The sequence below is a fragment of the Pinus tabuliformis genome, chromosome 7 (assembly GCF_031772625.1).
Source record: "Pinus tabuliformis cultivar Carrire ecotype Pingquan chromosome 7, CPIR1, whole genome shotgun sequence".
Classification (NCBI taxonomy): domain Eukaryota; kingdom Viridiplantae; phylum Streptophyta; class Pinopsida; order Pinales; family Pinaceae; genus Pinus; species Pinus tabuliformis.
Window position 1 is genome coordinate 488,270,759 of NC_142293.1, and position 72,089 is coordinate 488,342,847.

Genomic DNA, 72,089 nt, shown 5'->3' on the forward strand with positions numbered 1-72,089 from the left:
TATATATATATATATATATTAAAGTGTATATTTGTTAATATAAACAATATTAGTTAATCATATTTCATATTTTTTATTGACAACATTCAACAATACAATATTTTATTAGTTGTTTTATTTTTTTGTTTAATTAAGTTATATTTAAACTAAGTGGGAGATACTAGATACTATTTAACCTTTGTTTACATTTTGAAATATATAAAAATGAATTTATTACTTTGAAATTTTTTTAAAACTTTTAAATTATACAAACTACTACCATTTCTAACTCAATTTTAAACAAAATCATAAAAAAATAATAATAAAAAAACCAAAATATCACCTTGTTAGAATATGTGCAATTAAATTGACGTAAGAAGATACATTTTATAACCGGAATGAAAATGTTCAAAAAATTAATAGACACCGTCCCTTAACCTACATTGTGTAATATAGTCGCTCACCATTTAATTCGTTAATTTCAACAATTACTATAATATGTCAAATATTAAAAATTAGTTATTCATGTCTTCTTAAATAAATATGATATCAACACCAAATTCAAATGAAGCAACAGAATCACCTTGAATCTCAAATTTGGACATAGCTAACACTGACAATTTGATATCCATGACCTCCTATAATTCGTGGTCTTTAGAAATGCATTAAAAACATAATGATTATCCTTCATATTTCCTAGTGTTGGCATTTAGGGATTAAAATTGAATTTTTTTTCGCCCTTCGAAAAGGGGTCCAGTCCTTCCCTCCCCCAGTAATTTTTTAAAATTTCTTAAAAAAAAATTGTCAATATGGTAAATTTACCAATCATTTTTAGAAGGAAAATAAATATTTATCAATTTCAATATAATAGTAAGCTTCTAAATAACTTTTTTATAACTAAAAAATATATAAAAACTAATTATTTAAAATCATTTATGAAAAATATTTAAAAATTAATTATTTAGAAATACCCAATTCTAAAAATCTGATTATTTGAAAATTTCTATGTGCAAGTTTCTGTGATTTCTACTGTTTATAAAAAAATATGATAAATCACTTTGATAATTTTATAATTAATGTTTTTCCAATCTCACAATTTGGTTCATCATTAACACTCAGATAAAAAGCCTAATCTACAAATGAAATTAATAATATAGAAATGCAACAATTAAATTCCATCAAATATAAAATAAATAGTTTAATAATATTTCAATTTGAATTTAAAAAAAATCTCACAAACCTATTTATTAAAAATGTTAGAAAGATAATTAATAAATAATAATAGAAATAGAAATAAAAATAATAAATGAATTTAAAATAAAAATAAGTAAAATAACAAAAATTAAATAAAATATTACAAAATAAATAGTTTAATAATATTTCCATTTGAATTTCAAAGAAACGTTTCACAACCTATTTATTAAAAATGTTAAAAAAATAATTAATGAATAATAATAAAAATAAAAATAATGAATGACTTTGAAATAAGAATAAGTAAAATAATAAAAATTAAATAAAATACTAATAAATAAATAATTATCTATAAATAAATATAGAATATAAAAATTTTCTATATTTATATGTCTTAAAAGAATTTTTTCATTATTATAAATATTGAGAAAAAATGGAACAAAATCTAAAAATATTTTTAATAAATATAGGTTTATGTATCAATAATAAACATACAGATAATGAGAGTTAAAAAATTAATGTTGAAAATTGAATTATTTATAAGTTGGTATGTTAAAAAGGGGTAGATTTGGATGTCGTTGATTTACCTGTAATTTATTTATTTTCATTTCTAATAATGTTTAATAAATTTATTATTTAGATATTGATATATTAAGAATTTATTATATTTGTGGAAGTTTTTTTATTTTAATTTAAGATGGATGAGGATTTGTTGGTTTTTTAATTTTTTTTAATTGAGGTCTTAAATTGATTCCCAAGGGAATGTTTATCAATAAAATGTAGTGTATTACAGAGTTTGTTAGGTTGTATTGACTTTTAATAAATTAAAAAAATTAGATTCCCACCAATTTCCTAGGGATTTGAGATTATTCCAATTTTAATATGTTCGTGCTTGGTAAGCTCCTCATTATTATTTATGACATTCATTTATTTAGCAAAATGGTCCATTACTTTAATAAATTTAAAAATTAGATTCGTGCCACATGGCTCTCCACCCACCAATTCCCTAAGAATTTGAGATTATTCCAATTCTAATAAGTTCCTCCATGATAAACTCCTCATTATTATTTATAACATTCATTTATATATAAGCAAATTTTATTTAGAAAAATAGTCCATTTTACAATAAGATCTGTAATTCAATTTTATTTTTAAGTTGAAATTAGCCCATAATTTATATATAATTAATCAAATAAATGTGTTTATTAATAAAGAAATATTTTTTATTATATTTATGAAACCTTCAACTATATCAACCACATTAATATTTTTAATGTAATTGTACTAATTATTTTAATTTTTCAATAATATTAATAGATATTTATTTAAACATATATATAATATAACTATTAAGTGAAAATATACGCAAAGCAAATTCTACCATAAACGAATTTTATTGTCCGTTACCATATAAAAACAGCTATCCATATTAATAATGATAAACTCATATAGGAAAGAGGTTCACTAGAGCTAATGCCATTCATCGTTGTGTTCTATAACGAAGAAGGATAAATAAATAAGTGAAAAATAAAAAGTAACCCATTTTTCTTGAATTCCACTGTATCACTAATTTTTTTGGAAGGATAACTCAGTGAAAATAGAAAGTAACCCATTTTTTTGGAAGGATAACTCAGTGAAAATAGAAAGTAACCCATTTTCCTTGAATTCCACCACATCACTAATTTCTTTTGGCTATGTATATTAGCATAGAAAGAGAGATTACTTAATGATATGCGGTATATGAATATTGACTTAAAAAATACAGGTGCAAATTTTGCATGTGAATCACAAAATTGATATGAGTACTTTTGATGTAGAAACAAAATTAACCCTTTTAATAATGATTAGCTAATAGGGAGAGGTTGAATAGGGCTAATGTTGTTAATGTTGTTCATTTTGTTCTACCATAGAGTGTTAATTACAGTGACAAAAATATAGGGTTATCGATTTCTCTCGAATTCCATTATATAAATAATTTCTTTTTAATTTGTTTTGCATATTATATATAAGTCAGTAATTTTTCTTTTTTTACTTTTTCATTTTACAGATTTTACTTGATTTTATTTTTGCATGTTACAGATTTTACTTGATTTTATTTTTGCATGTGAACCACAAATTATGTTGAAGGATATGAGTACTTTTTAATGTAGAAACAAAATTAACTATCTCAATAATCATTAGTGCATAGGAGAGAGGTTGAATAGAGTTCTACGATGAAAAGTGTTAATTATAGTGACAAATATAGAGTCACCCATTTCTCTCTAATTCCACTATATAAATAATTTCCTCTTAATTATATATATATATATATATATATAAAAGCCAGGAAATTTTATCTTCTGCTTAATTTTTCATTTGGGAGATTTTACTTGTTTTTGGGTGCAGAAACAATGAGTTTATTCTCAAAGATGTTATTTTGAAGTAATTAGTAATCCCATGTGCTGTCATACATTTGCAGTATCTTGCTTTTGAAAAATATTCAAAAAAGAAAATTGCAAAATTTTGAAAAACAATCCATATGCTTAAGTTATATGACAAAAACATATACCTAAATATTATGGTTGCGTAGAAAAACAGGAAAACGAAACAGGAAAACGAGAGAGTCAAAAGCTATTTTAAAGTAATTTGCTGCCGCGCATATGCAGCAAATAAATGCAAATTATAAAACCCCAGTTGGACCGATAAATATGGTAAATATAACTTTATAAAATGCTTTCTAGAGGTGAAGTTACATCATATGAGCGTAAACAAATTGATCTGAATTAATACAAGAGGATAGTTTAACCCCGTGTCGACAAATGTTACTCGAGGCTTGCATGCAAACCACCTGCCAGTTCTTCAGCCAGCTCAGCTTCAGCAGCTCTGAGACCATCAAATCTAGAAATCGAACGACTGCAAGTTCCTCGACTGGGTTCGAATCCAGCTATGGATAAAGAAGCAGCCATGCCTGCAAGTGCGGACCCGCCATTGCCATGTCCTGAGAAGCCTGAGAATTATTTGATTTACTGCAGGGTGAGAGTGGAGTGGACCAGCTTGTGGAGATTATAAAGGTGATATATATTTCCATCTCTGGTTCATACTAAACTTGCACTGTAGTGTTGCAATTTTTGTAGTTTTTTGAGGGTTGCTTGCAGTAATTAAAATATTACTCTCAGGTCCTTAGGACTCCCACTCGCGAGGAGATTAAATGCATGAATCCTAACCTTCAGAGGCGATAGATCTTCTCTGAAGAATTCTCCAGTACTTACCGGGTCTTCGCTGCACTGCTGTAAGTTAGATACATTTGTATACAAGCAAACTAACAAAACCATAGTCTAATAATTCTTTAACTAAGAAATACTAATCAGTAGATACAAGAAAAGCACACAATAAACTAAGATCTGGTAACAAAAATAACTTGAAGAAATAGTCATATTTAATAGATATTGCATTCCAACCTTCAATAAAGAAAACATAGAATCGACGAGAAATTCCTAACAAAACCATAGTATATCGATAAACTCTTCTGGTGGAAAAAGCAACATTTGTTAACCGGCAAATGAAAGAGAAAACAACAGTTAAAGACCCACCCATCAAATTGTTATATAAAATCCATTCCTGGAAGCTCTTAGTTTAGCAACAATATACATTATAGTTGAAACGATAAACCGGCGCTACCCAGTTTGGGTCTTGCAGCCAGAAGCTACCGTGAGGCAGCACGAAAATTACAAGCAAAAAACCCAAATAGTTTGGCCTGCGGCCTCATACTCGTCTAATAATTCTTTAACTAAGAAATACTAATCAGTAGATACAAGAAAAGCACACAATAAACTAAGATCTGGTAACAAAAATAACTTGAAGAAATAGTCATAGCCTCACGAAAATTACAAGCAAATAGTCATATTTAATAGATATTGCATTCCACCCTTCAATAAAGAAAACATAGAATCGACGAGAAATTCCTCATAGTCCCGATACATATCATATTCAAGGATAGCGAGTTATGGACTGGTAAAACATGGCTGCGCTATATGAGTGTAAACAATTACATTAGAATTCAAATGGGAATGGGTCGTAGACCTGTTCCTGGCAGAAAGCCAAAATGTGTACAACAGAGAATGGCAAACTAAAAACCGTGAACCCTAGCTATTTTTTCTCCGTTTCTCGAAGAGACACAACAATGGCTGAGATAGTATTGTCTGGAACATATTTCATGTTGTGAAGGACAAAGCTACTAACCTGGAAAAGAAAAAACAATAAGTCGTTGGTCCGAGATTCCTGTAACCTTAAAACATGATTTCAGTGGCGGAAGTTTCACCTGACAACATACATAGAAAATAAAATGTGAGTAAGGTCGAATAGTAGGTACCAAAAAGGAAAACCCAGTTCCGACATTCAACGGACCCAATCTTTCCATCTTAAAGTTGGTTAGGGAAGGCGATATTTATCGCTGCTCCAGAACTCTCCTCTCCCGGGCGTTCATGACACCTGCCAGCATCCACGGACAGCCGGACACCTGCAAAACAACATTAGCATAATGCCGGACACCTGCAAAACAACATTAGCATAACAACATTAGCATATGTATGCGGCTATGCCCATTCGCACTTAACATTAAACGCTGACGATGGCCACAGACGCCGACACCTGCGAAAGAACAAACACCGGACCAACCCATGGCGTTAAAGAACTAAGGCTGAGTGTGAAGAACCGGTGGTAGACTTAACATTAAAGGTTAACAAATTAATGCTAGCATTAATAGTAAACCGCACACAGTCAAGCACAGATGATAGTGGTTAAATATCATTTTACCATATGCTCCGGCCTCTTCCGCCTCGGGAAGAGGCCAAATAAGATGACAAAGGCGAACGGCGGAATCGACTTTGGTTAACTGCAGAGAACAGGTCACTAGACTTTAGGATAAGGGCGGTATAAGAGCACCGAACTAATGTTAAGTCGACCGGAACGATTACAATAGTCCCTGGCCATTGCCAGATGGCAGGGACTAATAAGACCACGATGATAAAGAATATTATATGGAATGTGATAATCTTGCTTTAGAATGTGATAATGTGGTGTATTGAGAAAATGTTGCTATGAAATAATTTATATAGATACATTTTATTAAATTAGTTGATTAATTAAGATATATTCTTGTGAAGTATTTAAATTGTATATGTAACATTTATTTAAATATTAAATCTTGATTTAGAAGGAAAATACTACTAATGAAAATACCTCTATCTTAAAGATATAACCTTCAAATGCTTATAAATACTAAAAATAAAATTAACCAAATATTAGAGGCATAACTCCAATCACTTAAGATTTTCATCTATTGTATCATATTCCTATAATCTCATATGATGGTCCTTCATTAATCAATGAGCTGAATTTTGTTGTGATCAATTAATTAAGTAATATGTTTAATGATAATCTATGTATTAACATACTTGGAAATCCCATTTATTAATCATGTTCATAACATATAATTCATGGAAACTTTAATAATAGGAAATGGATGATATTAGAATTGAATTACTTCATTGATGAAGAAATAATCTAATAGAAATAGTACAAGACATGCCAATCCAAAAGGGATCCTTCCTGCATCAAGCGATGTTATAGAGAAGTTATAAAACTAAAATAAAATTAATTATGTATAGATATCAACATACAAACTAGAACATCGATAGTGTTATATGAACACTATTACACTATTATTTAGAATCCACACTAGATATGTTGGTACCGGTACACATAGTCCATGGTATTCTAATTCAAAAATCAAAATATGGGATCTAATTGCATTGATCATCACCTAGTTAAATCATTAACTTCTAACAAATTCATGATAAGAAGCACACAATACTGATGTTGAGTTGATTTGGTGCTAATATGGCTATGAATGTTCTATTATGGTACATTGACCTATAGTATTTCCACACTTTATTGCTTTCCCCGTTTAATCTAAAGTTTGGTTGAGTGACACATTACCACAATAAAAAGGTTAGGAATCATCTCCATGTGGTGGTTTCCGATTAAATCTCGCACAAGCATATAAAACATTAAAACTGCTACACATATTTGATAGTTGCTTCATGATATAAGATTCCTATAGCAATGAGTTAGTAAATTATATCAAGCTTATTTGCACATCAAAAAATGTAAAATGTGTGATTTAGACAAAGTGTACATCGGAATCCTTTTTTATATGCATATCATACAAGAAATGAGAATACTTATGTGGAAAGGATTAATAATGAGGAACATAGTAAAGGATTAATGGTTGAAAAATGTTACTAGAAATGACAAAAACTATCAAAACAAGAACCCAACACTCCCATACATGGAAGATGTTGCTAATCCCTATGAAAAAAAGTTGTTTAAATTTCCAAAAAAATGAAAGTATTCATGTATGAAGGTATTCTCATTCATGTCTAAAAAGAAAATATCTTCCTTCCCGTAAATTAGGAACCAAATGCTTAAGAAAGGACTGAAGGAATTAGGATTGGGGGTGACAATTATGGGTTACCCATTCCACACCTTAACTAGAATGAGAGATGCAACCATATCTCTTAGTTCTCGAGGAGCTAAGGTGTAGCACATAAGTCATGGTTATCAATAAAGAAAAGAAGGAAAGCTCAGACCCAAGAACAATAAAAGGTTGGAAGGCTAGTTGCTTTAAAAAATCAGGCTTGATTCTAGCCTTCAATTGTATGTTGCAACATTGATCAAATGTCTAGCTCAGATGTAGAGGTTGGGGTTTCCTTCTCCCTTTACTATGTCATAACTTTAATTCTCATCCTTTTATTTGGTCTATTGACTTGTTAATTCCTCTTATAGAATTTCTTTGCTTTATTTATCAACAATCTCTTCCCATCCTCAAGATTCTCATTTTCTCTTTGAAGTGTGAAAACTTGACATTTTAATACTTCATTTTCATTCTTAATATATTTATTCAATAACTTAATGTATTAAAAATATACGTTAGAGTTTTATATCTTTTTGTTTGTTTTTTGTATCATTAAGGCAGTTTATATAAGGTATGGAACTAGATCTTTCTCAATGGACATAATCATCAAATTGATCAAATTCATTGAATTCAAGTATCTTATTTTCAACTTCAAGGCTTAGAGCGAGACTTAGAGTGAATTTAATCCTTTTCTTCTTTGGTAGGTTTTCAAAGACCTTCGCATCGTGACGACTGTTGCTTTACATTTCATATGAATCTTCCACCTCAGTGACTCATTTCTCTGTTGCATTACTAATGTGTCTAGTCATTCTCCCTGTATGTCCATGCTTCAGAAGAGGACTCACATCAAGAGCCACCTTTCTCTTGTTAAATTTTGATGTTTTCACATTGGCATAACAAACCAGCGTTTCAAACACAAGACTTCTATTTTTGATGTGTTAGGTTCAAATTTCAAACCCTTACCTTGCAAACCCTCAATATGCTTGGATTAGGTTTTGGACCATTGGCTCTAGGAGAGCCAATGGTTCTCAACATGAATTTCATACTCCTTGAGAGCTTCTGAAAACTTTTTTTGAGACGAGTTTTCCCCAAGTAACATTCGTTTTCATTAATTATTCCTCAACAATTATTTTTATTAAGCTCTAATGATGCATGCATTATTCCATCTTCCTAGGGTTTCCTTTAGTACCTTGCCATTTTCTTCAAACTATTCAATAAGTAGAAGTGTGAATTACTTTTCTTATTGATTTTAAAGTGTAACAATAAGTTGATATGCTTAAAAAAACATTTATATACCTTCCTTCACATGTGATATGTTTTTGAATAATGAATAAAACATCTCATCACTTTAACTTCAATTCTAGTAGAGGCCATTCCTTCACCTAATTAAGATATCATTAATAATCTTGTACGAACTTTTTCCAAATACCATTTTCTATTGTTTAATTTTGGAGCAACCATTAACCAAATTTTGTCAATACAATAGCATTAACAATTGATATATTTGATAATTGCAACGAAAAATCCCATACTTGTGATTTGGTTGACTTTGTAGCTATGGCCTTGAAATTTTTCCAAGATCCTACACTTTGAAACATATAGATCCACAATCTAGATTCATTTCTAAAACTTCAATGTTTGAAGGTTTATTGGTGAATTAGTAGATGACCCATGCACAAAACCACATCGGCCTTGGTTTTCAACTATTATTCATTAATATTCCAGAGATATGGTGGGATGGTGATATCATTTAATCACACTCAACTTGACATATAGGATTCTAAACTTTTACTAATGAGATTTCATGTTTCATTATAAAATGAAAAAAAAATAGAACGATCATTATGAAGGAAATGTCGATTTCGAGGAATGTAATAATTCAAGATTACTACGTTCCAGGGCTCCTGATGGATGAAGTTATTATTCAAGATTATTACATTCCAGTCTATTTATTCAAGATTATTACGTTCCAGCGTTCCTCATGGATGAAGTTATTATTCAAGATTATTACGTTCCAGTCTGCTTGATGGATGATGTAGATGGGTTCGCAAGGAAATCCGCCTTTAGTTGTAATAAATTATTAAGCGTACAGAGACTAACTGACTGGCATAATAGCTATCAACTGGTCACATTGAATACCTTCTGCCATAAAAGTCTATTTGAAATGATCGGATCCATGTATCTGACCATTTTATCGTTTCCACAATTAGTGGTGTCTTTTAAAACTCTTTATTTTATTTCTAATCGAAAAATTTAAAAACATCAATAATAATGAAAAAATATTTTTTCCCATTAATAAATTATAATAAATGTTTGGAAATAATTAATTGTCACATTGAATACCTTCTGCCATAAAAGTCTATTTGAAATGATCGGATCCATGTATCTGACCATTTTATCGTTTCTACAATTAGTGGTGTCTTTTAAAACTCTTTATTTTATTTCAAATAGAAAGTTTGAAAACATCAATAATAATGAAAAAATATTTTTTCCCATTAATAAATAATAAAAGTTCGGAAATAATCAATTCTTTACTTTGAATGTTTTTTTTGTTTTTGTTTTTGTTTTTTTTTTTTAAATTAGAAATTTGAAAAAATTAATAATGCTAATTTTTTTATAATGAATAAATGACTTTTTGTATGAATAGATTATTATAATTAGTGATTTTTTCCGGAAGGTGTAAAATGTAGTTTTAAAGTGTAAAAAGTGAAAAGTTTTATTTTTAAAATTAATTGAGTAAATTAAGAATATATCAATAGTATGAAAGAAAATTTAAGAAATTTTTTTTTTTTTTTTTTTTTTTATGACTAGGTGGAGCTTAGGTTGGGGCTAGCCTGATTATTGGATTGAAGAAGACCAATCCACTCACAATGGGATGTTTATCACTAGGATTGTGTGAGGCTCGGTCGAACTCGGATGCCTCTCAGGAAGTTTAATTTCCGCAAGTTCCCTTTTATTGGGATGTAGTAATGTTTGGTAAATCGCAATGTGTCACATGAACAAGACCTACTGAGATATGTCATACACAATTTTTTTTAGTGTGAAACACTATATCATAATAAAAGTAATTTTGAGTGTGATATGTTATGTGGAACATTTAAAAAATTATTAGGTGTTGAGTAATTGCCTCATGTGGATACTTCAAAGAACTTGTCTTTCATGTTGTATTTTTTTTAACTTTTGGTCAATTCACATCACATTAAAAGAACATTTGATTTTGTTTGTATAACATCTCTTTTAAACTTGGGTTGACATGTTGATTGAATAAAAAATGTTGTATGTTCACCATGAAACTTTATGTTATATGCCTTTATGTATCAAAATCTTTGATGTGAAATCTAGTAAGGACTTTGTCAGAAGTTAGAGTTCCGCCTTATTGTTAGGAAAGTTTCCCACACTATGTTTCCTCAATGGTTTTTTCCTATTTTAAGAAAAATTATATTGACATATTAATGAAAAAATGAGTTGTAGGGACATTGAGGATGCATATAAAAGATACCTTTTTGCACCACATAAAATTTCCTCCTTTTTGGTATGTCACACGACATAAAATTTCCTCCTTTTTGGTGTGTCACACGACATAAAATTTCCTCTGAATTTTGGTTTAATTTTGTTTACATAACCCTTGATAAATGTTAATTAATTGATTGGATGATCAAGGGACTTTGGTGAGTTGATTACCCTTACCCAAGATATGCCAAACTCTTGTCTGTGAAGGGACACTAAAGCATCGATATGTATTTCTATGTGCAGAAGAAAGGATTATGTAAATGAGTACGTTCAAATTATATAAATAAAATATGGACATGAATATTTGAATTTCTAATATTATGAAATTAGAACTTTAATGCATTTGATAGACAAGAATACACCATAGATCATACATAGCTTTTCTCATTTGATGTCATACCTTTGCAAAATAGGGAAACATAATCATATAGTTGGTACCCTTGGATTGCATAATTAAATTATTAGTATCACCAAAATTAACGCTACGTAGTCTCTAACATGACAATGTACTCTTTCCCCCCTCAAGCCTATCTAAATTACAACATTTGCGGTGTTGCAAATGATCTTTGAAGATGCTCATCGCCAACTTTAAGATAGTTGTATTAAGATCCAACTATTGATACTCTTGCAATAATTGATTAGTGATGATATATGAGACCATGATCATATATTGACATATAATTAATCATTTTTTCTTATATCAGGTTAAGAGTCAGAGTTCGACATAAATCCCTTAAACTACATTTGTAGATTATGGATGCTCATATTCTCTTGGCTGAATGATGTTAAAGGATTTTTTGATCTGCTTCAAGGTAGAATAAACCCCACATTTTGAAATTCAATCCATATAGCTCCTCGGTCCACTATGAGGGAAGTATTTTCTATATCTTTGAAGCCAAAGATCAAATTCTAGAAAATTTTTGCCTAAAGGGAAAGATTAATAATGTCTAGATCTCTAATTAGAAGATCAACATGATTTAGTTTATTCAACATATTCTTAATTAATGTTCCATACTTGCTTTCACCATGCTTTTTCTGAAACCATCTTCAATAATGTACCTTCAAGGTCGTCCTATCGACTTCCTCGGAAAAGGAAAAAAATTAAAATGTTGTTGACTTAAATATTTATTTAATTTGTTTTCACTAAGGAGGGAAACCTCCTAAAATGTGGTAATGAAAATTCTTTGTAATTTTCTATCCTGCATTCAGGCACAATCCTCTAAATTTAAGCCTCGATAATTCTTCTTACTATTTTTGTGTGCCTGCATCTTTAGGTGCATTCTTATGTTCCAATATGTATTTGGTGAAGCCTATTGTGGAGATGGCCTGGGATTTCTTCATCAGATGCTCAAAACCATCTTGTTTGATTTAAGTAGGATTATATCCAAAATTAATCAGGATTTAGTTTCTATCATAGCTTGTGGTTGTGACCTGAAACTAGGAATAGTTCTTAAGGGGAGTCTTAGGGTGATTATTGGTGATAAGAAACATAAATCTCTCTAATTTTTCAATAATGAAGTTGACTATGTAATATTTTTTTTGTCCCATTGTACTTTCCTTTGTTATGCCTTATATCTATAAACTTCCATTTACAACTCAGGTCATTTACATTCTCATAACAAGGTTACCTCATATAGAAAACTCATTTTTTTCTTTAGCATTCCATGTCGGGTTGAAATATCCTGCTACAATTTTAATATCTAAGGGCATATGATCAACAAATCCTTTGAGTTTTACTTTTTCCTAGCATGATGTTTTCACAAACCGACTATGGATCATGAATGCTAATCAATTTTAGCCTTTGGCTTGTACTTTCAACACAATCTCCATTGTTGTCCATTGATTTTCCAACAAAACATTTCCTAAAGGGAAGCATGGTCCCAAATAGTAACCAAACCTCTTGAGAATACGTTATGATTTAAACGGGTACCTAAAATATATTTTTAAAGAACATTTTGTTTACATTAATAGTTTCCTCAAGTTTGGTTTCTTGATGAACAATGGCTGAATTTTTTATGTTGATTAACTATATTAAAGATGCTCTATTTTTTCTTACTTACCAACACCCTACAATTCATATTGGGGCCTCTTCTATATGCTTATGCCAACAAGGTCTGTTTATCCAAGACTTTCTTGTTTGTGATTTCTTTTTTCCTACACCTCTCTTTTCAACTTCCTTCCTTTGGTGTGGGAGATAGAACTCTTTGGTTCCAACTTGGATGGGTTGGTTTCTAATTTTTGTGTTCTTGCCTAGAATTCTCCTTGATGTTTTTGTATTTGGTATTAGCACTGAATCTTTCCTTGGAAGTTGAGGGCGTCTCTTATTAGTATTCATAGTTGATGTTTCACATAATTATTATAGTCCCAAGGGGGCTAAATCAATTATCATCCCTTTACCTGAACTTTTGAAAGGTTTCTTGTGGGAATATCTGTTGTCATTTCTTTAGCTTTTGAGTGTTAAAGTTTAGTTTTGATTATGTGAAAACCACATACAATAGATTGAAGCCTTTACCACCTGCACCTAGTTTTGAATCCTAAATATTCTTATTCTAACATACATTTTCCACTTACTTTCTCATTTTACTATATAATTTTTTTTCATTTTGTCTAAAATTTGTCATGTAGGAACAACTAACATATTTTGTTTTCACTAATATGAACATGGTACATTTTTTCTTGTAGATTTTTATCTTTTTTTTTTATCGAGATAACACATTTCTTTAAAGTGTGTTAGCTTAATGGAATAGCACCTACCTTGCATGCAGGAGGTTGGTGGTTTGATTCCATCATCCCATAACATGAATTAATCACTCAAGAAACAAAAATATCCACATTCTATAATTTGTTTGTAAAGAGAATTTTTTATTGTCTCTAGAGAGACAATAACTGCGATTAAAGATATAATATCTCTATAGAGACAATAACTGGGATTAAATATATACGGTCTCCATAAAGAAAATATGTCCTTAATTGTAGCTATAGTCTCTTGAGAGACAAAAATGGATTGTCTCTTAAGAGACAATAAAATTTGTACTCTTTATTATCTTTATAAAGACAACATCTTAAGGCACTCGCTTAAAGACAATACTCAAGACAATTTACAATTTTTTTTTTTTGTCTAAAGTTAAGACAATTTACTCAAAATATAACAAAAAAAGCTATCGTAACACAAAAAATGCTCTACTAATGCACAAATTTACTTGATTAATCATGTATAAAAAGGCTATGGGTAAACTTTAACTTGAAAAAACAAAAAAATTACACATCCTATTGTAAAATGGACCATTTTTCTAAATACAATTTGCTTATATGTAAATGAATCTTATAAATAATAATGAAGAACTTATCATGGAGGAACATATTAGTATTGGAATAATCTCAAATCCCTAGGAAATTGGTGGGTGGGGAGCCATGCACGAATATAATTTTTTTAATTTATTAAAAGTAATAAACCATTTTGTTGAATAAAATTTGCTTATATATAAATAAATGTTATAAATAATAATGAGGAACTTATTATGGAGGAACTTATTAGAATTGGAATATTCTCAAATCCCTACGAAATTGGTGGGCGAGAAGCCATGTGGCACCAATCTAATCTAATTTGAGAAAAAAAGATGAATTACACATAGATCGTTTTGCTAAATAAAATTTACTTATATATTAATTTCCCCGTCTAATTAGAATATGAACTTATTAGAATTGGAATAATCTCAAATCCCTAAGAAATATATTAAAAGTCAATGCAATGTAACAAACTTTGTAACACACTACAACCATTGTTAAGTATTAAGACTAAACATATGTTGAGTATATTCCCTTGAGAATCAATCTAAATCGTCAATTAATTTTTTTTTTTTAATCAACAAATCCCCATCCTTAAGTTGAAATAAAAAACCTTCCACAAATATTGTCTTAAAACCCCCTTTATATAACAATTGAGTATCATTATAACAGCACCCTCATTTAAGTATCATTATAGCACCCTCAATCTATGGTCCTTATAGCTACCATTCGCTGATCATCTGTGAACTAGCCATGTTTAATGCATAAAATTTGGGTATTATGGGAGAGTCGAAGGCGTCGGCCTAATTACGCGGTTGTTAGCCTTTATCCATTTGAATCCTTCTTTCAATTATCATTTGCTCGCTTTTCTTTGTATCGGAGATGAAATGGGTGCTCATGGGTACTCTGTGATATGCTATGCTATGCTATGCTTTTTCTTTTCTCAGTGGCCGAGAGTAAACGTAGGGCACTTTTTACATATTTATACACAAATAACCGTTCGTCCAAGCCTCGTTTATATCCTTTTATGAACTTGTGAATATGTATATAGTGTTCGGTGGATGTGCATTTTTGTGTAAAAAAATATTTGATCGAATTTACTAACGGATTCGATCCATAGTTTTTTCTACTTTCAACTACATTATGCTTCTGCCCATAATAAAATCAAGTGTAACACCAAAATTATATGTTGCGAGGAGGAGCACTAGTGCACTTATTAAACCATCGTCGTTATGAAGCAATGATTTCTGGCCGTGTTCCAACCAAAAGACAGAATGAAGAAAATCAGAGCTGCAAAATCCAGAAAATTTGCAGAAGCTTTTCCAGGCGCTTTGGCCACAACAAAGCCACGGAAATCGCTTTCAACTGCAATATGTCTTCACATATTTAAGAAGATACACAATGAAAGACCTGGTACATACAACCATATAAAATAGAGAGGCGTGGAAACTGCAAGATGTTTGGTATGTTGTTTTCCTTTGAAGGACCCTACAAAAGTCATCAGTTGTAGGATGATTATTAGCTGAGGAATTATGTGTTTATTTAGTTACATAGTATGTATATTCTCTACCCTCATCACTCTGTTAAAATCTATTGCAAGGACTGAAATAGCCTATGCACACACCATCAAAGAAACAAAACATGAATGCGATTCATCCTTCACGGCATGGAATTAAAAGAAAAAGGTTCTATCACAAAGAAAAAGAATATGAATGAGCGAAGAATTTGAATGTGGAGAGGTACGAGAGTTTGAAGGTGCAGGAATGTAGGAGTGTGACAAGTGCTCGTTCTCCAACACATCCTTTGTTCCACCCAGTTACTTTTGCTTTAAAAAATGTTCTATCACAAAGAGGAATAATATGAATGAGCGAAGAATTTGAATATGCAGAGGTACGAGAGTGTGAAGGTGCAGGAACGCAGGGTTTTGTCTTTGGAAAACACAAATCACGAAGAGGGATATTGATAGCTGAGAGCGGAGGAGCGGCGAACTAGGGTTGGGGGTTTTTGCACAGGCTTTACTCTATGGACGGGTGCAGAGGAGGGAACTCCACTCCCTCCTACCACGAGGCAGTGGCTAACAAGAGCAAGGCTTCTCCTGTTTCAGGCAGAGGTAACTCAATGGAAGGGGCAAAAGTGGGGAAAACGAAACAGAAAGCAATAAGGAGAAGGAGAAGGACGGCACAAAGGATAGAGAGGAAAATGATAAAAAATAGGGAACAAAAGACAGGAAACAGCAGGGCCCGTGCAAGCCCAAAGCTGAAGTCACTGACAGAGTAATCTTAAATAACCCTAAGCTGCAGGCCCACAGAGAGCACATGCAGACTTATGCAATAATATGCAAATTCATGGGACTATGGCCCACCAAAAAGGCTTTACAAACGTGGATCAGATATCACTGGAAGCCCAAAGGAGGCATTGATCTTCATCTAGGATCCAAGGTTTTTTTTACCGTGGTGTTTACGAACATTAAGGACAAAGACAAAGTGTTTGAAGGAGGGCCCTACTTCTATGCAGCAGTAGGGCTCTACATGCGGCCGTGGATGATGAACTTTGTGCCGGAGTGGGAAACCTTTACCTCAATCCCGGTATGGTTAAGACTGTATTTGTTACCTCTGGATTATTGGCAAATAGAATCACTAACAGCCATAGGAAATAAATTAGGAAGGTATGTTAAAACTTCTGAAGCCACAAGAAGGGGAAAATATACCTCCTTTGTCAGGGTTTGTGTAGAGATGGACCTATCTGGAGCACTTCCGGATGAGGTCATATTAGAGGTATATGATGAGGAATGGGTGCAAAAGGTTGACTACGAGCACATTCCTTTTAGATGTAGAAAATGTCATGAACACGGGCATCTTCTTCGAGACTGTCCTATCAGTAAGGCTAAGAACAAAAGTAAACCCAACAAAATGAAAGAGACAGATGGCTTCCACAAAGTAGCTCACAAGGGTAAAAATGGAAAAAAAGGGCCGAAACATCACCAAAGTGGAGACCAAAAAGGGAGGCCAAATCAATTCCATGTTCTTGAAGAGGAGGAAGAGGCAGTAGTCGAAAATCAAGTTATGAAGGATGGAGATGATAAGCAGGAAAAGGAAGAAGAACAAGATCAGGAAAAGGAAAAGGAAAAAAAAAGGGATCTTGATGAGTGAGGAAGAGATGGATATGGATCAGGAAATGACCCAAAGTGAGATGGAAATGGAAGACAATGAGTTACAAGAGATTCTCGACAAAGAAAACTTAGATCTAGAAGGGTTCTTGAGTAAGGGAACAACAGGTGGGGTAGAATCTCTACCACAATAAGAATGCAATCGAATAAAGCAATTATTCTTATGGAAAACTCAGACAAAAGGCTTGGCAGAAGATAATACCATGGAAAAACAACGCAAGCAGGGATTGAAATTGGTAAAACCAACTCCAGTATTGGCTCCAAGAAACCCTGGAAAAAAAGGGGAAGAAAAAAGCAAAATGAGCTATTAACGGAATGTGGAAAAATCATGATAGACTCAGGAAGATGAAAGACCTGACCAGTTACTCTTTTTCCAATCAGTAATTATGAAGTTTACAACTTGGAACATCAGAGGTCTACGAAGCAAAAGAAAACAGAGAATGCTGAATAATAGAATGAAATAGATAGCTCCGGATATAATTTTTGTCCAAGAAACGAAGTGCTCTGTTCAAAAGATAAGAGAAATTCATAGCAAGTGGCGCAGCAGATATGAGTATATAGAAGTCAAAGCAGAAAATACTACAGGGGGTATCCTCATTCTTTGGAATCCCCAGAAAATAGGCATCATTGATGCAGAGGCATCTAGGAATTATTTATTAGTGGTTATACAACTATTAGGAGACAGGGACACCTATCTTGTAACAAATGTTTATGGCCCTCAAAGGTTAGATGACAAAATCAAGTTTATTGAATCCTTAGTGGAACTTCGAAACAGATTTGCAGGGCTACCATGGGTTATAGGAGGAGATTTCAACATGATTAGATCTCTCTCAGAGAAAAGAGGGGGCACGAGAGCACTAAATAAAGATTCCTCAGCTTTCTAATGTTTTTCAGAAAACATGAAACTGGTAGACATTAAAACCAATAATGGTCTTTGCACTTGGAACAATAAAAGAGGAGGGGATTCCTAGGTAGCTTCCAAGCTGGACAGATTCATGATCTCTGAAGAGCTCATGCTTCTAGACAAGGAAATAATAGTTGATATTCTTCCTTATGGAGGCTCAGATCACTGGCCGATTCAATTGGAGATCAAGGGCATTGGCACCCCAAGAAACAAACCATTTATGTTTGAAAATATTTGGCTTTCACAGATAGATTTTATCAGCAACACTGAAAAATGGTGGGCTGAAAACCTGCAGATTCAGGGCTCATCCATGTTCATTCTACATAAGAGATTAAAGCACATCAAGCAGAAGCTAAAGGAATGGAACCAAAAGGAATTTGGCAATATTTTCACAAGTAAAAAAATAGTGGAAAACAAAATCCTAGAGCTCAACCAAGCTCTGATCAAGAATGGCTTTGATAAAGACAAAAATGATCAAGCAGAGCAATATCACCAAGAATGGGAAATGCTGTGTAAACAAGAAGAATTTTTTTTGAAACAAAAATCCAGGGTTCAATGGCTAAAAGAAGGAGATCGAAATACTAAATTTTTCCACAGATCTACCATTGCAAACAGAGCTCACAACAGAATCTCTTCGATCAAGGACGAGAATGGCCGAATTCTTCAAACCCATGAGGAGATAGATGCGGTGTTAGTAAAACATTTTCGGGACATTGCCAAGGAAAAATTCTCAGAAAGAGAACCATTCATTAAGAGCTTAATTAAACATATTCCTAATCTGGTATCCAGAGAGGATAATTGTAATCTCAACAGACCTGTGACGGAACAGGAGATTTGTGAGGTCCTCAAGGAAATGCAAAATGGCAAGGCACCAGGTCCGGATGGATTCAATGTGGATTTCTTCAAAGCCTACTGGAATATTGTTAAAAAGGATATCATCGAGATTGTCGAAGACTCCAAGCATAACAAGACCATTTTGAAAGCGCTAAATACTTCCTTTATTTCCCTCATTCCAAAACAGGTTAATGCTCAAACTCCAGAGAGATACAGGCCCATAGCCTTATGCAATGTTGTCTACAAGATAATTTCCAAGGTTGTGGCCAACAGACTTAAACCCCTGTTGCCCACCCTCATATCAAGAGAACAAACAGGGTACGTAGAAGGTAGACAAATTCTGGACAACAAAATTCAAGTTCACGAGGTGATTCACTCGTTAACCGGCAACAAGAGAGCGGGAATGATCATTGCAACTGGACATGGCCAAAGCATATGACAAAGTAAACTGAATGTACATCAAAAAAGTGCTCATAGTGTTTGGTTTCAATCATAATTGGGTCAGAAGGGTCATGGCCCTTGTGACTACCTCCAACTTTTTAATTTTAGTGAATGGCTCTCCTTCTGAACTTTTTCTCCCTTCTAGAGGTCTTAGGCAGGGAGATCCGCTTTCTCCTTTTCTCTTCATCCTCATGATGGAAGGGCTGGGGCGGTCCATCAAGCATGCAAGAGAAATGGGAAAAATTCAAGGACTCCACCTTTCGGAGAATGGGCAAGTCCTGAATCATCAACAGTTTGTAGATGATACCATGTTACAAGGCATTCCCACTGTTAAAGAAGTAATTGCTTACAAACAGATTTTGAATGACTTCGCGAAGGCCACAGGTATGGAAGTAAACCTTTCCAAATCAAAAGTCTTTTTCTTTAACACTCAAATTTCCATCCAGAGAAATGTTTCTAGAGTTTTAGGCTTTCAAAGAGATTCCCTTCCCTCTAAGTATTTGGGAGTTCCTCTTACTGCTAAACCCCGACACAAAAGTATATGGGATCCTCTAGTAACAAAAATGCAAGACAAAGTTAGGAAATGGACAAATAGAGCTTTAAATTTAGCTAGTAGATTGGTTCTGTTAGAGCCTAGATTTGTCTCAGGCTGAAAAGACAAGGTTCTAGGTCCACATCAAACCACGCTCAGCCTTGTAGCTAGCCCTACGAGGACAGGAGAGGGCTCTCTCCGGGTCAATCTCGGCAAAAGGTAAACGGTGAGGCTCGAGATGACTAAATTTGCAGTTGATCTGGACAAGTATCCTCTAAGATTTCTGTGTGCTGCTGAAACGTATTTTCATACAGGGTTTCCATGATCTCTTCATCCATGAAATTATCATCTTCATAAAACTTCTCAAGGCTTTCAATAAAACTATAAGCATGCTTGCAACAATCTTGAACTAAATTTAATGATGGATAAGAGTCCTTATATCTTTCAATGAACATAGCATGAAAATCCTTTAAACAGTAAATACAAGCAGGCGGCAAACTTTCATACCAAGATTGGGCTTTACCTTCCAGAGTGGCCAAGAATATCTTCATCAAGCACTCTTCAGGAAAATCAACCTTCAACTTGTGAATATGCATGTGAAATATAACCAGATGTAGAGCAGCGTCCTTCCTACCATCATCTTTAAATGTAGGCAAATTCCTTGAGCAATCTACCTTCGGAATTTTATTTGGAAAACCAGGGATGTGATCTCTGCTCATGGGAGGGTATCTTCTTGCAACCCGATCCATCTTGAAAAGCTCAAAGCTACTAATCTTCCTGCAGTGAAGTCACCATGAAGAATTGATCTCTAGATTTTTCAGTGAATGAAGTCGCCAGGTGAATGATTTCAACCTTCTTATGCCTGATCGTTGTCCACCATCAACAATCAGATCTGAACTTGATACAGGTACTGGGGCAATTAACAAGTTAGATGTCACGTTTACAAGCTAGACCGGAGATTGACTGAAGCAGCGTTTATCTACTTCTGCTAATGCAAAAGCAAAAGCGTTTCGAAGGCTACCTGGCATAACTTCAGGCTCTGTCTGTAGCTTATAAAACAAATGACATCAACAAGAAAACCATTTGTTTTTCCCCAGTATGGTCGCCACTATCTGAATCTATATCTGAAAAAGCTGTCTTGATTTTATCACCTTCTGAAATCGAAACTTGACTTTCTTGCATATCATCTTCTTCTATGGACAGATCTCAAACAAAACCTTCACTTTCATTATTTTCCATTGTACCAAGATCTTGATCCTGCTGCAAAGTTTCCTGAGCATCTTGATGGGAATCCTCTAGGTTCTCTTCATGTTGCTGAAATGGATTCTCATACAGAGTCGCAAAATTTGGTCACTAGGCATTAGGTCTAGGGTTTGCTTTCATTCATTTCAAAGTTGCCCAAATGTCAGTCTATGTCACTATTCAGCTGAGTCTATCATCATTAAGAGGGTTGTGATCATCATGTCAGGTTCCATTGGGTCATTTTACATCTTGTTCATGCTTCAGTTGTGCATAGGCAAGGTTCATTTCCCTCTCCTAGGGTTTTGAAGGCAATTTCTCTTGAATGGTCAAATCATTAGCAAAACTTGTATCCAAATGTTCATACACCTTCCCCTATCCTTCATGTACCTTATTAAACACTTCCCATCACTGAGATCCCCCTAATTCCTCATTTTCGCACAAACCCTAGTTTCGTGCTACAACCTGGCAATTTTCTAGGTTGGGCCTGTGTTTTTCCCTTTTGGACCCCTTCCCCTCACTCAATCTCTGAGATTCCACTTTCCCCTGCTTCCTCACATCCCTCCCTACTTCTAAAAATTTTCTCAAGAATTTAGAAGCCCTTTATCCCCTTCATTTCGCTTCATTTCGACAATTCCCTTCTTCCACACATCGGGATAGGTTTTATTCAAATGATGTTTCTGAGCAATCAAAGATGAATTTGGGAAAACTAAGAGATGTTTTTATCAAAAATAGGCCAAGAAAGAAAAACTCCTTCACTTTTTACACAGGTGTTATGGTTTTAGAGAAATGCCAAAAATACCATCGCCTCGGGAGAACTGAATGCACCTCTAAAGTGACCTTGGGAAAATCAAGTTTTCTTCTAGCTTGGTTGGCCAAATGACTTGCTTGATGAGTCAAATGATAACTAAACCCAAAGAGATTTCCAATGAGCTATCATGAGCTCAATTTGGAGTTGAGAAAGGCATTCAAAAGTTGACTGCAACAACACTCTGCCTTGAGGCAGTCTCATTTGGCATATTTTAACCAGTCTTGGGAGATTTGATTTTTGAACAAGGCAAATAAAATCCAAATTGAAAAATTCTAGTTGCGTTGGAAATCAGACTCAAAGGCCTTTCCAACGAGCTATCCTGCACCCAATTTGGACACCGGGAAGGCCTCCAAATGTTGCCTGGAAAAAGGCACGGCGCATATAAAGAGCGCGGCGCATATAGAGAAAATTTCCAGTGTAAATTTACACTGGCGCGACACATATAAAGTGCGCGGCGCATATAGCCTCAAGCCCTGAAACTTGCTTGGAATTTCACTAGTTCACCCATACCTTGCATGAATTCACCAGGTAGGCCCTCATTCTTGCTGTTTCTTTGAATTTGGTGATAAGTGTGAGTGGTTTATGGGTGATAGCCATTGAAACAAGAATCTAAACCCTCCCTTTAAAATACATTCAAAGGAAATTTGCTGTGGGGCCTTGAATTATTGCTTGGTCGCCAAGGACTCTCCCCTTCCCCATTTCCCTTTTGTTTCCTCATTTCCTACCACCCCCCCATCAAGCTCATTAATCCTACATTGCATTCAAATCCTAAAACCCCAAAATCCTAGCCCTTATAACAATCTCTCAACCCTATACAACAATCCCAAACCCTAAACCCTATTCCTATCTCCTCATTTCCCTTGGCATATTTGGCACTTGGAGACAAAGACATCAAGCCTTCATTTCTCATTTTCAACAAATCAAACATACACTTTGCATAGACTTTCAACATCATGGAGGCGGGCACCGATACGTCATATGACCGAGACAATGACTCTACAACTGAAACTGCATACACCAGGAGGGTACTGAGGAGGCACAAAACACATGATCGGCTCCAAGTCTTGACCGAAGCTTCTTTGGTTGAGCATGGCACTTGATGGGGGACCTACAGTCCAAATTTCAAGAAATTTGGAGAAATTTTTTGACATTTTGGAATTTTTGCATTAAAAAACAGGCTTTTTCCCTATATGCGCCGCGCACCTTGCGCGACCCATAGGATTGGGAGCTCAAATCACAAATGGCTTGCAGTTTTGGATTTTTCATGAAAAGTCATGAATTTTCGTACTTGAACAAGAAATTTGGGCAAGTTCTGGGTCCCCAAAAGGTCAAAAAACATGCAAAAAATGACCTCACTGCCCCTATTTTGACACATAGGAAGCAGTCTTGGGAGAATGCACTTTTGGAGGGGAAAATGGACACCAAATTGGAAAATTCCACATGGGTTGGAAAGTAGACAGGTAGGGCTTTCAACAAGCCAACCTGAGCTCCATTTTGACTTCGGGAAGTGCCTCAAAATCAGCAGCAAAGTAGCGTGGCGCATATAGATTGTTTTGCCCAATTTTTCATCTTCCAGCTCAGAAATTCGGCCAGCTTGACTAGTTTTTCTTTGTGATGTAATTTTTGACTTATCTTGATGTAATTGAGTGAACATGATGTAATTTTGACACTTAATTACTTGTTCTAGAAGATTCATTCACCAAAGAGTGAAAATTTAATGAATGAATCAGTTTCCTACCTTATAGAGGCAAGTTGTTTTGACTGCCTAGATTTTAGTGCTTTGTTTAGAATTGGTTGAAACAGCTCCTAGAATGATGAGCTCGACCCCTAGAGGCAAGGGAAGGGATTGGCTTGCCTATATTATGTAATTTCTAAGTCATTTTCATTGTTGGACTCTTGGGAAAAGCTTGCCACTCTATTGTACATTCACTTCTGCATTTTTGGCAAAGGAAAGACGAGGGTTTTGCAGCACTGTTTGGGATCCTTGTGGCTTTATGTGTTGATGGTGTGCTTCTTTCAGTATTTGTAAGTTTTTATGTGTATCATCTTACTTCTTTCATCTTCTGCAATTGAACAAATGAAGTGTTAAGGTAGAATCCATAGATTGTTATGCTCTGCCTTTAAATTTGTTTGATTTTCCATGTTTTCGTTTGTTTAAGGAGAATCCTTGAAAGCTTCTTGCTCTCCTTAGCTTCTCATTAGTCAGATCTAGCCATTCATTATCTTTACAGCATTAAGACAATCGCCTACCTTGCCCCAAGTAGACCTCTGCAAAAACTGTGTCTCATCCTCGCACCCAAAATTTCCTTTTCCTTTGATTCAACAAAACCCTTAAAAAATCAACCTCAAACTCTTTGTACTTCATACCTAGCCTAAGATCAATTACCAATTTATTCATCTCGAGCCTCATCGATTACCTTTTACCGAGATTGACCCAGAGAGAGCCCTCTCCTGTCCTCGTAGGGCTAGCTACGAGGCTGAGCGTGGTTTGATGTGGACCTAGAACCTTGTCTTTTCAGCTTGAGACAAATCTAGGCTCTAACAGGTTCTTACTAAAGCAGTTCTCCAAGCTATCCCAATCTTTATGCTATCATCCCTCCCTACTCCAATAGGATCCTTACAGCAATTCCGGAATATTCAACGAGATTTTATTTGGGGCAAAGAGGAAACAAGGAAAAAATGGGCTTTAGTCTCATGGGAAAAGATCTGCAAACCCAAGTACCAAGGTGGCCTGGGTTTGGACAATCCTGAGATTCTCACCAAAGCTCTTGGAGCCAAGCTTTGGTGGAGGTGGGTTAAGGATCCTAAAGCTCAATGGGCAAGTATCTGGAAGGAAAAATATGCTAATGCCTGGCCGGATTCTGAAATCATACGGATGACTTGAAGAGTGAAAGGTTATCCCATATGGAACAAGGCCTGGGAGAATAGAGAAGTAATTCAAAAATATAGTTTCTGGGAAATCAGAGAGGCCGATCTGGCACTTTTCTGGGAAGAAAAATGGCAACAAGAACCTAATCTACTGAAGGAGGAGTTTTTAGGCCTCAAGCATGAGACTGACAATCAAGGTTTAGTAAAGGTGAAAGACTTTTGGGAGAATCCACAGAATGCAGGAAAATGGAGAATCTAGAAAAAAATAGAGGACAGAGGGGATAGGACCCTCAACAGGAAAGCAGAGTCCCTCAAGAAACTGTTGGATCAGAGAATAATTTTAGTCACGGAAGGGCAGGACCAGCTGAGATGGGTTAACAACAAAGAGGGAAACTTTAATATCAAGGAAGCTAAAGGTTTGCTCCTTGACTTGGAACCCCAAACTCCAAATAAAAATTGGCAGAAGCTTTGGAAGCACAAAGGCTGGATGAAAATCAAACTTTTTATGTGGTTAGTTCACCACATGAAAATATTAACCTGGGACAACCTTAAAAAAGGGGGCATGCTGGGACCCTCCAGGTGTCAACTCTGTGAAACCCAAGAGGAGACTATTGAGCACCTTCTCAACAGTTGTAGTTTCACTGACAAGATATGGGAATTTTTTACTAACATCTTCAAGCAGTCTGACAGAGACAAAGAAAGTATTGAAAATACTCTAAACAACTGGAGAAATAATTTCTCAGATAATGAAATTCTCAACTTTTCTTGGAATCTTCTGCCCTCTTTCATTATTTGGAATGTGTGGAAGGAAAGGAACAAAAGAATATTCAAAGAGGTAAAGTCCGCCTCTCTTGGACTGGTGGAGTTGATTGTAAAACGACTAAAGGAGACAGTGAGCACCACAGTTAGGAATCTCCCCAAAAATCCTCCCTCTGTGGCAGAGATGAGAATCCTCCAGCTATTAGACATGCAGGGGCATATTCCTCAAGGTCTAGACAGGAAAGTAAGCATGAGAGAAAAGTTGGAGGACTTCTGGCATCCCCCCCCTGAAGGTTTTTTAAAGTACAACATTGATGGAGCTTCTAAAGGCAACCCGGGGGATGCTGGTTTTGGAGGAGTTCTAAGGGATGACACAGGCATCATTATCTGCCTCTTCCATGGTCACTTAGGAAAAGCCACTAAAAACATGGCAGAACTAATGGCTTTGGAACAAAGCTTAGAATTTTTGATACAGAGTAATTGCCAAAATGTCATAATAGAAGCGGATCCTGAGTTAGTCATAAACGCTGCCAAGAGAATTAGTAATGGAATAGGGCCAGAAAAGGTCACAAAACATTGGAGGTTAACCAAAGTCCTGCAGAGAATTCAAGTGCATCTATAGGAACTTTGTACTCTCAGATTTATTCATGTGCGGAGAAAGGCCAACAAATTGGCGGACATTCTAGCCAACCAAGGTGTCAGCAGCAAGGACAACACAATCTCAAGAAGGTGGAATACAATGGAGCAGAATAACCTGAAAAACCTCTGCCACAACCAGGCAGAGGAGGATAAAGAAGTATACATAGCCAAAATCATTGAACTTAATCAATAATGGTCAGCGGTCAGAGAGCTACACCAAGTGGGATTAATAGGTGCACAAAGAAAGGTAAGACAACACAGGAGGTAAAGTGGACCACGACAAGGACTTTTCTCAGCGCTGGGAGTCAGAGCTTCCTGAACATAAGAAAGCAGCCATGGATTCTTTTGCGTCATCTTAATTTTTCAGTGAATGATGTCAAAACCACCTCTGGGTGGTCTCGGAGCGATCGCACCGCTTTCCTGTCAAAGGTGGTTTTTGAATTCTTGCAGCGATGCCACAGAAAGCATGCCACGTGGAAGAGGGCCCGGTCCCAAATCCACTTTCCCCGCGCCCTAAAGGTCGATGATCTCGGGTGTGTGATACTCTGCTCAGCCATCCGATGGTGCCTGGCTAATCAATGCTCAGGATCCATCGTGCAGCTTGGTGGGGCCCGTGGTTTTGGTCGGGTTGGTGGTTGGCGGTTTTGTTTGTGATCGCACTGCGTTTTGATAAAAGTGGTTTTAGTCATAATGCGAGTGACACCTTTAGGCTTCCGACACATGGCCAGCGCGGGAAGTGGAAACCACCCTCCATCGCAAGGTAAGTTTCGCACAGGTTGGGTATTGCGATATTTTGGAGTGCCGTCCGATTTCATGGGGCGTTGCGAACCGTCAGATCTGTTGTTTCCTTTGTAGTGGGGCCCCAAGTTTTGACGGACTTTTCACTTGGGCTTTGTGGTTGGTTGCTTTTTGTAGCTCAGGCTTTTGGGGGGAATGGTTCTTTATAAAGTTTGTTTTGAATGTTTTTACTGCTAGCAGCGGAATGATGCTTCTCTTTGGCATCATGCCCTTTGTTTCCTAGTCTCCTCTTGGAGTTCAGGGTTTATGTAAATTTTGTAAATTCTTCTCGATTTAATGATATAGAAGGAAATACTCTTGCTTTAGCAAAAAAAATAAGGTGTAGGAATGCAGAAGTGTGGCAAGTGCTCGTTCTCCAACACATCCTTTGTTCCACACAGTTACTTTTGCTTTAAAAAAATTTTCTATCATGAAGAAGAATAATATGAATGAGCGAAGAATTTGAATATGCAGAGGTACGAGAGTGTGAAGGTGCAGGAATGCAGAAGTGTGGCAAGTGCTCGTTTTCTAACACATCCTTTGTTCCACACAGTTACTTTTGCTTGGGTTTATGGAGCCTGGTTTTGACTTCACACAGGACATGTTAAGCCCACAAGTGTTGGATCTTCTGTTGGCTTTGATCATGACAATAGATTATCTAATTATCCATTTGAAAAATCATTATGAAATATAAACTTTGTGAATACATAAGTGTAATGATTAATATATTATTTTTAAAACTTTTTGGAAAAAATATTATAGTAAAATGACAAATTAGTTAAATTGGGGCAATTTAAAAACGATTTGTATTAAACATGGACATGTTAGAAATGACGACGTTGTTAGCAGGTGACGTTGTCAAAAGGTGAAGGTTAGATTAATACAGACCATCGATTCCGAATCTATGGAAATGTCGAAGTGTAGAGGTACCGAAGTGCAGAGGTGCAGGAATGTGGAGGTGTGGAAGGTGATCATTTTTGAAAAATGTGAAATATATTTTTATTTTTATATATTTATTATTCTTTATATTTATTTTTGTAATTGGATAATGTTTTATTTGTTATATATTTTGTACAAGTTCTTTTTATTTGTTTAGCCTTTCCTATTTTTTCTATTTCTCTTTTACTCAAGGGACCCGCCATCCTCTTAGTTTCAGTGTTATTGGGAAAACTAATAGTGGTGTAAGGTTCATCTCATTACTTCTAGTATTATTTGGAAAATTAATAGTAGTGTAAGGCATAATAGTGTCAGTGATGCAATGACCACTTAAAAAAAAATTTCTTGCTTTTTTTTTCATACACTCACAAACGCTGAAAATAAATTTCCTTCAATCATAAGAATTATATCACTGAAAATAAATTTCTTTTAACTAGAAAAATTATGTTATATCAGGATTTGCTCAGCGAATAAAATATTAGAAATAAAATTTCCAACAATTATGCAATTATTTTTAAATTTATGTAAAAATAAAAATATTCAACATTTTCCCAAAACTTTAATTAAAATTACTAAAAATTTATAAAAACTCGATAACATAATCAATAATAAAAAAAAATTTAAATAAAATAAATGCTATAATCCTTAACAAAACTAAAAAACTAAATATTAGACTAGAACTAAATATTGTAATATTACGATTCCCATCTGAAGTGCCATAAACAAGGCTGCTAGCCGAAGTGGGCCTTCATTACTCTTCTCTCTATTGTTTTTTTATTCGACGTCACAAACCTCATCGCTAAATTTGTTGCAAATGATATTCGATATGTTATCCTGCCACTTTTGCGTATAAGGAGTTGATTCTCAATTAATTGGCATTTTAATTAAAAATTGAATGGCAGCCTATACCGTTTATATTATTAAAAAAATATATTTTTTTAATATGATAATTTTAGTTATTTATATTTTAATTAGTTTTGCTTTTATGTTGCAACGATAAAAGTGTATAATATTGATTAGTTCATAAAAAATAATCTATGCATAAAAACTACAACTTTATTCACTTAATTATTTGTGCACCTTCTGACATAATATGTCGCATACATTTGTATAGCTTCTAACGTAAACGTTTTAATGAGTTCAATGTTTGAGATCCTTGGCAATGATTTGTTTTAAATGATATTTCTTAAAAGGTATGTAACAACGCTTTAACGAAAAACCAATATTAATAATTTTTTATTTATTATAAAAAATATAAATAATAAATTAATATTTATTTTATATTGTAAAAATAATAAAATAATATTTATATTTTAATATAAAATAAATATTTATTTTTTAAAATAATTTCAATCATATTTTATATTAATAATTTTTATTTTTTTCCTTCAAATTATTATTTCATCTCATTTTTATTATAATTAAAAATAATTTTATTAGACTAAATGTATAATAAATATATTAATCATTAGTATTTTAACAAAATAAATATACTAATCATTAATATTATATAAATTGTGAATACATTTATTGTTCTTAATCTTGATGTGGGTGGGTAGTTTTGAATATTTTTAACCGAGGTTTCATTCTTAAAAAAAAACACACAATTTCATTCTTATTCATTTTTATTCATTTATTTTTTCCAAGTGAATTATTAAATTTTCAACTCTACAATATTAAAAAATATTGGAAATATGGGTCTTCGTTATTATCCTCTAACTAGCAAGTATAACACAATGGATATTGCGTTGACTCTCAATTAATTGGCATTTTGACCAAAAATTAAATTGCAATGTATAAAGTTTACATTATTAAAAGGAAATAAATTATTTTTTTAATATGATAATTTATTTTATTTAAATTTTGATTGGTATTCTGCAATGATAATCGTTGTAGAGTCCTTATTAGTTCACAAAAACTCATACAACATCTAGCGATCTATGTACCACATAAAAACTACAATCTTGATTCACTTAATTATTTGTACAGGAATAATCACATCATCACAATTTGATGGAGGACGTTTCAAACCCCCTAATGTGGTTCATTATCGAGACCAAGATTATTATTATTTAAATTTATTTTAATGTAATATGTATATTATGATTGTGTTCGAGGCATTAATGTATCTTTTGCTTGAATTTATTTACAATACCATTCAATGCCAATAGCCTCGCATGGTTGTTCTAAAAGTCCCTCTCCATCTTTGCATAATCTTCCATTCACATGCATGCATGGAATTTGTCTAAAAATTATAGATTTTCCATACAAATCTATACAAATAATAGATTAAAATAAACAAATACAGTATTAAAGTTTATTAAAAAAATCATCCAAAAATAGAGTTATTATCATCTCTCTGTGCCTAGAGGCAATGCAACCATCAATTATTTTGCTATTTTAATTGTAATTTTTATTAATATAAAATTGTATGTCTTTATCTTTTTTACTCTAATTTAACTATATTTTAACTAAGTCGGAGTAGCTACACTATAGCACTTGTTCAAATGTGAGACTTGGTTCATACTTTTCAAAATTCAATAATTAAACTAAGTGGTAGGAACGCTAGTTATACGACATTATTTTTCATATTTTAAAATATGTGAAGCATTCATCCTCCTAAAAAAGTCAGCCTTGAATTTATCAATTCACATGATATTAGAGGTTAAGTGAATTTGAAGAGAAGTGACATATTCTTGTTCATGGGTGATTAGACATCTATAATGGGAATGAAGGGGTTTGTCAAATGTGAAATGCATATTGATATTCTATGGAAAGGTCATTAGAAATTGTGTACAATATAAATAAGCATATTTTTAAAAGGAATATTGCATAATAATTAATTTAGTATGCTAAGTAATTTTATTGATAATGGTTAACATTTATAATGATTAAGTTTGATTGGTCAAACTTTAAAAAAGGAAATTACATTATTTACTTTAGAATCTTATTTTTGTTTGAAAATATTTTAAACAACTATTCCTAAATCATGAATCATCATAATTGTGATGATGTAAAAGATTGGGAAGGTTGATATTGTATTTTGAAATTGAGATGTAATTTGTTTGTATGGAGGAAATTGTAAGAGAGTTATTTTCATCTTTAGCAATCTTAGTGTTGTAAATATGATTTTTTTTTTAGCCCATGACATTTTAGGGATATTCCAATGCCTTGCTTCACTATGTAAAATAAAAGAGTTTGTTTTTATTTTAGCAACGAGGATTTTATTCCTTATGCTAATCATAATAGCTAGATATTTTTATTCCTCTAAATTAGGGTCGATCAAATCCTTATAGTATCTTAATTTTATTTTATTTTCTAACTCTTTATTGCATCACAATTTTTCCTTAACTCTAGATGCAATAATATTATTTATACGATCCTTATTCTATATAGTAACCTCTTTCATTATTCATTGATGATTTAGCTAAGGCTTGATATCTTTATGGCACCCCTACTTGAGTTGTCGGTGGTTTTAACTAGATTTAGAAGCAATCTCAGGAGGCCTCTTATTTGCCAAGATTTATATCTTGCTCTTGTACTTTAAGTATCTAATCGTAGTCACGTTCTCAGTAAGATAAATGATTTCTTCTATGCTTAGTATGGAATAGGGTCTATTTACATTATTTTTATATTATAATTTATAAAACGGTTCTAGATTTTCTCTATCTTTCTCCACGATTATCTAGAGACATTGCAACCCTAAGCGTCACATACATGTAAGATAATAGAAATGGAGACAAATTCAAGGAGGAGTTTCTTCTGATCATATATCTAAGGGTCAATTTATTTAGAATTGTTTAAAACTCTATAATAACCTTTCAACCCTCCATTTATTCTTGTTTGAATGTTGTAGTTATAGTTAAGCTTGTAATAAAGGTTGATTTCAAGATATTTTTGTTGATTCATTTCCTCCAAGCTATTGTTTTCATAAATGAAATTAGAATAAGTGATATCTTTGGATTTAATCATCATAACATTCATTTTATTAGAAATAATAATCACAATGATATTAGTGTATAGGTTCTTGAGAATTTTTAGTTTCTTATCATGATCATAGGGACTCTTTTACATAAGAACAATATTTCTAATGTAAAGTTGAAAAAAGATGATTATACAAGTGAGAGTTGTGAAACATAAACTTCTGTATTCATAATTTTAAATCATATTTCTTGTCCCCATGTATACCAAAATAGGCAGGGGATGGGGGAAAAACTTACTAAACTTTTATATTATATTCATTTTCTTCTAACCACCCCTCAATGTTCCGAAACATGGAAATAACATTCTCATATAGCCTTATCACAATAGATCTCAATTTGAAATGAACTTTTAGCTCTTATAACCTATTCCAAAGGTTTGTCATAGGTACTTTGCCTAGAATTTTTTTAAATTTAAGGAAAAAGCATAGTAGACTAGTTTTGTTATTGCAACAATCATATTCAATAATCCTAAGAGGAACAAGGTGGTGCAAAAATGAAAGACAACTTCTAAATATAGCTTATCCTTTAGTGTTATTTTCATGATGTTCTAGCAATATTCTAATATTCTAATCCAAAATAATTCCATATGATTTGGTTAAAAGGAGGTTAATAATAATGGTCTTATAGTTAGATGGATTGTTTTTATACCAACTTTTAAAAATAAGTAAAATAATGCTTTGAGTTTAGCATCTATGGAAGTCTTGATTTAGTGCTAAATAGAAGCACTTGTAGATTTGAAGAATGAGGATATGACCTCTATTTTTTATGATTTATTCTTGGTAATTTTTTACATCCTTAGCTTTCCCTTTGAGAAATTGCTAAACTTGAAAGTCTATGTCATCTATTGAGAAAGCTTATTCCATTGAAAAAATAATTAGAATGTTGTCCATGACATTAAGGGACTCATAAATACTTCTAAGATAGAAATTCCAATCCCTTAATGGAATCATATTAATTTCTTTAATTTTACATGTTTGATTTTTTCCCTAGAATTTATTAGGATTTAGGTTAGGTAGGTGTAAATGCATTGGTTGTTTTATATTTATATAGTACCATTTATTTTTCTTTCTCATTAGGAGTTTGTATCTATTAACCTTTCCATAATTTAAGCACTCATTAGAAGCATCCCTAATATATTTTATAACAACCTTACATTATTTATGATATCGAGGGTCGGTCATCATATTTTCATTTTTACGCACACCTTGACAAAGAAACTATTGATGGGAATAGAGATGATCGTTATAAAACTATAATATATCATCAATGGTTTTATTGTTTGATAGAATGCTTAGTTCATTATTTAACCATTATATAAAAATAACATCTTTTATTTTTGTTAACAATCAAGTGCTTTGGTTATCATAATTCTCTTTAAAGGGGATTTATCATCAAAAGATTAGGGTTAGGGTTATAAGTCTATGACCAAATTCAAGCTCATTCTCATGTAAGAGGTAAAAATTCAAAATTTGGTTATATATGGAGATATTATATATCATATACTATGCAACATGTCTACCAAGCCAATAAATATAGGTCGTGTAGTTGGATTCTAGCTACTTCACCAAGCCATTGCAAATCATTAGATCTTGAAAAGTATTGGGCAAATTGATTGTCTTAATAAAACTAATGGATTATATTAGACATAAATGAATGAATAGGGTAATTATTCTTATTTCAAGGTTATTGTGAAAAGTATATGTAGGTAACATGTGCTAACTTGCTCCCAGATGTGGGTGTTTAAACGCACTAGTACGATGCAGCGACCATGGGTTGGCAAGTGGCGAGGCCACCTGGTCACCCACACTTCCACCCAAAAGGTCACCGCCGAAATTAATGGCATATTAATGCACTGCACAGGTCAAGGCTTCATCAATTCAGGTTTTAAGATGGCCTCTTCAGACCATCATCCTCCTGGTCCGCCTCCTCTGAACTACAATTGTCTCCCTACTGCTATAGAGCCGAGCTTGCGCACAATAATGGGCAGATGCTGCCAAATTCTGTGTTGCATTGAGATGGTGGATGGTGAACACTTCTCACAGAATCTTTTATGTTGCCTTAGGACTGGTTCTTCAGTCTTGAATCTCAGCCCTAAACCGCTGATTTCAGCTCCTTATGCTCCAATTTCCCACTCATTCTTTGGCTCTGCTCCTTCTCATCCTCGTCCGCTTGTTTTTTCCCAGGAGAGCATGCCTCATCTGCATCATAGAATGCGCTGCAGGAGGGGCAGTAGTAGAGGAAGAACAATTCGCCCCCTCCTTATCCCTCTCTGACTAGTCCCCCTCGAACTCATCCTCCCCTTCGACAACTCATTCCTCTGGACGTTACCCAACCTCTCGCAGCGGTCGGGGGTGGGCTCAGATTGCAGGTCCTCAGCCGATTGACGCTGCTCCCCAGCCACCTACTACCTTTGCTTCATCCTTGCATCTCAGCCATTCAATTCAATTTCAATCTCGCTGCACGCTAGAACGTCCCTGCATAATAGCAACTATCTAGGTGGCATTTGGAGAGGAGCCACAAAACTCTAAAGACCCAGCTGCAATACTCAAGCATGGAACACCATGAGCAAGAGAAAAGCCCCTGGAAGCAACTCAAGGATGCACAGAAGCAGTGAAGCAGCTCAAGGACGCACAGAGGTAGCTAAGGAACGCACCAATCCAGGCCACTTCAAGAACAGGGAAGAAAATCCAAGAGATAATCAGGATGCAGAAGAAGACATGAAGGTGTACATGTGTCTGATAGTGGAAGAACCTCCTTCGCCTAATGACACCTAGCTGGTCAAGGTCTTTTCAGGTTCTGGGTTCTCGGCTCTATTCGGGTGTTTTTTTTATTATTATGCAATGTTGTTAATTGTTCAAGAAACTCTGGTACTATAGGCTGTTACCCCTGCGTGGGCAGCAAGCTTTCATAATTTTGGACTGGTTTCCCTGGTGAGGGCAGTCTCTTTTAGTTGTTGTTGTTAAACATGGGATATTTTGGACGTGCTTTGCGGAGGCCGGTGCTTCCTTGTACTATTTTGTTACATTAATAGAATTAGTCAAATTAAAAAAAAAAAATACAAGTGTTAACTTGCATTGGCTAATTCCCAATGCTACGCTTTCTCCTACAAGAACTATCATACAATCAAATCAAAGCTATCACTCTTTACACTTATAAAAATGGAAATCAATCTTCTTGTCAAACCCTCACTTGCATAAGAATAACACTCTGGACACAATTCTAGAAATGAAATCACACTTGCATTGAAAATAAAAATCACACATTGAATCAATTACAAAAAACCATTCAATCACAACGAAAAATTCATCAAGTTAATCAAAATCAATTTGCATAACACATTGTATCAGATGTAATGATGATTAAATAATATCATGTATCAATAGCGAATTATAAATCTGTAGCAACAATTGAAAGGTAGTAATAGATAATTAGTAGGGATCAACCTGGGAGTAAATATGCTAACATATGAGTAATCTACATTAAAACATCAATATAAAAACAAGAATCTATAACAATGATGAATGAAATGTAATAATAACTTAATTATCATAACCTACAGATAAATTAATATGAAATGGCTATCTACCTTGACTGACACAACAAACCTTCTTAAAGAGGAGGACCCTTGCTCACTAGCAGAGGGTTGTTGATTCACAACTCACAAACTAGAAACCCAGATATAAGCCTCAAACTTAGAGAGATTGCATTAGCTTTGCAAATGGAATTACAATATGCATAGTCTAATAATGACGATGCATCTCCCTTCTAACCTAACTTCTAACACTATATTTTCTTCCAACCTTCTCTCTCTCCATATATTTATACAAGAAAAGAGAAGGGGGCGATTTAGAACTAATTTCCCCAAATATAGGCTGTTAAAGTCATGGACAACTTTGAAAGATATTGTGCTTGACTTTGCTTAGAAGATATTTTTTGGAAAACAAATTGATATATGATTACATTAGATTACTATATCACATAATCATATTAGAACAGGCTGAAGCTATTACATTTGATAATTGGTTTCTCTATTTGGGACACAATCTGTCAATGACCGCAACAAGAAAGAACCTTTTGTAATAACCAAATGTATCTGTAAATATACGAATGTTTTAGAGAAACCGCTTCATAGTCGCCTATTATGGGATGGTCTAAGAAAAACCCATGTCATATATTTTTCAGATTCGTCTTGATTTATCCACAAATCATGTCCAAATTTGGTCACCCAATTATGCCTCACATGAGTTGTTTAAAATATAGATCATGAGCTTGAGCCTAATGGATTTAACTTGGATATGAGTTAGGTAATGTAAATCCATGTCAACATCCCTGGTAATAAGATGCATTTTCTATAATTCCTCCTAGAGCTATTTAGATATGCCAACCATGGATGCTTGTTACAGTTACTGCATGGGAACCATCAGAACAACTCTAAGAAAACCATCATCAACAAAACCAACAATAATCCTTTCTAATTTAAAAATATAAAATAAAATAATGATAATTAACTACTTTAAGTTTGTAAGATTATTGTGGAACATTCACGAAGAAACACAACAAGATGGGTAACAAATGGATGATGAAGTGCGATAAAATGACTGAAAATGGTTATTTTGAATCATGAAAAACTGGACAACTTGGCAAGACAATAAAAACGATAGAGATTGATGAGCTCAATGCCAAATAAATTCTTACCCATGTCTTTAGAGTTTATTTTATAATTACTAGCTAAAACAAGATCCTCATTTAACCATAGAGGACTAGAATTGGAATAATTTCTTAAAATGAGAGTTTATTAATTAACATGTTATTGGGAAAGTCTCCTAGCAAGAGGATACTACCATCATTTCTCATACTATATATATCTTACAATAAGCTATTGTAAGGTATTTTATTTCTATAATATTTTCTTATAGAAGGTAGAATTAATAGGAACCAAATAAATGACAATTGGAAGAAAGTTAGAACTCTTGGGATCTAAAAGGGAGCGGGAGAGCCAAAGCGAACAGGGTTTCTGAAAACAACAGAGCACGTCTCTTATGGTGGGTGGTAGAGGAGGGAGCTCGGCTCTCTCCTACAAAGAATTTGTAGCTAGAAAAAGTAAATCACTGACAAGGAACAAAGGAGATTGTTCTAATGAAAGGGTCAAGGAGAAAGAAAAGGAAACAGGGGGGACCAAAACCAAGGAAAATAGTAGCACAACGGACAAAGAGGAAGAAGACAAAAGTTAAGGTTCAAGAGATAAAAAACAAAAAGGACCATGCAAACCAAAAGCAAAAATAACTCCTAGAGTAATATTAAATGATCCTACTCTGCAGGTGCACAGGGAACACATGGGGACCTACGCCATTATCTGTAAATTCATGGGACTATGGCTCACTGAAAAAGCTTTACAAACGTCGATTAAGTATCACTGGAAACCCAAAGGAAGCATTGACCTACATCTTGGGTCAAAGGGATTCTTCACAGTGGTGTTCTCAAACATTGAAGATAAAGACAGAATATTCGAAGGAGGACCCTACTTTTTTGCTGCAGCCGATATCTATATGAGGCCTTGGAGAATGAACTTTGTACCAAAGAGGGAAACGTTCTCTTCGGTACCAATATGGGTAAGGCTCTACTCTCTACCTCTTGATTACTGGAAAACTGAATCGCTAGTTGCCATTGGAAATAAACTAGGACGTTTTGTCAAAGCTTCTGAAGCCACAAGAAGAGGAAAATATACCTCCTTTGCTAAGATATGTGTAGAAATGCATCTGTCAAGTGCGCTTCCAGATTAAGTCATCCTGGAAGTTTTTGATGAGGAATAGGTGCAGACAGTGGACTAAGAGCATATCCCTTTCAAATGCCTTAGATGCCACGAACATGGACATCTGTTCAGAGACTACCCTCTTAATAAAGCAGACAATAAAGATAAACTCCATTCAACGAAGGACTCAGAAAACTTTCAGAAAGTGGCAAGCAAAGGAAAAGGGGGAAAAAGGGGCTAAAGCAACAACACAATGAGGGGCTGAAGATAAATCAGAACAAGTTTCAAGTGCTGGAAGAGAAGGAAGAAATCACAAGAGAAAACCAATATCAGGAGAAAGGCACTAATGAAAAAGACAAAGAAGAGGACAAAATACAATCTCTTGATATTGATTCTCTAAAAGAAACGATGATAAGTGAAATAGAAATGGAGATGGACTAGGAAATGACCCAAAGTGAAACAGATTTGGAAGATCATGAACTGTAAGAAATTCTCGACAAGGGAAACTTGGATCTGGAAGGATTCTTGATGCAGGGAACCAAAGGAGGAATAAATTCACTGCCTCAAGAGGAATGCAACAGAATACAACAACTGTTTTTATGGAAAACTCAGGAAAAAGAATTGGGTAAAGGTAAAAATATTCACAAACAGGAGCACAAAGGGGTGAAAACAATGAAATCAACTCCCGGATTAGCTACTAGAAATCCAGGAAAGAAGAGGGGCAGGAAAAAACAAAATGAGCTCTTGATGGAGTGTGGAAAGCTAATGATAGATTCAGGTAAGATGAAAGATCTAACTAGTTACTCCTTTACAAATCTTTAATCATGAAGTTCATATCTTGGAATATCATAGGTCTAGGTAGCAAAAGGAAACAAAGAATGATAAGTAACATAATGAAAATAGCAACACCAGACATAATCTTCATTCAAGAAACAAAATGCTCCATTCAGAAACTAAAACAAATACACAGCAAATGGCTTAACAGGTTTGAGTTTCTAGAAGTTAAAGCAGAGAACACAGCTGGGGGAATTCTCACTCTATGGAATCCCCAAAAAGTCAGCATAACAGATGCAGAGGCATTGAGAAATTATTTATCAGTCATCATTCAACCAGTGGGGGTGTTGGACACCTTCCTGGTTACGAATGTTTATGGTCCTCAATGAATAGATGAGAAACTCAAATTTCTTGAATCCTTGGTAAATCTCAGAAGCAGACATGCAGAAATGCCTTGGGTCTTGGGAGGAGATTTTAATATGATTAAATCTCTTTCGGAAAAAAAAGGAGGTACCAGAATGCTAAGTAAAGATTCAGTAGCGTTCCAAGCCTTCACAGACGATATGAAACTGGTTGACTCTGAAATGCACAATGGCCTTTTTACTTGGAATAACAAAAGAGGAGGGGAAGCCCAGGTTGCCTCCAAATTAGACAGATTTTTGATCTCTAAGGAGATGATGCTCACAAATAAAGAAATAACTACTAGAGTTCTCCCCTTTGGAGGCTCTGATCACTGGCCGATTCAACTAGAAATCAAGGGGATTGATTCACCCAGAAATAGACCCTTCAGATTTGAGAATATCTGGCTTTCCCACCCAGATTTCATTAGAAACATTGAAAAATGGTGGTCCGAAGATCTGCAGATCCAGGGCACTAGAATGTTCCTCCTTCATAAAAGATTGAAGCACATTAAACTCAGACTCAAAGAGTGGAACAAGAAGGATTTTGGAAACATTTTCGTAGATAAAAATCAATGGAAATCAAACTGCAGGAACTAAACCAAGCATTAATCACAGAAGGTTTTGATAAAATCAAGAGTGAACAAGCTGATAAATACAATCAAGAATGGGGGAATTTATGCAAACAAGAGGAAATCTTCTGGAGACAAAAGTCTAGAGTTCAATGGCTCAAAGAAGGGGAACGAAATACCAAATTTTTCCATAGATCCACCATGGCCAATAGAGCGCACAATAGAGTCTCTTCGTTATTGAATGAGAATGGGGAGCTTCAGACCACCCATAAGAATATCGAAGCTGTGCTTGTTCACCATTTCAAAGGCATCACAAAGGAAAGTAATCTAGACAGAGAACAAAGCATCAAGGAAATTACAAAAAATATCCCTCAGATGGTGTCTAGAGAGGATAATTTTAACCTGAATATACCAGTTACCGAAGAAGAAATCAGTGAGGTCATTAAAGACATGTAGAATGGAAAAGCTCCAGGTCCAGATGGTTTTAATGTAGATTTTTTCAAGGCCTGCTGGAATGTTGTCAAACAAGACATTCTGAATGTTGTAGAGGATTCCAGAAGGAGCAGGACCATTCTGAAAGCCCTCAACACATCCTTCATCTCCCTGATCCCCAAACAAGAGTCAGCCTTGACGCTTGATAAGTACAGACCCATTGCTTTATGCAATGTGGTGTATAAAATCATATCCAAGATTTTGGCCAATAGGCTCAAACCTCTTCTTCCTTCTTTAATTTCAGGGGAACAATCGGGTTATGTGGAAGGAAGACAAATCCTAAACAACATTATCTAGGCCCACAAGGTAGTTCATTCACTTACCAGCAAAAGGCAGGCTGGTATGATCATGCAATTAGATATTGCTAAAGCATATGACAAGGTGAACTGGATGTACATCAAGAAGGTCCTTATTGCTTTTGGGTTTGATCACAATTGGGTCAGATGGGTTATGGCTCTGGTTACTTCTTCCAGCTTTTCTATTTTGGTGAATGGCTTGCCCTCAGAGATCTTTACTCCTTCCAGAGGACTCAGGCAGGGAGACCCACTCTCTCCCTTTCTCTTTATCCTCATGATGGAAGGTTTGGGCAGATCCATTAAACAAGCCAAAATCTCAGGAAAGATCAAGGGACTGCAATTAATGGAGAATGGTCAAGCAATGACTCACCAACAATTTGTGGATGACACCATGCTGCAGGGGATCCCCACAGTCAAAGAAGCTTCAGCGTACAAACGAATCCTAAATGACTTTGCCTTGGCTTCAGGTATGGAAGTCAATCTCTCCAAATCAAAGATTTTTTTCTTTAATACTAACATTGCAATTCAAAGGAATATCTCCATAATTTTGGGCTTTCAAAGGGATTCTCTCCCCTCAAAGTATTTGGGAATTCCCCTTACAGCTAAACCATTGCACAAAAGCATTTGGGAACCGGTGCTCAACAAGATGCAAGACAAAGTAAAAAAATGGACTTTCAGATCTTTGAACCTGACTGGTAGGTTGATTTTGACAAAGGCCGTTTTGCAATCTATCCCAGCTTTCTTTTTATCTGCCCTTCCCGCTCCCAAAGGGGTCTTACAGCAATTTAGGAATATCCAAAGAGATTTCCTTTGGGGCAAGGAGGAAACAAGGAAGAAATGGGCCCTTGTTTCTTGGGACAAAATCTGTAAACCCAAAAGTCACGGAGGTCTAGGCTTAGATGATCAGGAGATTCTAAGCAACGTTTTAGGTGCTAAGCTCTGGTGGAGGTGGGTTAAAGAACCAGAAGCTCAATGGGCGAAAACCTGGAAAGAGAAATATGCTAGCTCCTGGCATACAAATGATCTTATAAGAATGTCGGGAAATATAAAAGGCTCTTACATCTAGAACAAAGCCTGGGCTAACAAAAGCCTAGTTCAAAACAACAGCTTCTGGGAAATCAGAGCGGGAGATCTAGCTCTCTTCTAGGAAGACAAATGGCAACAAGAAGCAATGCTGATAAGAGAGGACTTTATAAGCCTCAAGTAGGAAACAGAGTCCCTAGGTTTAATAAAAGTTAAAGATTTCTGGAATCTTCCTCATGACTCAGAAAAGTGGAGAAAGTGGAAAGATATAGAATGCAGAGAGGACAGTCCCAACAAAACAAAAGCAGAGGAACTCATGAATATGTTGAAACAAAGGAAGATCTTCTAACAGACGGGCAAGATCAATTAAGATGGGGGCTCAATAAAGAAGGTTCCTTCAACATTAAGGAAGCAAAAAGTTATATCCTGAACCTTGATCCCTGTATTTTGGCGAAATCCTGGCAACAACTTTGGAGTCACCAAGGATGGATGAAGATCAAGCTCTTTATGTGGTTAGTTCTTCACAAGAAAATTTTAACTTGGGACAATATGAGGAAGAGGGGGGTTATTGGACCTTCTATATGTCAGTTATGTGGAGCTCAAGAGGAGACAATGGAGCATATTCTCAACAGTTGCACCTATACCACCTGGCTGTGGGATTCTTTTCACACCATTTTCCAACAGACAGACAGAGATAAGGGTAGCATCATTAATACCCTGAATAAGTGGAGGAAATTTTTTTCGAAGTATGAGATCCTTAATTTGGCCTGGACCTTTACACCAAGTTTCATTATCTAGAATGTTTGGAAAGAAAGGAATAAAAGAATTTTCAAGGAGGAAAAAACTACTCCTCTTCGCCTGATGGATCTGATCTTGAAACAGATTAAGGAGACTGTTTCCACCACTATGAGCACTTATCCCAAGAACCCTCCCACTCCGAGTGAATTGAAATCTCTCAAGCATCTGGGCATGCAGGAGATCATTTACAATGGTTTTAACAGAAAGGAAAGAGATTTAGAAATGGAAAAGGAGATCTGGCAACCTCCACCGAAAGGTTATCTGAAATGCAATATTGATGGTGCTTCAAAAAACAACCCTGGTACAGCAGGTTATGGAGGGGTGTTAAGAGATGAAGAAGGAAATATAATCTTTGCTTTCCACTGCCATTTAGGTAGAGCCACCAATAACATGGCTGAATTAATGGCTTTGGAACAATGTCTAGAGCTTCTTATACTAAATCACAGCTCAAATGTCATTATCGAAGCTGACTCAGAGATCTCTATAAAGGCGGTGAAGAGAATCAGTTGTGGAAAAGCGCCAGAAAGGGTCTCAAAACACTGGAGACTATTACAAGTGTACCAAAGAATCCAAAAACATCTCCTGAGTCTCAGAACTGTTAGCTTCAATCATGTTCGCCGGAAAGCCAATAAACTAGCGGATTTACTGGCCAACCAAGGAGTGATTAATTCAGAAAGCAGGATTGAGATGAAGTGGCTGGAGGCACCGCAGAGTAGATTAAAGGCTCTCTGCAATGAACAGGCGATAGAGGACAGAGAAATTTTTAGACATTGGGCAAGAAGGGAAGGCACAGAATGAAGCTCAGTATGCAGATTCGAACACAGTTCCGTGGTTGGAACCTTGAAGAAGGTCAAACTCTGATTGGTTTCATTAGCCTCTGTGGTAAGTTAACCAGTCTCGTTTTCCTTCATATTGCTACACAGGGTTTTTACGTTCAGTCAGCGGTTGCGTCAGTTGAGAGTCCAGAAGTAAGCTATCGGGGGAAGAATGGTTGGATCCTCCCGGCGAAGGAAATTCTCATATTTTCCTATTTCAGGCTGGCTATCCAGGCTTTAAAGTGGTTTCCAAGCGGTTTCCAGGCGATCGCTATGATTTTAAGTGGTAAGTGGTTTGGGCGCTTTGAGAGCGATTCCACTAGGCTCTCGACATGTAGCAAGGGTAGGGTACGATTTACCACCCTCCATCGCGCCGTAAGGCTCGCGCATCTTGGCTTTCCGATATTTCTCCAAGCCGTTCGTTTGCGTAGCGGGATTCAATGGTCCGATTTAGTCGTGCAAATTTATTGGACCACTTGTAAGTTCAAACTTTGTAAGTTTATGTTGAAGAGACTGTGGAGTTTGACGGGGAGTTATCGGTTAACCGAGAGTACCATATGTGAGAATAGAGGGTCCTTTAGTTAGTTTGGAAGGTTATATTCATGGCCGAATGGCCTGGATATCTCCGAAGCCCATGTTTTAGTCTGGTCTTTTGTATATATTGTAATACTTCTTTTGGTTGATGGGAATAGAAGGATTTTCACTTGCTTCAACAAAAAAAATAGGAACCAAATAAGATATCTCCATGTAAACCTTCTTTATATCAATAGCTAATATCTTCACCCATATGTGTTGATTGAAATATTTTTATTTATGGATCGTAATGTAAAGAGGAAAACTCCTTTTTATGTAACAAGCTTTGTCTCCAACCCCTTTATGGTCTTCTATGGTAGGATATCTTGTTCCATACCAACCAAATGTTAAAATATTATATGTTAGGGACCTTAGATTATTCATGTTCCCAAGTTTCAGTAAGTAATATAATCTCAATGTCACTCAATATCCAAGTTAAGACACCACCATTTTCTCCATGGAAATCCATAAAAATTCTAAGAAAGGATCTAGAGTGTCCTAAATTCCTATATATTTTATTTTTTTGGTTTCTAACCCTTCAAAATAGTTTTTTTTTCCTAATTATTGTCCATTTTCCTCCCTTATTTGCTTCCTATACTTTAAGAAATTCTTTCCTTCAATCAACTCTATCTTTTGGAATAATGTATTCATTTATAAATATTCCAACCCTTTTATACTTCAAGTTTTTCCAAGTATATGTAATATCCATTTCCAAGAAGATCACTTTATTTGTTCCTTTCCATTTGGATAGAAAAAGAAGCATCAAAAAGTGAAATGAATAATTAAATTAAAATGGGTTATAAAGAGAAAGACCATGGTATTTTGATCACCCATGGTATTGACCATCGTATTTGAGTGATCCATGGTATTTGATGTGAAAAATATTATAAAAAGAAAGATGAGAGTTCATTGAGCGTATGTGCTGAGTATTAGTATTTGGTAGTTATTCTGAGAGCTCTAGTAGCTCATAGTTTGAGACAAAAATTCTCGATATATTTCTTAATTTTATTGTCAAAATATACACCATAATTGGTGGCTATTGTTTTGGTGGTTGTAAAGCCACCGTAACTGGTGGTGGTTAGTTTTGGTGATTGTAAAATTACACTAATCTTACAGGGAGATTGAATTATTATAGCAACATGTTGTTTTATACATCCACAAAGAGGCTCGAGTAGTTGTGCTTTTAAGAGGATTGGATTAGAATCTTAGTAGGGACAAACTACTATCTTTTAGAAGGGTTCAATTGGTGGATTTACTTGATAAAGATCAAATTAAATAAGTCCAAGAGCTAGGAACCTAGTGTATATTTTATGGTTTTGATGCAATATCCTCCTAAAATTTGTTAATAAAAAAATAATTTATTGCATTAATTATTATCTACAATTTTTAAGTTTTAGATGCATTTTCATTTAAGTTATTGGAAAACAAATTATGGTGCAATTTGTGAATTTAATTTCTAGGAATTTTTAGTTTAATAAATAAGGGAATATTATAGTGGTGTCATAGTTGGTTTTCCTGCTAACTTGAAGGGTTTATTTGAAAAGGGTTCCAAATCAACAAGAGAAATTATTCACACAATCATTTTAAAAAATTCAAGAATTTAATATGAAACTCAAAAGAATCGTATATCGGATTGGAGCATGGGAACTTAAGCTAACAATTTATTTTAACGAAAAGAAGAGGGATGATAGTGCAAAATATCATGGAGACCTTAAATTAGTGAATGGGAAAGCTTTGTAAAGACAATAAAAAAATAGCTAAAGAACATAAAGTAGAAATTGAAGTGAGCCCTAAGGTTAATGATGACTTAGATATGGAAGAAGAATCTAGCGAGAGTGATATGACTTGTCACTCATAAAGTAATCGAATAATTCGATTCAGGTGATGGAGTGCCTAAAATAACTCAAGGGTACAACCCTGCTACACGGGTGTTAGACGTCTCTTTTGTCGCAGTCGAAAACCATGTCATAATAAGTTTTTCAAAAAATTATAAAAACCCAAGGTTACACTAGTGGAACAAAGCTCTCATAAAATAATTGAGCATGCCTACTCCAGGGTAAACAAACCTTTACTTTCATATGTTATTTTACTAGCCATTATTTTCATAACGTTCTACATGCTTCTTGAAATGGGGATTGTCTTACTCGTGTAATCCATATAATATTATTGTGTGGTTCTTTTTTACATTTTTTTGTGGCTTAATGTTTGGTATCGTATTTTTTCATGGTGGTAATAAGATGACTCAAAAGTCTCATATATTAAATGTAATGGGTTTAATATATGGGAAAATATTATTCATCGAAGTAAACTATTCATCCTCGTTGAAATGAAATTGAATGAACTGTTTTTAACATAGAGAAGGCTATCGAAATTTATTCTACTTTACCTAATGCCTTTTCATAGATTACCATAGAGATTCCATATTTGTTCTTCCAATATTATATTTACAACATCCTGGTGTATGCTATGATGGTTTTTCAATGGGACATGGCCAAATTCGTCTCATATCAATTCTTTTCATTCTTCACCTTCTTATATTTCAGTTATTATGGAATGTTGAACATGTCTTTGACACACAACCACAACATATCTACTATTATTTTGTTAGCTTGGAACCCCTTCTTCAATGTTTTGATTCCATGATTGAAAATTCCTATATGGTGGAGATGGTATTACTGGGAAAGCCCTATGGCATGGACGTTGTACGAGCTTCTTGTATCATAGTTTAGAGATATGGAAAATGAGATGGAACCGGTTGAATGGAATGATGAAGCCCATTAAGTATTTCATCAAGGGATATTTCAGTTTCGATCATGAACTTCTAGGATCAATAGCAGGTACAAACATAGGAATTTCAAAGGATTCTAGGAAATCATTGACTAAAGATGCTCCTGTTCATAGCCAAAATTCCATTTCTGATGCTATCCACTTGTATGTTATACATAGGGTTGAATAAATTCCACAATGGAAACTTGATTCATTCATACTTAAAGTATACATTTATACATGTGTAAAGAAGGCACGAGATAGTTTTGTCTCGGTAACTTGTTAACAGAAAAGTAAAAATATCGACTAATTACTAATGTGCAATAATAATTTTGAAGGATTAGTTAAAATTCCCCCTTAATCCGAAGGGACATCTGACATGCCAAGTATCATTCTAAACTTTTCAAACTTTCACATCCCAATGCCTTTGTAAATATGTCTGTGACCTGCTATGAAGTGGGACAATGTGTCATATGAATAATTTTGGCCTCTAGGTAATGTTGAATTAAGTGATATTTGGTGTTAATATGCTTTATTTGATCATGAAACTTAGGATTCTTGGCCAACTCAATTGCAAAAGAGTTCTCATCAAGTAGTGGAGTTGAAGCCTTTTGTTTCTTGTGCAAGTCTTCAAGTATTTTGTGAAGCCAATTGATTTATTTTGTAGCTTGAGTTGTTGCAACATATTCAAATTTGATAGTAGAATAAGTAAGAACACATTTATTGTGTGATATTCAACTAATTGTTATTTATCTAAGATTCATCAAATAACAAGAAATAGAGACCCCATTCTCCTTATCTCCATCAAAATCAGAATTTGAATACTTGGTGACATGGAAATCTACAACTTCCAAATATTTAATGCCATATGTTTGAGTGTCTTTAAAATACCTGAGCACTCACTTTTCTATATTCCAATGACCTTCACATGGCTAATGCATAAATTTGGAAAGTATTCCTACAACAAAAGTTCTGTCAGGCTGAGTAGTAGTTAGAAAATTCAAACTTCTAACAAGTTACTTGTCCTTTGTTAGATATTTAAACGTACTTCCTTCAGTGGAAGTAAGCTTCATATTTTTCTCCATTAGAGTAGCAACAGGGTTAAAATCCGACATCCAAAACCTCTCCAATAGTTTTCCAATATACTTCTTCTGAAAAATAAAAATATATTTTGTTTTATGATCAACTTCAATCCCTAAATAATAATGCAATAAACCCAATGTTGTCATGTTTAAAATTTTCATTAAATCTCTTTTAACAAATGCTATATACTCATCAATATTTCCTATAATCATCAAATCACCTACATAGACAACCAAATATACAACCGAAATTCTAACTTTCTTAAAAAAACTAGTTGCATCGTCCATATCAAATAACTTATAATTCAACTTGAGAAATGTTCAATTAATTTTTCATACCATGCGCAAGACGTCTGTTTCAATCCATACAAGTCCTTCACCAAATTACATACCTTTTTCTCTTTTCATTTGAAAACAAAACCTTCTGGATGAAACATATAAACATCCTCCTTTAATCACCATTCAAAAATGTTGTTTCTACATCCATATGGTGTATCTTCCAGCTATTTTGAGCTGCAAGGGAAAATAAAGTTCTAATTGTGCCCCCTTTTTCTATAGGATAAAATGTCCGTGTGTAGTCAACACCTTCCTTTAGAGCATAGCCTTTTGATCCAAGCCTTTCCTTTTATTTATCAATCAAACCATTTGCCTTATACTTGATCTTATACACCCATTTGCAACCAATAGGTTTGATTACAGTAGGAGGATCCACTAACCTCGAAGTTTCATTCTAAATAAGTGCATCATACTTCTTTTTCATTACATCCTTCCATTCATCACAATTAACAACTTCTTCAAAACAAATGGGTTCACTAATTGTAGAATGATTGAATTCACATTCATGAGAAATGCTACTTGAACTCAAAGTAACATCACCTTTATAAGAAATTCCTATTTCAAACTCATCATACTTACTTAGAAACCTCGAAACAGTTGTGGATATTCGTAAAGGTTGTTGAAGTGGTTGTGATGGTTCTTGGGCCTCCAAAATGTCTTCAAAATGACATCCACTTTCACCTTTATCGCCACCATTTCACTCACAGGTCGCAACTCCATAACCATACAATCTTTCATTAGCCACCATTTTCGTAAATATATGAGCTAGGATCCTTATTTACCAAAGTTATTTATTTTATGTGTTTAAAGTGAATTTATGACTAAAAACTAGGAAATTAACATGGTTTCATGTATCTATATATGTGGCTTGAGTTTCATGACATGTGTAGGTTATTTGGAAGCTTCCAAGGCACCCTTATGTGGCCTCCAATGCTCAAATTCGAATTCCCTTCAAAGGAGATTTGGATAAAGGTCAAAGAAGGATATGTGTCCTATTTGGATTATAACTCTATGAGGTGTCTCATCATTTCTTATTTGGATTAGAACTCTATGAAATACTTAGGGGATATGTGTCTCATTATGAGCTATTTGGTTGTAACTATATGAGATTTTAGTGGATCCTCTTTAAATAGGGTAGCTTCTTATGTTTTTGTATAAATAGGAGAGCCTTCTCCTTTGAAAGTCATGTGTAAAGTTAGAGAAATGCTCATGTTTTTTCTAGAGAATTTGGAGCTTATACTAGGAGATTTCAAGATTTAGTTTTGCTTGCATATGAAGCTTCTTCACTTGCCATCCTCATACACCACTGGAATGGCCATCTAATTATTGTGAGATTTAATTGCTTTTATAGATTAAAGTTTATTTGCTTTCTTAGTATTAGTTTTAGAATGTCTGTGTAATCTTTGCTTTTCTAAAAACATTTCAATAGGAAATATTTATGTATTTTCTAATTGAATTAAGTTTGAGGCAAGGGCTCATAGTTATTTAGTTTCCTTTCATGTTCTGTTATTTACTTTCTTATATCAAACCATCAATTCATTGTATAATTGAATAAAGGATCAGGCCAAGAAGGTGACTTCAAATTGGGTGATCGAATCTTCAACCTATGCAATCATTGAGCTTTACTTTTTCATGCCTTTAAATTTTCTTTTAAGATCCTCATTTAATTGCATTAACTGATATTCCTAAACATCATTTTAAGAAATTGATTTAATCATATTTCAAGATTGAATGATTGAATATTTAATACATGCAATTACTGAGTTATTTTCTACACACTTTACTTGCTTTTTTAGGACATTAGAAGTTAAAGTATAAATAGTTACTTATACATCGTCTCAAGAAGGTAACACTTCATAATTGAATGCTAGAGTAACTAAATATACATTAGTTGTTTTTTTTTATTTCACTGGTTAGTTGAATTTCGTTTTCATTATTTTATTTCATAGATTAGATGAATTGGTTTTCGTTATTTTTTAGTTAGATTGATCTAAACTGAAAGACAATTTCTAGCACATACAGTGCACGCATGCTTCATAAGTTTATGAAATCCCCGGGTTGACAAATTAAATGATAGGCAATCATTTTGCCCCAACATTTTGGCGTCGTTGTCGGGGAAGTGTGCATAGGAACTAACTTTCAATATAGAGTGTATTGTATTTGATTTTGTTTTTACTAACCATTTATGGACAAAGGATCTAGAATGCAACCCAAAGACTACATTGAGGAATGGTATCAAGAAGTGGTTACGCCACAATATTCATCAATTCTTCAAGAGATCCTTGTGGCAAATCTAAAGGTTAAAACGATTTTTCATGTCCTCATGCACAATCAGGTACATTTTGCAAATTTGGGTATGAAAATTTTAGAAAGTTTAATCCATAAATGGCTCCATTGGAAACATTCATATACTTAAAAATAAAAATAAAAAAATCTTTCAAATAGGAAAAACTAGGAAATAAAATCAAGCGTGATTGCATTTTTTTTTAGAGTTTTTAGACTTCAAAATCTTCTAGAATTTTATTTATTTTCTTGCATTTCCTCATTAACCTCACAAAAATATTTTCAAAAAAAAAAAATCATGTTTTGATTGTAAACACAAAAAAAAATCATGTTAGATTTAAAAAAAAAACAAAATCTTCATGATTTTGAATAAGGGAAATGTAGAATTTTAAATAAAAATAATCAATTGATAGTTGGCTCTAATGTGACCTGCAAAGAAAAAAAAAATTGTTAGCTTGGAATCCAAAATTCAAAAATCCATCATAATAGAAAATAAAAATAAATCATGCTCGAAGAGGCTGCGGTTTGTACAACGTAGCTCAAAAAAAGTTCTAAATTCTAATATTCTTTGCATGTGTTTTGAACTGTATCATACGAGCCAACTGGTCTGGTCGTTCACACCAAAGAGGAGTCGAATTAGATTGGTAGGGTGGTTTTGTTATGATCCAACTGCTTTGGTAGGTTCAGTCGGCCGGACTGACTGGTTATTGTTTGTTGTGACCTTCAAAACGTTGTGTCCTGTTTATGTTTTTGTTATTTGAATAAGTTTTTTCAAATTAGCTACGGAACGCAGCCTATTCTATAGCTAATTGTGTGTTTCGTAGCTACTTCCATGGTTTAGCAGGTTACAGATGTCAAACGAAGAAACCGACCACATGGGCATCTATGGAATCGTCTCGACATGGATTCTATCCTAGTCACCCAACCCATATCGATAAAAATGCTAGCTCAAGACCACAGTCAAAGCCCTGTTTTCAGGTTCTAGTAGATTCACTTTGAAGCCTGTGTTGCTCGAAATTGAGAACCATTAATCATTTCTATAAAAATTCACAATTTCAGAAATAAGAATCGAAGCTACCATAATCTTTTTGAAGAATAATAGTCGAACCAGATGCCGGGGAGAAGCTGATCAAGCTCTTCATAGTGGATCTACAAGACAGTGGTTTTGTGGCTTCCATTCATGGCTTTGATGAAGTTTTTCATGTGGCCAGTCCTATCGACTTCGTCCCTAAAGATCTTGAGGCTTACACAGAGACGTCTGTATCCATGCTTATGGAAGAAGCAGAATCAGTGCATTGATGAAATCCATTATATGTGTATCTCCTTACTGGATAGATATATAACTAGCCTCGAGAGTCACCACACAGCAAATCGAACCCAGAAAGCCCGAGTGCAATACTTGCATAAGATATGCGTAAAAACTAAAAAACGCTAATTTTTGAACACGATTCTTGGCCAAATGAAAACGAATTTAGGAAAAATGAGACATGGGTTTTTTCGGGAAGAGGATGAGTTAGATAACCCAGAAATGGTTTCCTTATTTTCACAACCTTTTGAGAGAAATCAAAGATTCTTCAGGACCCTGTTTCGCTGACTACGTGAGGAAAAACAGTTTTAATTAATGCACAGTTGCGGCCATATTCCGATTTCTCTGAGAAATATCTACCCAGATCTGATTTCCCTGGCTAAATTCCAGCTTGAGACAGTTGGAGAAAATGATTTGAGTTTGGGTGCCCTAATTGCTTGTGCTAAGTCATCCACTGTCCGTTGGCATTGTTAATTTCCTCCATTGAAGGAGCCACCGTGAGATAGAATGAGAAGGGATTTCAAGTGATCGAATAATGGTTCAGTGATATTCACTATTTGATACCTCATGCAGTGAAAGAATGAAGGAATTAATTGATAAGAAGGCCGATTACAGCCTCAATACACATTTGAACATAAGAAAGAACAGGGATTCTCTAAAGCAGCAATAACACCTTCCTGTTCTGATCATCCAAGTATCTTGGTTTCATTATCTCAACATTGTATTTTGAAGGGGGTGGTATGTGAGAGGAACTAGATATTTGGTATCAAGTACTATGGAAGCTTTGATGTATCCCTTGGAAGGTTCTTGTGGGATAAATTATCTAACCAAATTTCTAGCCAGTAGATGCACATAGCCTTTGCCTTTGCTAGCAGTTTTGTAACCCTTGCTTATGTTGATTAGGTTTGATTGGGTTAATAGCTTTCTGCTAAACATGTTTTTATACAAGAATAATCACGTTTCTTTGAGCCTTGGAGGTAAAAAAGATGAAGGCAATACAAATGAAAAATCTTATGTCATGGCACAACCAAAGAAGATTGACAAGATTTTAGCTATAGAAACTGTGCACACTTTGCAGCTGAACAACAATTCTGTAGCTAATCGACAACTCTGCAGCTGGAAAACAATTCTGCAGCTATGCATTTAACTCAATGATTTATTTTTCAAACAATTCATTCTAACCATTTCATCTAGTTACATCATTTTCCACTGTAGCATCATGTTTCCATGCCACATTTTACATGACAATTTTCACAGTTTCATAAAAATTTCAAAATAGTCTAACTTTCTCATACGACATCGGAATTCGATGATTCAAGCATCGTTGGAAAGATATCAATGAGATATACAAAATGAGGAAGCTATTATCAAATTTTGAAACAGTAAAGAATAAAGAAATTGCTGGAAAGAAACAAGTAACTTGAGGCACTACTGTCGACACAGGTATAATCTCTTTTGGTTTTCATTCATGAACTTATTTAATAGTACCGATTCTTTTTATTATTATGTAAATGTCATTAAAAGAGAAATTGGTCACCTCTCTATTTTTATAACCTTACAATCCATTGGAGAAGAAGTACTAGTTTTTGCAGATTCCAGGAGGAAGAATAGATGACCATAAGCAAAAATTCTCTCTCAAAGACCACATTTATTTCACAAGAAAATGATCAGAGCAACAACAGAGACGAAACATCAATGCATGAGCACATGCTAATGCATATTAGATCCAGCATTTGCAAGCCTTTCAGATGTCAGTGTTTCCATTGCATCCATACTCCTTCAGTCAATAAAACCTTCATCTCATTTCCTTTGCAGTCGCATTGCATTTCACTTAGTCAATCAATAAAATTCTCATCTCATTTTCCTTCATTGCTCATTTTTTTTCATAGAAACTATATTTTCCTGCCTTGATTTCACAAACTCATAACCCATTTTCATAAATACATTCAGCTTGCTTACATGTTGATTTGTCCTTTTACTTTCCAATCACTTGTCATTTTCCTTTCCGTTAAATAAACCTTGATCCACTGCAAAATTTTCCATTCATAGTCCTTCAAAATAATTATTTCATGCTCGCATTAGATGATGGAGGATTCCTTAAAGCCTTCCTTCTAACAAGCCTTGGCCTATCGACATCGACACATTATCTAGGTTCAAGGCTAGAGTCATTATTAGTACCTTGAGGCTTGTATGCATCAGTGACAAGTTCTCTCGCTGACAATCATGGGAATACATCAATGTCCCTTGATCGTTAGATCTTGCAAGTGGCTCGACATCGATTCATTTATTCGCCCTTCGCAAGATGTACTTAGGTACCTTGGCACTCGTTGACGTTAATGGCGACTTTTCCTCGCATTGTTTAATGACATTCATCAATGGTTGGTAATCCAATGACCTCTCTTCATGCTCGAAACTGACACATTTATTCACATGACTAGAGTTGTACCATTGGTTTTATAGTGATTGAAGACTATATCATTTCAGCATTTTGAAATAGATACAATAGATTTAGGAGCAGAAATAAAGAATCCACTTCACAACCTCATCCACAGTTTATGCAACCAAGAAGCAGATGAATTCTAAATTTCATTCCATGATCCAGAAGCAGCCACACTCTTCAATTTCCATAACTCATGCACATTGAAGGTAAGTGAAGGTATGTGGTTTTCTAATTTTTAGTCATGCAATTCCTTAAAATACTAAAATTGTAACTTTGGGAAATTCCTCACTTCCTCTTTCACATTGTCATATATTTAGTTGGGGGGAAGGGACATCATTTCATATTCATACATCATACACCATCACACATTTTCATTTCATCCTAACATACTTGTCCTAATCAATTATGATTGCATTATGGTTCAAAAAGTTATATGATTTGCAAATAATGTCTAAATTAAGAGCACACTATATGGCTGATTTTAAAGATGCATTCTTAAATATGTTTAATGAATTTTTCTGCAACAAAAAGAAACAAGGTATTGAAACACAAGAACCAATAACAATTATAATTTGGTTGAAATACAAGAACCAACCAAACATGTTGCAATTCAATGTATGACAAGGAATACTTTGCAAAAATAAATAAAATTGTCAAATGCAAAGTTTAAGGACATATTATATAAGCCAAGATCATTCAAAAGCAAAGATGTTGCGAGCAAATCAAAGGAATTAATGCAATACTTGCATGAGGACATGCATTTACTCTAGTTGGGGGGTATGTTGGGCCTCCAAAATGTCTTCAAAATGACATCCACTTTCACCTTTATCGCCACCATTTCACTCACATGTCGCAACTCCATAACCATATAATCTTTCATTAGCCACCATTTTCGTAAATATATGGGCTAAGATCCTTATTTACCAAAGTTATTTATTTTATGTGTTTAAAGTGAATTTATGATTAAAAACTACGAAATTAACATGGTTTCATGTATCTATATGTGTGGCTTGAGTTTCATGACATGTGTAGGTTATTCGGAAGCTTCCAAGCCACCCTTATGTGGCCTCTGATGCTCAAATTCGAATTCCCTTCAAAGGAGATTTGGATAAAGGTCAAAGTAGGATATGTGTCCTATTTGGATTATAACTCTATGAGGTGTCTCATCATTTCTTATTTGGATTAAAACTCTATGAGACACTTAGGATATATGTGTCTCATTATGAGCTATTTGGTTGTAGCTATATGAGATTTTAGTGGATCCTCATTAAATAGGGTAGCTTCTTATGTTTTTGTATAAATAGGAGAGCCTTCTCCTTTGAAGGGCATGTGCAAAGTTGGAGAAATGCTCATGTTTTCAATAGAGAATTTGGAGCTTATACTTGGAGATTTGAAGATTTAGTTTTGCTTGCATATGTAGTTTTTTCACTTGTCATCCTCATACACCACTGGAATGGACATCTAATGATTGTGAGATTTAATTGCTTTTATAGATTAAAGTTTATTTTCTTTCTTAGTATTAGTTTTAGAATGACTCTGTAATCTTTGCTTTTCTAAAAACATTTCAATAGGGAAGATTTATGTATTTTCTAATTGGATTAAGTTTGAGGCAAGGGCTCATAGTTATTTAGTTTCCTTTCATGTTCTGTTATTTACTTTCCTAGATCAAACCATCAATTCATTGTATAATTGAATAAAGGATTAGTCCAAGAAGGTGACTTCAAATTGGGTAATTGAATGTTCAACCTATGCAATCATTGAGCTTTAATTTTTCATGCTTTTATATTTGCTTTTAAGATCCTCATTTAATTGCATTAACTGATATTCCTAAACATCATTTTAAGAAATTAATTTAATCATATTTCAAGATTGGATGATTGAATATTTAATACATGCAATTACTGAGTTATTTTCTGCACACTTTACTTGCTTTTCTAGGACATTAGAAGTTAAAGTATAAATAGTTACTTACACATCATCTCAAGAAGGTAACACTTCATAATTGAACACTGGAGTAACAAAATATACATTAGGTTTTTTTTTTTTTTTCACAGATTAGTTGAATTTCATTTTCATTATTTGATTTCATAGATTAGATGAATTGGTTTTCGTTATTTTGTAGTTAGATTGATCTAAACTAAAAGACAATTTCTAGCACATACAATGCACGCATGCTTTACAAGTTTACGAAACCCTCGGGTTGACAAATTAAATGATAGGCAATCACTTTGCCCCAACAATGGTTGTTCATCTTAAAAAATAGGCTCAAGAACAAACTCTTCAAGAGAAATTTATGATCGTGTGGAAAAATTACTATCATCCAAATTTTATTCAGTTGTGTCATTCTCATGAGTCAAATATGGAAGAACCATAGAATTACCCATAATGGGAACCCCCCTTGAATATGTGGAACATCATTATCAGATTCAAAGTAGAACTTTTTGGATGAAAATTTCTCCAAATGAGTCAGCTGCCTATCAACAGTAGAATTATCTTTATCTAATTCAAGAAAAATAACATCTCTGGAAAGAATGAACTTCTTATTTTATTCATCATACAATCTGTATGCTTTGGAACTATTAGAATAACCCAAAAATATACATTTTCGACTCCTTGCACCTAATTTATTTTGTTGTTTCTTAGGAATTAAAGCATAATATTTAGATCCAAAAACTTTGAAATGTTGAATAGTTTCGAGTCTATTATACCAATGTTCATAAGGAGTTTTGTTATAAATAAGATATGAAGGACAATGATTTCTAATATATGTTGCACAAAACATTGCTTCTCCCCAAAACATTAACTTCACATTCTTAAAAAACATCATAGATATAACCATATTAAGAAAAGTTATATTCATAGGTTCTACATTGCCATTCTGTTGTGTATTATAAGGTATGCTATTCTGATGTTTGATTCCATTGTCCTTTAAACATTTTTCAAAATAATTAGAAGTATATTCAACACCATTATTACTTCTGGGAATGTCTATATTATGTTGAGTTTCATTTTTAATCATCAAACAGAAAATTTTAAAACTATCAAATACTTCTGACTTATCTTTCAACAAATACACCCAACAAATTCTCAAATAATCATCAATAAATGTCATCACATATTTATTTCCATTGATAGTTGCTAAAGGCATAGGTCCACATAAATTTGAATGGATGAGACCTAATTTTCTGCAAGCTCTAGAAGAAGAACTCTTAAAAGGTTGCTTACAATGTTTTCCAAAAATACAGGCATCATATGGTGTCATATTTCACATAATTATAGGCAATCCTTTGATACCTTTCTGTCTCATCATTTTGATGTTGTCATAATAAATGTGAGAAAAATGTGTGTGCCATAATAAAATGGAAGATATTGTGTCACTTTTTTGTGCTAAGAGAGTAGAACTACCATGAAAATTTATAGTAGATGATGTGCCATTCAGTTTTGAAAGTGTACCTTCTTCAACACCAATCATAATGACTGCATGATCAGATGCTCTATATATGTCAATAATTCCATCGAATATATGTATGTATTTCCCTTATTGTCGAATCTGTATAAGAGACATTAGACTTATTTGAAATTGTCGAATAGAAAGGACATCTTGTAGAAGATAATCTGCAAGATTTTGTATCTTCAAACAAATGGATCCAATTCTTGAAGGCTTAATTTGGTATTTGTAAGAAAAATATACTACTCCATCAACTTGGTCACTGAATGTTTAAAAAAAAATCTATCCTAAAATCCATATGACATGTAGCTCTTGAATCTAAAATCTCATTGTCTTTCAATGAAGAAAATGCAGTACTAGAAACATCATTAATATTAAAATTGCAATGAGATATAATGTAATGTGCAAACTCTGATTATTTTCCCTTATCTTTGGGTGGCTAGTCTTTCTTTTCATTCAACATTTCTCTCCTTTCACTGACTTTCTCCCAAGAATTATACAATTAGCAGCAATGTGACTAATTTTATCACATCTAAAACATTTGATAACTGGTTCATCATTAAAATTTATTTGTTGTCTAATATTTTGTTGTATGTCTTCCTGATTATTCCCCCCCCGCCTCTATAATTTCTTCTACCACGACCTATAGTACCTTTATCACATCTAGGAGTTTCACCATGATACTTATGATCTTTTTTTGCAAGGCATAAAGTTTCTACGATATAATTTTGTGGAGGCTCTTTCTTCCCAAAGATCTTTTTACTCAGAAATTTTGTTCACTAGTTTATCAAAAGTAATATCTTTCAATTATCCACTAGCTTGGAGAGATTCCAAGTAGTGTGATTAGACTTAATAAAAGCAGTAAGTTGAAAACATAATTCAACACCAGTAGCTTTTATGTCATGAAAAATAACTTTTATTTCAGAGGCCATCTTCAAAGGATCATTGTCTTTCATATCCAAATTAAACAATCTCAAAAACAACTGAATAATTTCAAGTTCTAAATGTGAATCACACAGTTCCTTCAGCTTCTATAATGCTTCAAATGCATTATCATAAGAAATAACAAATAAGCTTACCTCCTCTATCATTGATGCAGTAATTAATGCATATGCCTTCTTAATTTTGTCTCCCAAATTACACATTGCTTTTGGTCATCATGTGGCTCAGATGTAATTTCTTTATCATATATGTCTTTCTTTCCTTGACAAAAACATTCCCACAAATCATTAAAAATAAGTGCACTTTTAATATTTATAATCCAATTTTCATAATTCTCCTTTCGGTTAAGCACAACTCCAACTATTGATATCAAATAAGTCATGATTTTTTGTAGCCAAAAATGCTCTTCAAACGAATCCTCTTCAAACTTTAAAATATGAGTTGTCTACAATAATCTTTAAAAATAAATAAGCCCCTTTCTTTTTTAATTTTATATATTGGATTATTGGTTCATTGGTGGGCTCCAAAAATAACTTAGCAGTAGTCAAGATTCAAGCCTCACTATTTCTGTTTTTCTTTTTCTTCAATTTTTAAAAATTATCATCAAAAAAATTCTAACCACTTCACGAATTCAAGCAACACAACACAGAAAAAGGGAACAACAAATTTATTGAAACTCACATACAAACATTCTATGTTGGACAAAAAAATATGTGTAATGAGAGACCCCATGAGAAAGTCAACCATGCCCGCAAATTACCTAAGACATAATAGCACTATTTGACACTATCAACCAAATCCTTACACGTATATAGAATGCTATGATAAATAATAAGCATAGATAGAAAAAAATCACGACCACACACATTGGTTGCACTACTCACAAATAATTTATTCAAGACACACAACCGTTACTTTCCAGATTGATTAAGTGGTAAAACTTCCCGGTTGTGGATAATTTGAATTTGGAGGTAGAATATTTATCAATGCTATTTGACCCACCGCTTTGGCGAGGGATACTTCTTTGATCAGTGTTACATTTGTGTTTAAGGCTGACGTTTTGTGTAGATAATGTGACTATCTTGAATTAGAACTTCTTCTCAAGTGACCAATAAAGCAAGGATGTCATGGCATAGGGGCATGACAGGAGTGATGGGAAGTCATGCTTGGAAGGGCAACCTCACAGAGCAAACAATAGATGGTGGATCCATTCCAACTTTCTCACAATGATCCATAAACTCCAACACTTTAATACAAAAATAGTGAATGAATAGTGAAAATTACCTAACACTTGGAGTTTGTCTCTCAATTCTTAGATACATTGGATATTTCACGTAGTTCTCAGCCTCTTTCACACAACATTTAGCACTCCACGCAATTGCAAGAAATTTACGGACTACTGACAAATGCACACTGATCTGAAAAAACATGGACTTTAAGTCTTCATGAGCGCTCTGATACCACTATACACAACGAGAAATAAAATCCATAATGGAAACTTGATTCGTTCGAACTAAAAGTATTCATTTAGACATGTGTAAAGTAAGTATGAGAAAATTTTGTCTCGGTAACTTATTAATGGAAAAGTAAAACTATCGACTAATTACTAATGTACAATCATAATCCCGAAGGATTAGTTAGCATATACCTTGTGGGATGATTTTGAATAACTGAATATTTCAACCACAATTAATGAGGTTGTGGGATGAAAATCCATGGCTAAAAGGTTTGTACATTCTTCCTCATGTAACATAATGGTCTTAGTCTATTCCCTCAGAGAAGTTAACTTCCAACATTTTTCCTATCTATGATTTCCATAAGATAAAGAATGGTAATGATGGGAGGTGTTGTATTATTAGTGGTGATAAAAAAACTGCAATTGGTAGGCCAATCATATCTTCGGGTGTTCTTGGTACTATTTTACATAATGGTGGAGCTCAGAATCTCTAGTCACAGCTTGGGTATTCTGACATAAGGAATGAACTATGGGTTTATTGCTATTTTGGTCATGTTATATGACATGCTTTTCCCATATGCTACATTAGATGCGTTGCATTGTAGCAATAGTCATGAAATTGTTGCAAGTTCTTGTGGAGCAAGCCAGAAAAGTGATTATTCTTTTATACAAAATTTGTTGAATACTTACTACATAAAAACATTAGCCTCACTAGCACCACTGTTCAACAAAATCCTATCAGCCATGATGCAACTGTAGGAAAGATAAAGGTTGAACATGAAGTCAATAATCAGAGTATTGAGGACAATCTGGGAGAAATTGCACCCATGGGAAATAAATAATATGTAGATATATTATCAATCCATTGGACACTTATTGCATAAAATCAATGCAAATTGAGGAAATTAAGAAAAATTATTATTATAAAGTGCCTCCTAGTTCTTTTAGGGGTAAGAATGTTGTAGAAGAAATGTTAAATTTGAGGAAAGTTTAACATAGGAATAGGGTCCAACTTATTGGTTCTTGCACAAAACCACCAAGTATCGTAATAGAGTTTATGCCTGGTGGAAGTATCACCAAGAATCCTGAAATAACATTTGTTAGTACTATCAATTCCCTATTGCTGGTGCCTATAATCCACCTTGGTCTTAGAGGATTACTAACACCAAAATTAGGATGTCTAGATTGCCTACAAACTTTGAACCTTGGTGTAATAGAAAGAGAGAGTGGGATCCCACTTATATTTTCTTTAGGTGCTAAGTTTGTGGAATCTAGAGTGATAATTGGATCATAGAATATTTTGGTGCATGATCATGAGTGAAGAAACTCTTCAAAACAACTATTATCATTGTTGGACGGGGATGTAGAGCACACAAATGTTGAAAGGTACTCACCAGGACAGAAAATAATTATGATTTGTGAAAAAATTGAGAGATCACTTCTACCTAGGTGTTTAGATCGCAAAATCCATGAAGGTTTTCTTGAAGAATAGAAGTTTGTTTTCTGGACAACGGGTTGCTTGAGATAAGATAACCAAAATCTAGTCAATGAGTTTGATACCCTCTAGGAAGATGTTGGAAGTAATTCTTCCATGTGTTTTAGGTTGTTGTGAGTTGTCATTGTAAGTCTCTAGGTGTCAATCTAGAAGTAGTTATTAGTTATCTAGATCTACTTTCTTAGGATCTAGAGTTGTTGAAGTCAGTGATGTAAATCCTATATATGTAATAATTGTGATCAATAGATAATATAGTGTGTGATTTTTCCTATGTTTAATCTCTCTCTCTACTCTCTCTCAATTTCTCTAACATGGTATCAAAGACTGTTTTGGCTTGATTCCCTGATGGGAATTCCAGTAATATGTGAGAGCCATGAGAGGTAATCCTTTGTACATAGATTATTTAAGTGTTTGATTTGCATGTTTCTGTCTGCACATTTATTTCTTGTGTAGATGTAATTTCTGTGTGTAGATCTGGAGTTCAAGCAAGATTGTTGGTCTTGATTGTGAGAAGCAACCGAAGTGTGAAATCGCTGTCTGAATATTTTTCACGTGCTTTTATCAAAGTAATACATTAACTGGGGCCAAGTACTGCAATTTACTTCCCCAATCATTAGTTTTAATGAATAAATCCAAGGAGTGCGATATGATATTTGAGTTAGAGGGTTGGTCGTTCCTGTCATGGATGCAACATTACAATGGTCATAACAGTTGGCTGTGTAAAGTGCATAAATTTTTTTTGGTATTATGTTTGGTGTTTTATGACTAGTTCTCCACAATACTATTCACCTATGGATCATGGTATCTGATTCCAATGTGAAAAGAGCATTCATAATGGAAAGATGGCGGAATTTGATTTGAGATTTAAGAGAAAATCTAAACTGAAGATTTTCATTATCTTACGTGCCTTTTTTTAAAGAGAACTCATTGTCATCATTACCCTGGGCGGGCTTAAATCCTACAATTGAGGAAGCAAATGTCCCGAAAATTGGATTTTTAGAAAAATATTATGGCCCTTGTTCTTGTATCTTTCCCTAAATGTCAATCGGTTGTGATTATAAGGAGATCTGTTGCTGCCCAAAAAATTTGCACGGTCAATTGACTCTAATTGTAAGGAGATCTGTTGTTTCCCAGAAATTTTGTAGGTCGATCAGTCTTGGACCATGCTTGTAGAGTGGTGACTAGTCTTGTGATTATTTGTGGCACATAGTTATGGATTGTGAGGAGGGGTGTGAAAGCTCATAAAAAACTTTATACTCTTCACATGACATCCATATGAATTGGGTGGAGTTATTTATAAAGTTTGTTTTAAAATTAAAGCCTTTGATTCCAATGGTTTGACTCATTCAATTAATTGGATGCGAGTTTATAACATGTTTCACTATTCGTACCAAAGCATAGAAAGGGTTTGCTTTCACTATTTTATGAGCCACATGGTATATCTTTAATAATTATGACAACTGGCTCTGTTGAGAAAATAGTGTGTGAAATTTTTTTGATGTTTGTGGTGGTTTTTTTAGTGTTTTATCAATTGTATATTGTGTGGTCTGGGTTGAAAAATTATTTTGGTGTGTAGAAAAAATGAAAATAAAATGATGCAGAACCACAAGGAACATGGCAACTATTAAATAGAATTATGAACCTTCATTCTCTAGGAGCATTAGTCACAGGTAGTTCTTAATAAGGTGAAGCTAGTGTGACTTGCCATGCTCCAAGAGCATCAATACATGATGTTTTATAAGGTTAAGTTGTAAAATTATCTACTAAAGACATTATGTACCCATAATTATATCTTAGATAACTAATGAAGGTTGTGGAGGGTCGTGGTTTCAACATATGGTGGCATCTCCATAGGATGGTTCAGTATCGATACTGACCTGTAGCACTCTGGGAGGTTTAGAAGCGTCAATTCTGAAAAGTACAACAATGACAGTCTGAAGTAGTGATGTATTAAATGGAGGTCAAGCGAGAACTCGAAGATGTGGTGGTGAAGAAAGGGCGGTGTTTGTGAGATTCCAGAGTGGATGTGAGTGATGATAAAGACCAATGAGACAAAGCTCATTCTTTTTATTGTAATGTGTATTCTTTATATTTGTTACATGTAAGCAGTAATTAAGGGTGTTGGAAGTAATTGTCCATGTTTTTTAGGTTGTTGTGAGTTGTCATTGTAAGTCCCTAGGTGTCAATCTAGAAGTAGTTGTTTTCCTATGTGTGAGTTGTATTAGCTATCTAGATTTACTTTCTTAGGATCTATATTTGTGAAAGTTAGTGATGTAAATATTTTATATGTAACCATTGTGATCAATAAAGAATAAAATACGTCATTTATTGTGTGTTTAATCTCTCTCTGCTTTGTCTCATTTTTTCTAACAGAAGAATGATTGATTTTAGTTGAAACTATGTCCTGAGCAAATGAAAACAAAATTGCAAAAAATATCGGGCAGAGAAACATGTAGAACAAATAAATTCTAAAGTGTATGCCCAACACATCGTGTTCACCATCGTTGTCTTCTCTTCTTGGGAAACCAACCTTAGGAACTAGAAATTCATTTGTTGAATCATGCCCTTTGTGTTTTGACGAGATCCACTAGGACTTGAAGCCTTGGGAAAAGACTAAAATTACATTGGAATGGGTTAAAGTTGCGATCAAGTCAACATCTTTTAGGCTGACCATTTTTAATGGTATCATGCCCATTTAGACTAGAGATATATTTTCCTTATGCGAATTTCCTAGATAATGAAATTCTATCCCAGAAAGCTTCTAGATTTGGACTTGATGTTCAACTGTGATTAAAACCATATCATCACACGTGTTGGCTATAATGATCCGTCCAAGACACCTCCCGTTCTATTTCATGTTGTGGTAGCGAAGAGACATTTAGTATCTTTTTTCCTATTTTGGCCTTTGTTGACACCTAATCATCAGGCTTGGGTGAATAAATACAATTGATGTAAATAAATAATAAGAAATATGAACAGTCATCGGGAGATGAAGTGAATAGTCTCCCTCATGTATATAATAAAGACCTACCTGAAGGAATAATATGAATTAATTCGTGGAGTTACTACCTGGCCTGACATGGTATCAGAGCCCAGACCTATTTTTAGTATTCCTGCCCTTGTAACTCCCTTTTCTGCCTTTTCTACCTATTTTCCTGTTCTGCCCATATTGCAGAACTAACACCCCTGACCTAGTAACAGCGTTCCACTGTAGAGGGATGTTTTCGAAAATCATTCTCTGTGTATTGTCCTTAGCTGAAATCCTTCGCTCATCGAACTCATGCCATAGTTTATAGTGTCTGGTGTGATAAGGGGCAAGTTTATTGACTTCAACCTATGGAAGTCTGCGCATCCCCGAGAGCCACAACTCTGCCTGTTCTTTCAAATCCTAATCCTAGTCCGATATCCTATATATTTTGCGAACCATAGTGAGGTTTTAGTATCAGCCCAAGTGTTTGGTGTGATGAGGTTTTACTTTCAGAGGCAGGGAAATCTAAGCTGAGCCTCTGCCAAACGATTACAACCTATGATTTCCAGAAAACCACAATTGTTTTGTGGGTCGGTTGTATGCCGGGGATGACTACTATTGAAAGAATTTGTTGCGTGTCATCTGAACCTTTCTGGTTTTGAATGAAGCAACTCTTCTGAGGCAGCCTCTGCCCTCCATTTCATCTATAGGAAATGCATTTTCTCTTGAATGTTTGCTGTTGTTCCCTCATGAATTTTTGAACGCAGACTCTCAGCATAGTACCGAGAGAAGGAGTCGACTACCATCCGCCAGTGACATGCCATCCTCTAGTGACATCACACCTGCTGTCCAAGAATACTGTTGTTCTGAGCCATCCTTTGAACGTAGACTCTCAGCATAGTACCGAGAGAAGGAGTCGACTACCATCTGCTGTCCAAGAATACTGTTGTTCTGGTATATATATGTGTGTGTATATATATATATATATATGCATTCCACACTACGCTGTCTCATTCTCAAATACACCGATGTATTAAAAACGGATAGTATAGCGCTGTTGGTCTATTATTCCAATACTACTACAATGTTGAAATGGTGTTACCATGCTACGTATGATTTTTAATGTGTTACACATACCACAATTATGACAACGTTTTTTTCATGACAGTACTATATTGAAAGAGAGTATTATAATGAAACGTAGTGGGTATTCAAAAGCACTTTGATATCCGCTCTAATACCTCTATCAGAATCATTTTTTTTAGCAACAGAAGATTTTTTTGTTACACTATGCATTCAATCATATCCATGGTGGGAATAGTTCTCAATAGTAAGGAGAACTATCCTGAGTGGTCCCGGATGATAAAACACACCCTCATTTTCAATGAGTTTTGGAAAGGAGTGTGCATTAGAGATGGAGACAAAGAACCTGAACAACCTAACTCAGACAAAGAGCTCGCCATTTGGAAAAATAAGAATAGCAAAGCTTATGCATTAATCGCAACATTTGTGAATGAAGACGTGAGTCGCCATATTTCGCCATTTTCAACTGCTTTCAAAGCCTTTCAAAAGCTGAAATAAATCTATGACTCACATTCTGCACTTGAAGTTGTTCAACACATGATTAAACTCTTCACTCTTGAATTACAAAATAATTATCCTCTTGCTCTTGCATCCGAAGTAAAATCTATAATGCATGATATCAAATCCACTAAGGTTGAATTGGATATTCCTCTTATCACTTTTCTCAAGGCACTTTATCCTACTTACTCCAATTATCTTGAGTCATTGCAAGCAAATGGAAATCTTAAAGATATTACCTTTGAGTCTCTTGTAAAAAAAATTGCTGAAAGAGAGAAAGCTTTTGGAAAGAAGACAACTCCTGAATCTTTTGAAGAGGCTGTGTGCCTTGCTATAAAGAAAAGTATCTTGCTCAAGATTCTTTCAGAGGTGTTTGAGTCGGTTTGGTCAGCCCTCCGTCAAAGATCAAAGCTCTTTGTGCATTTCAATTTCAGGTGTCCCACTCCATCCACGCAGCTGCATTTCGCTAGGGACATGTCATGATCTGATGGAGAAAGTCATGCTGCTCATTTTCCCTCATGTCTGGCCCCTGCTGGTTCAGGTCTTGATCCACAATCACTGAAATTCATGATAGCCAAGGTCTGGTCATATTACAGGTCAAAGTCCTTTTTATTGCTGGGTCTAGGAAATCATCAATGTGGTTTTTGAAAAAACGTGTCCAGAACAAAGTCATGTAAGCCAGAGGGAGATCTTATACAGCTATGGTTCAATAAAGCATCATCATCACTGCAAGAGACATCGACTCTTCTTCAAAACTCTGTTTTGAAGAAAAGTCAAACAAGGTCAACTACGAGAAAATTTTCCAAAAATCGACAGTTGACATTTTCAGATGCAGTCATGGATTTCAAAGCCAGAGGCCCAGTCACACAGTCCCAGCAAAGAAACGCCAAAAATTTTATCATGAGAGCCAAAATTTCAAAGAAAAAGGAAAAACAGAGTGTTTTAAAAGTCAATGAAAAGTGCAAAACTCAAACATTAGAAAGTGGGTCTTCAAAGAGGAAAAAATTAAACCTAACTCTCTCAAAGCCTATATATATTTGTTTTGGCCCAAGACTAAGTCATTGTGTTATGAAAAATCTTGAGAGAGGCATTGTTGAAGAAAAGAGGGCTAAGGAGGTGGAATTCGAGTAAGGAGGGCAGATTGCTAGGTGGCGTGGCGCACACACCAGGGCACGCGACACACAATGAGGGCGCGACGCATTGGCAGCTAGCCCACAGTGCAAAATCCACAAGGGCGCGACGCACTCAGGGTGCGTGGCGCACTGGGCTTGGCGTGCGACGCACACAGCCAGGGGCATAAAAACAGTGCCAAACTGTTTCAAATCTTTGTGAAAGCTATCAAATCACGAGGTAGGCCTTATGACACCTCTTCTCCATCAATTTGGTCAATGTTTAGCTGTTTGTAAGATGTTTGAAAGGTATCCAAAAGCACAATGGCCTTCCATGGAAAAAGCAACAAGAAAAATGGTTGATGGGGTTGCCAGATGGTAATGATTAGCACCAAGGTCACTTTCCTCCCCTTGTCCCCTCACTCCTCATCATTTTCACCTCCATTCCTCCTTGTCTCCCAAGAAAACCCCCTAAAATCCCCCTAAAACTCCCTCCCCTGTTTTTCAAACAAAAATTGTGTCATTTGACCGCGCGTGGTGCACACAAAATGTGGCGCGGCGCAGTAGGAGCCTGGCCATAGTGTTAACATTACACTGGCACGGCACATACCCGGTGCACAGCGCACTGGGAAAAGTGCGCGGCGCACAGGCCTGTGAGCCTAAAAAAAGCACCAAATCTCCCAAATTTTTGTAAATTGGCTCTCAACATTGCAAAAGTGCCCATAAACCTTTTAACCATTGATCCTTAACTCAAGGAAAAATATGTTTTGGTGACCATGAAATCAAAAGCAATTTTTTTTTAAGCAAACACAAAAATGACACAAAAAGGGTAAAAAAAGCTAGGGTTTTGCTACAGTAACTTGATTTTTAAATATGCTCCTACCCTACCTCTATCAGCTAATTTCCCTGGAGCATTTTTCCCTAATAGTTACCCTAGCTACATTGCAATCATATCCCTTTGTCCCCTTTACTCATATAGCTCAAAAGTTCCTTAACCCTACCCCATCAAAACCATACCCCAAACACTCCCAAATCCCTGATAAATTTCCCCTTTAAACCCCTATTCCCCTTTTCATCATTCCCCTCCTAACACTCCCCTGTTTTATTGTCCCCTTGGTAACAGATTTTCAGAGCATTCATCAGTGTCATTGGATTCAAAGGGCAACATTAAACTCAGGGTACAAGCAGCAGTGATGGCATCAGAAAATTCATCAGATTATGAGGGGGATACATATAGTGACACATCTTCAGGAGAGAGGGCCCATAGGAGACATCACCAGAGTGGCAGACATCTCAGAGACGAGCCCAACACCCTCACAGAGCTACAGGCATGCCCACTTGCCATGTCTTGTTTCCAGCACTTGGCATGTTATGAATTTTGCCAAAGGGTGGCAAATGTCAGAGTACATCATGAGTTGGCCTGCCTTTTCGTACTTCATCTACAGGGAGGCCAATCTGTACTGGCTGGGGTCACTTTCACCTTGACACCGAAGGCTATATCAGTGGCAACAGGGATACCTAATGTTGGAGAGTAGTGGCATAAGAAAAAGAAGGTGGAGAGGCATCACTATGAGCCTTACATCAAGAACAGCTGCTTGAGCCAACTCACTAGAGTTTTTCCTTTCAGATTTTTGAGGGAGGAGTATGCCCCACTCATGAGATTGATCATGAAATGATTCAGTTGCGAGGGGAGGTTTTCTTGCCTTTATGTTTATCACATCCGCTTGCTCAAGCACTTCACCAGGGTAAAGATGATGAGCCTCCCATTTTTCATCTGCAACAACATTGAGAAGATGAAAAAATTCATGCAGGGCAAGACCCCACGACAACAGCTAAACAATGTCTATCATTTTTCTCTCATCCGGATTTTAGTGGAACATCAGTTGGGATTGCAGGGTATTGATTGGGAGGACTTTATTTCCCGTGATTCCTTCAGCACTCCACGGTGATATCAGAGGCAGAACATGAGGAGGGAGGTCCTTCACATTAGGTTGAGCATGAGCTGGGAAGTCATTCACATCAGTTTGAACCTGAGATGGGAAGTCCTGCACATCAGTTTGATAGCCGTGAGACTGCCACCATGCCAGTATACATCACATATCAGAGAGGCTATCCGAAATGCACCAGACCGTTGTTTGCAGCAGAAAAGCGAGTGTTATCTCCACCCGGGGTGGAAGGGGCCTCGCTTCCCACATCGACGACATAGGTACAGGATAAGGGCAAGGATCCGGTGCACGAGGAGGGGACATCAGGTGAGCAAGAGACTAAGTTTGTTCTCCTCCAGGATGATGAGCCAGATGCAGAACCCACCAATGAGGAGCTTATAGAGATCATCAAAGAGCAGCAATCAGAGATTGAAGACTTGACCATTGATCTAGAAAGGGCCAAGTGGAACATGAACTACCTGGAGCAGAGAAACAAACAGCTTGAGGACCAACAGACGATCATGGAGCTGCAGAACATCTGTGAGCAGCGCCAAGTTGCTCAAAGAAGAAGGGTTTCGCTCACCTCTTTGGAGCAAGAAATCAATGAAGACCAGGAGTCCAACCTTGAGAGGATCAACATGCATTTGGAGAGGCTGTTGGACAAAGAAAACAGGGAGAAAGACATGCTGAGGCACTTGAATCATCACTACCAGGCCCACAACATGAGTTCCAAGGTGAGAATTAGGAGCCTAAAGGCAAAATTGAGCAAAGCGACAAAAGAGGCAAAGGAGGCAAAGGAGCAATATCGGCTTCGAATCTTGGCTGAGGGTTCCTTGGCCCAGCAAACCACTTCATAGGGAACCTCCAACCCAAATTTCAAGGAATTTGGGCAAATTTTGGTCACAGGCAAATTTTTTGGGCACAAAACAGGAAATTTCTCCCAATGGCGCGACGCTAAAAATCTAGAACTCAGATCGAGGAACAGCTTGCATATTTGGATTCAGCATCGAAAAATACGTCTACTGGTGTCCGGGCTAGAAATTTTGACAAGTTTTGGGTCTCCTAAAGGTCAAAAAACACCCAAAAATGGCCTCTCTATCACTTTTTGGATACACAGAAAGCAGTCTTGGGAGAATGAAGCTTTGGAGGGGCAAATGAGCCTCAAATTTAGAAATTCTAGTTGGGTTGGAAAGTAGACAGGATAGGATTTCTAACAAGCCCACTTGGGCACATTTTGGACACCTGCAAGTTCCCCAAAGCAGGCTCCAAAGTGGCGGGACGCACAGGGAATTTGGCGCGGCGCACAGGGGAAAAAACGACCAAATTGCTCCCGGTTCGCGAAATTTCGGGTCGCGACTTCTCCAAGTGGGCCCGGTCATCTAATCTTCAATTTTTTGGCACCAAGGGCACCTTTTAAAGAATTTTCTCTCCAGGTGGGCATCTATCCAAGTGGCTAAAGAATGCAAAGGGTCACCACAGCCAAATGTCATGCTTGAGAGCGCTGCCCCTGTAGCTGATGGTTGGCTCTCCATCTCCTTTTCGAAATGATTTGAGTAACTTCCCAACCCTTGGGCATTCCATCTCTTCTCTACACTTTCTATATATTGTAAGCAAGTTATTTTCAAAGGGTTGGCTGGCTTGTAACTTCTGAGAGACTGTGGGAAAGAAACTCTGTTTCTGCACTGTGTATTTTTTACAGAGAGTTAATGAAAGGAAGTGGCTCTATTTCATGAGATTCTTGTGGTTGTGAGTGTAGCAAATGTGCTCTTATGTTCCATATGTATCTTGTTATGTTTCATAATTCATTTCATGTTTCATCTCAGTGAAATTTTCTAAGTGAGATTAGGTAGAATTCAATTTATATTGCGCTGCCTGTGGGAAAATTTCATGTGCAGTGTTATTCGTCTGTTGAAAAGGATTCATGCGACCATGCCCTTTTCACTATCTTCGACAATCTTTCCATTCCGTGTCACCTTAAGTTAAAATTGTTGCGCTTCCCGCCTACCTTGCCTCACAGAATAATCTGTGCCTTCATCCTCAATTCTCTATTCTTTGCTAAGCGCCAGTCCCATATACATCTCAGAAGTTCAGTCACTTCGAAAGTCTTTTTCCAAAATCCTTTTTCACTTACTAGCCTAAGGTAAATATCGCATTGCAAGTCATCTCAGACCATCTTGCCTATCCATTCGCTGAGTGTGACCCGGAGAGAGCCCTCTCCTGCTCTGGTAGGGCTAGCTACCAGACTGAGCATGGTTTGTGGTTACCCTAATTTTTTCCTTCCTTCAGCCTGAGGCAGATTTAGGTGCTAACAAGAGGAAGAGGTGGTTGAAGAGGAAGAGGAAGAGGAAGATATTTCAGAGGCAGGGGGGTAGACACTCTCAAGGAGAAAAGACAGATTTGCACTACATACCCTGCAAAAGAAATGGATCACATGATGCCTCTACGTGCAAGTTACCTGGGGACAAAATTGAGCAGCAAAGAAATCAACCCAAAGGTAAAACTAATGATACGAACAAAGGTAAAGCACCTGAATCTGCTCACTATGTTGTGGCACAATGTAATATTGGAGTAAATGAAGATTTATTTAATGCTTCACTTGCTTCTTGGAAAAATGATTGGTTGCTTGATTCAGGAGAAACTTCCCACATGACTCATAGAAAAGATTTTTTTGAAGAATCGACTGACAATGTTGATGGAGCAATACACTTTGTAGACCAGTCAAAAATCAAGCCATCAGGGCTTGGCACAATCAGGCTTAAATTGCCTGGTCTTCCAGACTTTCTTCTGCATCATGTTCTATATCTCCCACAACTCAAGAGAAACTTGTTGTCCTTGGTCCACATCCACCAACAAGGTCACTCCATTCAAATGTTTGATGGCAAGCTTGATGTGAGACCAAGAATTTGACGACTCACCTGTCATGAGGGGAATAGAAGAAGAAAGGCTTCTCAAGCTGCAAGGTACCTCTACTCGTGCACAGCATTTCTCATACAATTCTGATTATGAAGAAGGTACACTTCCATCAAGTTTATTATGGCATGCTATATTTGGACATTTGAACTATGACAACCTCCACTTGTTGAAGAAAAATGGTGTTGCTGGTTTGCCTACAATTCCTAGGAAATTTAAGCAATGTGATTCTTTCATTCTAGGA